The 62,500-nt window shown below is 40.5% G+C and overlaps 4 protein-coding genes across 9 annotated transcripts in view; 2 read left to right on the forward strand and 2 right to left on the reverse strand.

The window, feature by feature from the left end:
• The window catches only part of plekha1b (pleckstrin homology domain containing A1b), a 20,215-nt gene extending 6,125 nt beyond the window's left edge, over positions 1–14,090 (reverse strand). For 4 of the 6 annotated variants that reach the window (XR_015775081.1, XM_088070556.1, XM_088070560.1 and 1 more), the window contains exons 1-11: positions 13,987–14,090; positions 10,703–10,888; positions 8,211–8,267; positions 8,078–8,123; positions 6,596–6,693; positions 5,434–5,562; positions 4,345–4,482; positions 3,992–4,060; positions 2,434–2,498; positions 1,816–1,879; positions 1,288–1,377 (exon numbers count right to left, since the gene is read on the reverse strand). Coding sequence is in view for 5 of the 6 variants with exons in the window: in XM_088070556.1 (XP_087926682.1) it covers positions 1,288–1,377; positions 1,816–1,879; positions 2,434–2,498; positions 3,992–4,060; positions 4,345–4,482; positions 5,434–5,562; positions 6,596–6,693; positions 8,078–8,123; positions 8,211–8,267; positions 10,703–10,843 (897 nt within the window). In the remaining variant the exon portion in view is untranslated. Of the gene's footprint in view, positions 1–1,287; positions 1,378–1,815; positions 1,880–2,433; positions 2,499–3,991; positions 4,061–4,344; positions 4,483–5,433; positions 5,563–6,595; positions 6,694–8,077; positions 8,124–8,210; positions 8,268–10,702; positions 10,889–11,640; positions 11,872–13,986 lie in introns of those variants that run through there. The other 2 variants (XM_088070558.1, XM_088070557.1) reach the window with 2 other exon arrangements.
• Positions 14,091–17,458: 3,368 nt separating this feature from the next.
• Positions 17,459–20,056, forward strand: LOC121958580 (E3 ubiquitin-protein ligase TRIM35). Its single transcript, XM_042507594.2, has one exon. The coding sequence runs from the start codon at positions 18,224–18,226 to the stop codon at positions 19,613–19,615; it is 1,392 nt and encodes a 463-aa protein (XP_042363528.2). The 5' UTR covers positions 17,459–18,223; the 3' UTR covers positions 19,616–20,056.
• A 79-nt stretch (positions 20,057–20,135) lies between these two features.
• On the forward strand, positions 20,136–57,250 carry LOC121958579 (wings apart-like protein homolog). Its single transcript, XM_088069727.1, has 20 exons — positions 20,136–20,895; positions 23,295–23,770; positions 29,349–30,108; positions 31,282–31,655; positions 32,524–32,648; positions 39,533–39,628; positions 39,767–39,937; positions 40,342–40,478; positions 40,727–40,838; positions 41,697–41,948; positions 43,092–43,203; positions 43,301–43,398; positions 43,488–43,564; positions 48,174–48,307; positions 48,570–48,685; positions 49,002–49,175; positions 51,236–51,455; positions 51,566–51,654; positions 52,053–52,148; positions 52,666–57,250. The coding sequence occupies exons 2-20, from the start codon at positions 23,317–23,319 to the stop codon at positions 52,729–52,731; spliced, it is 3,663 nt and encodes a 1,220-aa protein (XP_087925853.1). The 5' UTR covers positions 20,136–20,895; positions 23,295–23,316; the 3' UTR covers positions 52,732–57,250.
• Positions 57,251–58,113: 863 nt separating this feature from the next.
• Positions 58,114–59,936, reverse strand: atoh1c (atonal bHLH transcription factor 1c). The gene has a single exon (XM_088069728.1). It carries the CDS (start codon positions 59,026–59,028, stop codon positions 58,393–58,395), a length of 636 nt encoding a protein of 211 aa, XP_087925854.1. The 5' UTR covers positions 59,029–59,936; the 3' UTR covers positions 58,114–58,392.
• Positions 59,937–62,500: the final 2,564 nt, after the last annotated feature.

The following is a 62,500-nucleotide window of genomic DNA, read 5'->3' on the forward strand; positions in this document are numbered from 1 at the left end:
TGTAATATTCTCGTGTTGCTGCTGCAGGATGCACACAGACTCATCGCAGCTGCCGCGGCTCGTAGTTCACAAAGCTTTCCATAAGCGGAGCGCACATTTTAAACGTCAGTCTCGACTGTCTTCATTTAATATGTGAAAGCCAACATCATGATCGGTAATATTTGATTAATCGTGCAGCCCTAACGCTAATACTTTTCTGGTGGTTTTGTTGTGTGATTTTGGAAGGAAAGTCTTCAAACACAGAAAAGACTGAGAGAGAAAAAAAGCGGAGAAAGACAGAGAAATATCACGAGATCTGTGTGTGTGTGTGTGTGTGTGTGTGTGCGTGTGCGTGCACGTGTGTGTGTGGAGACAGTTTGTGCAAAAGAAATCACACAAACATCATCATCATCACCATCATTATCAGGTTGTTAAACTCCTGAAAAAAGGAGGAAAATGATCAAACATGGACTAATAAACAATAAATAAAATCATAAAAAAATTAAAATAAAATAATAAGTAATATGACAAACATCATAAAATAAAATAAAATGAAATAAACGGCAGGATCAACACTTTCATGTTACTTATGTAACATTTCTTTTTCAGTCAGATAAAACGCCAAAATAATAAACATCCCAAACACAAAAAAACTCCCGTTAGATCTGCCTCTCAGCGCGTCATCACATCACAGACTGAATCTGAGCCAAATTATCTAACTCTCTGAAGATGTTAATGACGCTGAGAATGTAAACATTGTTTTTTTGTGAATAAATGAAAATCAAATGAAACGTTTTTAAACCTCAGTCTTCTGCAGAAACTGTTTGTACCAGCAGATGGAGCCACTTCACCCGAATATCACTTCAACAACACGGCGCTCCTTATTATTTCCATTTGATCATATTTGATCATATTTGTGTGTGTGTATGAGTGTGCTGCAGTTTACTCTTTTTAAATGTTCTTGTGCACACTGAATGTTCTGCTGTTATGAGGTGATAAGAATAGAAATTACTGTCATTGAATAAAATCAAAAATGCTATTGTAACAATGACGGAATAACAACCATTTGCACGGAAATGACATGCTGATGCTGTTAATCTGGGCTGCGTGTAAATAAAGTGCCTCATTGCAAAAATAAAATCAGCACTGACATCATTTCAGTCCGATTCTCACGGTTTGAATTCTCCACAGACTCTGTGCCTCCAAAACAAAAGCATCAGCTTCATTACTGAGTATAAACTTGTTTTTGGTTTTAGGATTTGACCAAAAAAAACAGAGTGAGTCGTCTGAATGTGACGGGACACTTACAATGTTAGCGGAGCGCCCGGGACCACGCTGGGCCACGATGGCTCCTGAGATGGCCTTAATCCAACTGTGCATGTCCTCTGGACTGTCAGCCTGAAACACACACACACACACACACACACACACACACAGAGGATGTTCATGTAGAAACTTTATTTCTGCACTTGGATGTTAAAGAAGTTATTAATAAATATATAAAGTAATGTAACACCGAAAGAATGAAAGAAGAGATGACCCAAAAATTAGCAAAAATTGGAAAAAGTACAAAGAATTAGCTGAAAATGTGTTTATAATAATAACAACAATAATAATAATAATAATAATACAGTTTAAAATGATGTTTATGATGTTAATTTTGTTTTAAACATGTAAATATGATAATTAAAATTATTGTTTTTTATTGTCTCTAACTTCTTTCTAAATCTTGTAACTTGTGAAGGATTTATTACAAAGTGTCCTTTTTGTTTGTCAAAGAAAGCATACTCATTGGCTCACAGTTCAGAGGTTTCAAAGGGTTAATAAGTGTTTTACCTGAATGTAGAAGGTTCTGGAGCTGGTGACCATTTCAAACAGGTTGTCCCTCATCATCAGCTCACTGCACACAGACAGACGCACAAAGAGTGTACAGAGAGAGTTTAGTCACCACCCACAGACGAGTGACTGACACCGAACATAATTAACATGATGACATAAAGTCATTTAATATTTTACTTTTCTTTTCTTTTAAATTATTTTATTTTGTTTTATTTAATTTAATCTTATTTTATTTTGTTTGCACATTTAAAAACGGCATTAAAAAAACTTCAGATATTATCAAAAAATGGGGAAAAAAATCTCCAGAAATATATATATTCAAAATTACAAGAATAATATTATTTAAAATCATGTTATGGAAATATATCTGTATATGTATTTTTAGCACTTTTTGAAGCTTGTTTTCTTGTTCCTTTTGTGTTTTACTTTTTTTTGCTTATTTGCAGGTAATTCTTAGGGAATAAATAATTAGTTTTACTAATGTCTTGTATTTTTTTTTTTACCATTTTTTAAAAAAATACTTTGTTCCTTTCTTCATGTTTTTGAAAAAAAAACAAAAAAAAAACCCCAACAACAACAACAACAAAAAACCAAACCAGAGGGCGGCTCACCGACCTCTGTTTGCACTCCTGAACTTTGTGGATCTCCTTTAGCGGGATGACTCTCAGCGCCTCCCTCTCCTGCACACACAACACAGGGGACAATAACACACACACACACACACACACACACACACACACACACACACACACACACACACACACACACACACATCATGTCATCACCAAAATCTGCTGTGCATCATGTTCACTGACTGAATGTTTGACTTTTATTTTGTCGGACTCAACAGGAAACCTCATGTTAAAGACTTTGAACCATCTTTCATTTCACCTGTGACATAAAAAAGACAAAAAAATGTAGCCAAAATCATTTTTAAAGAATTAAGAATGAAAAGTGCGTAAAATGTGCCAAACAGCCCCTGAGGGGTAAAAAACACGTCATCAGTCAGCGGTTAACTTGACAGAAACAGAAAAACTGTTTGAAACCACTGACTTCTGATTTTAAACACTCACGACTTCAGTCTGCGTGACTGCTGAGTACCTACAGCGGAAAATACACACACACACACACACACACACACACACACACACACTGGGTGTGTCCGTCTCTGTGCAGACAGGCTGCGGTTGGGACTCACTAATCTGTCCACACGTGGATCGTATGAGGAGGAATTCAAGACGCACGCCGCAGCGTGCAGAGACACACAACTGACTCAGGGCAAAACAAGCACTGTGTGTGTGTGTGTGTGTGTGTGTGTGTGTGTGTGTGTGTGTGTATGTGTGTGTGTGTGTGTGTGTTTCAGCAGTCAGTGTATCTTGGTGTTGCAGCCAGCTCTGCTGTAATGAGAGACTTTTTAAAGCACTGGTTCCCAGTTGGGTCACAGGCCAAAAGTTTGTGAAAACCATGCTTTATTTTGAAGTACAGTGAATTTGCAGCACAGAGCTTTTATTTTGAAGTGTGTTTTCCTGGTATCGTGTGGCCGTTTTTTGTTTTGGTTTTTTTTAGAAATACGAGAGAAAGAGAATTGCCAAAAGTTTTTAGAGACAAAAAGTTTTTGGCAAAATGTTTTAAAGAAAAAAAAAATCCCCCAATTTTTAAAAAAAAAAAAGCCTTAAAAAAAAACATACCTTCTAAAAATATCACCACAAACTTTAAAAGAAAAAAAATGCCAAAACGTTTTTGGAGAAAATTAAAATCCCCCCCCAAATTTTAAAATAACAGAAAACTGCCAAAATTTTTCCAAATATCACCTAAATTTTTCAAAAGACAAATAAAAAAGTTAAAAAAGAAAGATCACCAAAAATGTGAATGAGGACAAATGTGGAGCCGGTGGGTTCAGCAGCCTGGAGCCGCTGCTTCAAAGATCTTTCCTCTAAAACAGGCATGTCAAACTGGTCCACAGGGGGGCCGGTGTGGCTGCAGGTTTTGTTTCCAACCAAGTAGCAGCACACCAGACTTGACTCATTTAATCAACTGATCTCCGTCTTCAGACAGTTGATTGGTCAAACTGTGTGCTCTTGGTTGGTTGGCACAAAAACCTGCAGCCACACCGGCCCCCCGTGGACCAGTTTGACATGCCTGCTCTAAAATAAGCGCAGACAGATTTCCTCACCAGGTCAGATTTGTAGTAGCTGACAGCGTTTTCATCCAGCATGAAGTATCTCCTCTTCCAGTTCTTCATCTGAGGACGAGGACAGAGTTTGTCTTAGTTCGGCTCAGACAAAAACACAGTGAGGACGTCCTGCAGCCGTAAAGACTCACTTCAAAAATTCAGTTACACAAATTCACCTTAAAGCTCCATCGTGTAAAATTTAAGAGGATCCATTAATTACAATCACTGAATCGTTGCCTCGAGGTGAACATGTGTGCCAGAATTACAGAAATTGTGTGTGTGTGTGTGTGTGTGTGTGTGTGTGTGTGTGTGTGTGTGTGTGTGTGTGTGTGTGTGTGTGTGCACGCCCTCACCAGTGCTCCCTGTTTGACGCAGTATCCGGCCTTGATGACGGTCTGGTCCTGTGCTCCTCTGGACAGGAAGTAGGGCAGCTGATTCTGACCCCGCTTCAAAGCGCCGCGCTCCGCCTCGTTCTGCCCCTCCCCCTGCTCCTACAACACACACACACACACACACACACACACAGTAACAGATAATATTCAAGGTTCATACACATTTTTACCAATATTTTTCCAGGACTTTTTTGCAAATTTTAAAATATATATTTTATTAAAAAAAAAGAATTGAAATGCATGTTTTCTTTAAAACAAAATTGTGTTTTTTAAAAGAAATAATTCTGGTAATTTTTTACTTTGAAATTTTTTGGCCATTTTTAAAGAAAATAGTTACGTTTTTTTCTTTGAAAAAAAAGGTGACTTTTTATGAAAAAAAAAATCAGTGTTTTTCTTTCTTTTACAATGTACACTTTTTTAATGAAAAGGAAATTGGTGATTTTTTAAAATGTCAGTTTTCATTCTTTAAACTTTTAGCTATATTTGTTTTTTAATTTGATGTTTTCTTTTACTTTGAAAAATGGCCAAAAGGATTAAAATTAATACAGGCGAACCTTGATTTTTCCACATTTTAAGTATTGCAAGATATTTAATCAGCTCTGTGACACAAAAACTTCACAGCACTTTTTTATTTCCATGCTGCAGTTCTCCTCCTGAGAGGAATACGCTGATTCAGTTGATTGTCTTTAATAATTATTTTCTCCGCTGACTCTTCAGAGCGTTCCTGTGCTGCCATCAGCCGCTGAGTGTGTTTTCAGTTTTTACATTTTTAAAGTGTTAAAATTCAAACCAGCCGTCACACGTCTGCGTTGATGCGTGCTGGGTCACGTGTGTGTGGCTGCATACCAACACTGACACGACTGAACCTGCAGAGCTGCTGACAGCTGCTGACACAACACATGACAGCGTGTGTGTGTGTGTGTGTGTGTGTGTTTGGGTGTGTGTGTGTGTGTGTGTGTGTGTGTTTGGGTGTGTGAGTGTGTGTGTGTGTGTGTGTGTGTGTGTGTGTGTGTGTGTGTGTGCGTGTGTGTGTGTGTGTGTGTGTGTTACCTGCGTGGCGGTGATGATCGGGACTCCTCCTATGATTTCAGTCTTGTAGGAGATCTGTTTCATGGCCCCCAGGACGTCCTGTGGCGTCTCTGCGTGGGCGGCTGTTTGGCCCTCGCCGGGCTTTGGCACCTAAACGCACAACGAGAGATCAGCAGTGCGCACACACACACAGACACAGACACAGACACAGACACACACACACACACACACACACACACACACACACACACACACACACAGACACAGACACAGACACAGACACACACACACACACACACACACACAGACACACACACACTGGGTGATCTTCTTATCTCTAGATTGATCTGTAATCTCATGTTTGGTCTCCAAAATCAGCCTGTTTTTGTGTTTTTGGTTTGTGTTTAAAGACAGTGGAGCAATAAGAACAAGAATATGACCTTTGACATTTTGGATACAAACGTGATGTCCGAAAACATGTTTTGTGACGTCTCGGTGAAATTGACCTTCAGCCACATGAATCTCGTCTGTCTATCGTTGAGTCTAAGTGGGTGTTTGTGCCAAAAAAAATCCCCCCGAGGCCTCTGAAATATCGCATTTGTGAGAATGAGACGGACAACCACACAACCCTAATAATCATCACGATAAACATAATCTCTGCAAAACTGTTTCAAATAAAAAAACACAAAACATTTGAAGGAGGAAAAAATGCTGAAAGTTAAATCCAGCCTGAAAATGAAGAAAATCTCAAACTTTTGCATGAAAGTTGTGTAGCTGTCGGACTGTTGTTGGAGCTGGTCCGTGCTGCGCAATGATTGGCCAGTCTGCGGTCCAGGGGCGGGGCTTAAAAAAGGGCCAATTGCATACAGAATAATTACAGTAATGAGAAAAAAAGAATACAGTATTTTTTTTTAGAAGTTTGGCACCAACGTATCCATTCTCATAACATCCCCAGTGCCCAATGACCAATCAGAGCAGACTGGGTTCTTTTGTCTGTCCTCGTCCTCTCTGTCCCCTCACGGCTGACTGACATGCATCTCTGTGGCCTGATGGGTAATTTTCCATCTGCTGCAGCCTGAGGCAGAAAACAGAGCGCCCGACAACAACGAGAGAAACGGGGTCACCTATTGATCCATCAGTGAGTGTGTGTGTGTGTGTGTGTGTGTGTGTGTGTGAGACTCACAGTGATCTTGGTAGCGTTGTTGAGAACGCTGATCCACTCCACTAAATCCTGCTGGTCGTTGGCCTGCAGATAAAACTTCCTCATTCCTGCATTAATAACTACAGAACGAGAGAAACAGAAGTTGGTTTCAGGTTTTTATTTTTTTGCCATCTGATACTTATTTCCTGCAGTTTGGGGAAAGTGTTTTTCCAAGTTGCTCATTTTCTTTTTTTAATATTTTCAAAGTAAATTCAACAAATTTTCTCAGATTTATCTTTGTGAAAGGCATCTGAACTCAAGAGACCTTGAGTCTGTTTCGGTGTTAAAGGGTTAAGTGTCCACTAAGCCGCTCAGCTTTTTTAAAGAGCTTTAAATCTCCGTCTTTAAAGGCTGTCTGCCAGCGAGCCAAAGCGCTGAACATAATCGAAATATAGCGTACACTTAAACTGACTGTTGATTTATGTGTACGTGACTTTGGAGGTTTTCTACCCGAAGTTTTCGTAAATAAACAGCTGTGAACTGGAAACGTATCGAAACATGAGAGCAGAAACACGAGAGGAAGCAGAGAAACTCTGAGCGTCACGCAAATCATCGGCTAAAAATATCACTTTCTTTCTGTTTCTCACAGGCAGAGGATGTGTGTGTGTGTGAGTGTGTGTGTGTGTGTGTGTTAACATCCCATCCAGATGTAAATACACACACACACACACACAGATGCAGAGGTCAGGTCAGAGTCATCGTACAGTTTCCTCTCATTGAGTGACAAAAAGCCTCTGTCCACCACAACGAGCAGCGAGGGACAAAAGAGAGGAAATAAAGCTAACGGGGAGGAAAGGAAGGAGGGAGAGAGGGAAAAAAGGACAAGGAAGGGAAGGAGGAAGGAAGGAAACAAGGAGTGAAGCGGAAAGGGTCAAGAAGGGATGTTAGGACGAAGTGTGTCCGCCTGAAGCCGAGCAGAAACCTCCGAGGCTGAAACATGAATCAAAAACTGCATCTCCTCCGATGTCGGTTTAACCCTTTAACACCTGGATCAACACCAGTTTTCTTGCCTTTCACAAGCTGTTAAACCTCTGAAACCCGAGAAATTTGGTTTGATTTCTTTCAAAAACACAGAAAAAACATAACGAGCAACAGCAAAAAAATAAGTAAAGGTGAAAAAGTATATTAGCACTTTCTTAGGTCACCTGAAAGCTTTTTTTTTGTTTATTTTTACTCCCCTTTCTTTTTTAAAACTTATTTTCTTGTAACTTTTTTACTAGGTTTTTTCAGTTATACTATTACTATTTTTCTTGCTTATTTTTGGGCCATTTTATCTTAAGCTGCTTGTTGCCGTCTTCCCACGTTTTTGAAAGAAATCAAGCCGATGTGCTCTGGATTCGAAGGGTTAAGGCTGACTTCCCACACACTCCCATTTTAAAACGCCAACTTTACACTCTGCTGACAATTTAACGCCGGAGCACGTAAAGAGAGAGAAACGTGAGAATTAAAGGAAGCTGGACTCACCGAAGCAGAACTCTGCCTTTGGTCTGAGTTTGGTGGCATCGCTGACCTGAAATCGGAGAAAAACGTCTTCACATGCTAACAACGTGCTAACGTGCTAAATCTCCAGCACTAAAGTCAGAGACGGAGGACTGACCTTAGAGATGTAGGTGAGTTTGAGAGATCCCACCTTCTCTGCACCTTTAGGCAGATTCTGAACAAACACACAAACACTGACATCAGTATCAAATAACAGTAGCACTGTATAATATAGTATTTTATATATATATATATATATATATATATATATATATATATATATATATATATATATATATATATATATATATATATATATATATATATATATATATATATATATATATATATATATATATATATATATATATATGATGGAGTTACTACTGAACACTCGTGGAAATAAATATTTTTATTGTCTATATGCGGTATGTGTATCATTATATGATGTGCAAAATTTAAAAGTTCATTGTTCCGCTGTTCTGCACGACAGCAGACCGAACTCTTTATACGAAACAAGAACGAAGTCTTTATACGAAACAAGAACGAAGTCTTTATACGAAACAAGAACGAAGTCTTTATATGAAACAAGAATGAAGTCTTTATATGACACAAAAATGTGCTCATTCATTTGGACAACAGAAGAAACTTCCGTCCACACACCCACCTCGTCAAATACAGACGCTTTTCAGTTTCATTTCAGTGTCACTTTAACTGACTTTAACTCACTTTAAATGTCATTTTATGTATTTATTTTGGGGGGGGGGGTAACATGCAGCGGAGGGCAGAGGTCAGAGTTGAACCTGCGGCCGCTCTGTCTTGAAAAACACTGCGAGCGTTTAAGAAGTAGAAAGAGTGAAAACAGAAGTTTATTTTGAAAAGAGTCGATAAATGTGGTCTGCGTAAACTGACACGCCGTCGCTGGGCTTCGGACTGACCGGGGGGGGTTTGATAGAGCATCATATTTTGATGTGTACGTCGAAATTTGACAGTATGTCCATACTGCTGAAAGCTGAATGCAGCGTCATCGTTTCGGTGCACGATGAAAACTCCAAATCTGGAGCGTTAATGTTCACATTGAAGAAGTTTTTGTAGAAAATATTCCTCCAGCAGCAAACGTGAGTTAGGTGCGGCCTCCGTCTGCGTCAGCCTGACGCTGCCGAGTTTGAGGAATTCCCCGACTGTTAACCTTTGCAGTTTCTGTGGCGGTTCCTGTTTGTCAGCGTGGATCTGAAAATCCCTCTGCTGGGTTTGATGAGTGAGTCTGGCGCGTCCTCAGCGGCAGAGAGCGTTTCTTCTGTTCAGCTCGCTCACTACTTCCTCTTATCGTTCCATCCAAACGGTCACAGCTTTCTCACCTTTGTTTATGCAACTTCTTTTTTACGCCTCTCCTTCCTCTGATAACACTCCTCCTGACTCACTGTGTTTCTGTTTGTGCTTTTTAACCCTTTGAGATCCGGGCGACGTCACTGTTGTCGTGCTGCCTCTCTCAAGTGTTTGAACCTTGAGCAAATGTGTTTGAAGTCTTTTGAAAAATCAGGAAAAAAATGCAAGGAGCAATTTGGCAAGAAATGTTCTGCAAAATTTAAGATATTTGTGGTATTTGTAAAATTATTTAAAAATACTTGTCTCATATCTCCACAGTTTTTTTTTTATAATTATCACAATTATATAATTAAAATATTTTACAGAATTATTATTTTTTGAGAAAATTTTCATCCCCTTGTTTGTTTTATTTTTTATTTTGTTTCATGTTGTTTTATTTTTCTAATTTCAAGGTAAATTTCTTTAGATTTTTTGATTTTTTTAAAAAATGCAAATATTTGGGTGATTTCTTATTGTATCTTATGTGTTTATTTTATTTTCCATCTTATGTTCTGTTTATTCAGTTTTTATCCTTATGTAATCTGATGTTTACTAGTATTTTGAAGTGGGTTTTATCCATGTGAAGATGCATTCTGTGCTTTCTAATCTGATCATGTTTTATTTTTACATGCAGGTTTTATTATGTCTTTATGTCTTCTATGTCTTTTTATGTGAAGGACTCCTGCATGTGTTTTTAATTTTTTCTTATGTTGGGCTGCATTTCTTACATGAAAGCTGCAACAAATAAAGTTTATTATTATTATTATTATTATTATTATTAATGGAGCTGCCTGGTGTGAGTTGATGTTTGCAGCAGCTGCCTGGAAGGAAATCAGTTACTGCAGTAAACATGTCTTCAGAATTTCAAAATAAAGCACTAAATTAATTCCCTAATCCTAAAAACCCTCAAAGATAAATCAAAAACACTGTAAACACACACAGAGTCTGCAGATGCTGCAGCACTGAGCTGATGTTTTCAGTGGCGACTCACCAAAGAGGAATCTGTGCAGAGTCAAACATCACATGCACATATTTACCTGCACACACACACGCACGCACGCACGCACGCACACACACACACACACACACACACACACACACACACACACACACACACACACACACACACACACACAAACACACACACACAAACACACACACACGCACACACACACACACACATACAAACACACACACACACACACAAACACACATGCACGCACACACACACACACAGGGCCTGACCTGTGGGTTGTCCATGTACCACAGCAGGTTGCCCTGCTGGGTGTCCAGGATGAAGTACCGCCGCAGGAACCTGCCGCTGCTCTCATTCTCTTCGATGTCCAGGAAGCCGCAGATGCGATTCTGTCGGTCCACATACGGCATCGCAACCCTGGCCAGCTCCGCCCGCCCCGGGGCATCACAGGAACGCTGCGGGGAGGCGGGACACGACCACATTTAGCTGACGCACTCATCCACAACTCACAGCTGCTGTCACCTCAGACGCTCCGAGGAAGCAGGCTATAGTTGACTCTGTTTTCATTTAATCCTCTGAAATCTGAGCAAACTGGCCTGATTTCTTCCCAAAACAGGGAAAAAGGAAATGAGCAACTTAAGAAAAAAATTACCAAAAAATTGCAAAAAAATTACAAAAAAATACCAAACAAAACAAAACAATGGAAGGACCAGAAAAAATGCTTTAAAAAAATAATAATTCTGTAAAATACACTTTTCCAAACTGACTTGGTTACTTTCAAAAACATTGGGGGCAACAAGCAACTTAACAACAAATGACTCAAAAATGAGTAAGAAATTAGTAAAAAAAAAAAAAGTACAAGAAAAGTACCAGAATATAAGACATAAAAGACAGATTTATTTAAATGACTAAAATTAGAATTTGAATTAGAATTTGTTTAAAATTGTTTAAACTGGTTTGAGTTTAAATGAGAAAAGAAAAGAAAACTGACGTGGATCTTGTTGTTTAAGGGTTAATCTCACAGCTATTTTACTTTGAATCCACTCTGTTTGCTGCTCTGTATCTGCAGAGCGGAGCCTCACAGAGTTTCACTTCCTCTCACACTGAACGTGTCGCTACAAGCAGGTGAGCAGCTGAACGCCTGAAACACACCTGGATGAATCTGAACGCAGCCTCGCCGAGGAAATACAGAAAATAAAGGACTCACAATCTGTGGCTCCTGATGTGGGTCCAAGTCTTTAAGTGTCAGTTCACGCTCAACTTTCTGGCTGTTTTTTTTTTAACTGCAGAAGAAGAATTTCAAAATGCAGGAAAACACCTGAGAACGTTTCCAGTGAGCAGCAGGAAGTGCTCGCAGCCTTATCTGTGTCTGCTTCTGTCTCTGCAGGCTGCAGTGACGTCAGGTGCAACATCAACACTGCATACCTGCAGACACACACACACACACACACACACACACACACACACACACACACACACACAGCCTCTATTGTCTCCCTGCTTCAGTGGTTTACACACTCGCCTCACTCTGACTGACTGAAAAACTGTTAATTTATTTATTATTTATTTATTAAATAGAAAAAATAATTAATTAAAATGATTAAAGATTAAGAAAAAACAGACAAAAAAGAAGAAAAAATACTAAAAAAGTAAAATAGTCAAAATTATTAAAATAGTCTTGAATATTAAACTCAGGGTCCTTGAAAAGTTTCTAATTTTTTCCATGAACATGTGTGTGAAGCTGCAGAGCGGGGTAATTCGGGGACACGTGAAGACACATGCGGTTCCTCATGAGTGAGCGGTGAGGACGGAGGAAAGCGAGAGCTGATCTGTTTCTGTTTCGCCATTATTGTGACTTCTGCATCTGTTTCCCTCGTTGGCTCTGATTGGCTGTTTACTCCCACACACTACGGACACATGGCGATCCAATCAAACACGGACGCCTGCTGATTCTGATCAGCCAACGGTACTGCATCTTTTACTACAACACTGCATTTGAATTATTCGGCTAAACTGTCAGTGATATCTCGTGCAAACTACTGACAGATCATTCTGATTTTAAACAGTGAGCCTGCAGAGAACAATTATCCTCGTTAATCTGTTGATTATTTTCTTGATAAGGCAACTAATTCCTTCGTCTATGCAATGTAAAAAAAAAAGTTAAAACCACCCCCTCAGTAAAGTCCTCAGATGTCTCGAAATGTCCTTATTACAGGATTCTTCCACTTTCCTCAATTTACTGAAGAAAAGAAGAGAACACCTGGTGGCAAAAAACCTCAACTTTATTTTAAAAAATGAAAATAAATACATAAACTCAAAATGGTAAAAAATACATTTAAAAAATGGCAAAGCACTCAAAATTATTTCAAAAAGAGAAAAAAACAACCCCCGAACAAGAAGGTTTTTAAAAAGGAAAATAAACACCTAAAAACTCAAAATTATATAAAAAAAAAAGAAAGAAAAGCAACAAAACATCCAACCAAATCAAAATTATTAAAGGGAAAAGACAGGCAAAAAAATCAACTTCAATGAAAAAATGAAAAACAAAACACCTAAACTCAAAATAAATGAATAAAAGAAAAAAATCTCCAAACAGCCCAAATTGTTAAATAGCAGGATAACAACCCAAAAAAACAAAAATATTTTTTTAAAAAGAAGAAAAAACATCTAAAACTCAAAAATATTCAAAAAAGAAGAAAACACCCTCAACTTAATTTCAGAAAATGAATTAAAAAAATAGAATTCAAATTATAAAAAAATAAATTCAAAAGATTGTATCTGATACATTGGCAATGAGAGCGAGGTCAACCTGCACTTTTGAAAACTACAGAAAAGCTATTTTTGCAACAACTTATTGATGAACCTATCAGCAAAATATCTGCTGAATAATTCTGTTAATCTACAACTTGATGAAACATTTCAGCTTTATGTAAGTGACACACCTGAAACAACTCAGTGTCAATAAAAAGATGTGATGAGATTTAAAGCATGAAAGTCTCACAACAGAGATATTATTATTATCATTATTATTATTATTATCATTATTATTATTATCATTATTATTATAGGAGGACTATGATGAATGTGTGCTGCAGACCAGCTGCAGAGAACCTCCAACACTACATGTATTCCTCCATGTTGATAACATGTTAATGACAGCAGCGGCTGTGTGTCATTAACATGTTGTAGCTGCACACTGTCAGCTGTCACACACACATCATTAATCCAAATATTCACACACACTGTCTCTCTCTCTCTCTCACACACACACACACACACACACACACACACACACACACACACACACACACACACACACACACACACACACACACACACAGTCCTGACAGAGTCAAACAGCCCTGAGAGCTCAAACTGTTGTCACAGGCCTAAAAACATCGACGGATTTCCTCTCCGCCTCCATTCTGCGTCTCTGAGTCCTGCAGCCTCACTCCGCGATTTGGGAACGTGTGTGTGTTAGTGTGTGTGTGAGAGTGTGTGTTTGTGTAAGTGTGTGACCGCGCGGCGGATCACCGATTGTGGGTTTACTTACTCAGTTCGGATCAGTCCGAGTCCGGTGTGGCAGCTGTCCGGCACGAGCGACAAGTTACCTGCAGAAAACACCCAACTACTTCCGGTTTCAGCTTTAAAATTAAAAGCGTTTCGCAATAATAGCTACTTCCACCTGGACTTCAAAATAAAATAGGCTGTAAATGTCTAGATTTTAAAATAATAATAATAATCCAGTGATGGAAGAAGTACTAGTCCTGCAAGTAAAAGTGGTGCTCTACAGATGAAAGTTATTATTATTATTATTATTAACCCTAGATCTTTACATACAGTCTATGAATGCAATGATAAGAAATATGTACTTTTAAACATCAAAGGTTAAAGTTCCCAATGCAGAAAAATCCCATACTTCATAACAAATTCAAATTAATAGAATTGGTTTGTTGAAAAAAAAAACACCCCAAAGCTCAAAATAATTTGAAAAAGAAAAAGCAAAACCAAAACCTGAAAATTATTTAAATAATAATAAAAAACATCCAAAAAACTCGAAATAAAAAAATAGAAAAACACCTTTAAGACTCAAAATTATTTTAAAAATACAATTAAAATAGAAAAAATACCCCAAACTGTAACAATATTTAAAAGAAGAAGAAAACCATCTGCATTTAAAATAAGAGGAAAAAACATTTAAAAACTGTACACATGTTCTGTGGTGTCAACCTTTGGGGAATCACCAATAACACAATATAGAGGTCAAAGGTCACTTCAACAGGAATACAACAGGAATTAGGTGTAAGAGGCAAAGAGGTGAGAAGAGACAACAAAACAGAAAAGACATCACGAAATATAAAAGAATAATAAACAAACAGAGATTACAGGAGAAGACGAGAGAAAACAGGAGATCTGAAAATAAAGACGTTTTTTTCTTTATTTACAGTCGATGGATGCAGCAGAGAGATGATGAGCAAACTCTGACATCTGCTGGAGACTGACTAAAATCACAGCACAGGAAATCCTGAATCACTTCATGTCCTAAAACTGCTGAGAGTCTCTGTGCATGCTCACACACATCTCAATAAAGTTTGTTCATGGAGAATAATAAACAGCAGGTGTGCAGTATATGAAGGCCTTCACTCCAAATTCTTTTTCACTCATTAGTATTTTATTGATTTTTTTTTTCGCTTCAAATTTATCTTCATGGCAAAAGTGGTGCTCCACTGAAGGGACGCTGCAGCCCAGTATCCCACTACTTTATTTACAATTACAATCACTAATGTACAGTTTATGTTTGGAGGTCATAGGTGGAGGTTGAGGTGGGTGTCAGAATTTTGAGAATTATTATTATTATTATTATTATTATTATTATTATTATTATTATTATTATTATTATAAACTTTATTTGTGTTGCACTTTTCATACAAGAAATGCAGCTGAAAGAAAGAAATTACATGCAGTGCTTTACATCAAAACACATAAAAGTCAAAAAGACAAAATAAAACTTGCATTTAAAAATGAAATAAAATCAGAACAGAATACATACAATGCATCTTCAAACGGATGAAATCCACTTGGTAATACTAGTAAAAGTAAGGTAAAATAAGGATAAAAATCTAATACACAGAATGCATAACATAAAATGGAAAATAATATTCTGTTTCCCACAGAATGAGAGTGTGTGTGTGGCCGAGCGGTTTGTGAATCTCAGGGTGGATCACTGATGAATCGACGCGTTCAGAGCTGATCCGATCAGATGGATGAGAGGAGCAGCTGCTGCAGAGTGAATGCAAACCTTTATAGTCAAAGTGTGTTGTGATTAAGCCTCCAGTTCAGACAGGAGTGCCCTCCTTTCTCTGCTCTGTTTGTTGGAGCACTATTTACATCCCCTCTGTAAGAAAGGATCCAAACGTCTGAGACAGCCGGTGATATTCACAAAATACCTTCGTATGCAGACGATGTTATTTTGTTCTTCACTGAACCGCAGCAGTCGAGAGTCTCACTATGGAGCCTTTCGAAGTCTGGAAGTTTTTATTTTTTTGTGCACAAAATTGTGTGAAAAAGAATTTGTTTTATGCACGTAATATTTAAAAAATAAATTGGGTGCTGCATGTTATACAGAGCGAACTGCTCCAACCCAGAGGCCCCTCTGTTATCTGAACCATCATCAGTCCAAAGAAAGTGAGCATATATTGGGGTGGTAAGTCATTTGGCTTCTCTCCTCCCAGTTTCTGCCAGAGTTGATGCTCCAGATGCTATCTGGTGGATGTCAAAGGCCTAATTGTTTCTAAAAAAGACGCTGCCAGCACCGATGCCAGCCCCTGTGCCGGTCTATTCTCCAAAACTGCATGACGCCTAAACACCGCGGGGAGCCACCACGACGCTCTGCCAGGTTCTCAACACCCATGGCCTGCTCGGGGAAACACTCTGATCTGTTCTCTATTGTCAGACCTTCACGGTGCGGTAACGTCAGCCTGCTGCTGGCACAGGGGCCGCAGCATGCCACACAGGGATTTCAGCCAGGCTTAGCGCTCCGCAGTAACTGGTTTTTCAGTTTGAAGAAGTGAGGCGCGATGCCAGGATGACCCGACTGCCCTGAAGAAACAGATAGCCGAGGCAGGGTGCATGTCAACAAGCACCGGGATCATTTCAGGTCCTGCAGCAAATGGCAAGAGCTCCAGCCATCCCTCCTCAAAATCTCAAAAACAAGGAGACAAAACTGTGAAAAGGCTATTGTTTTTTTATTGATTTTTCAATGAAATCAATGAAATGAAATAGATAAAACATTAATCAAAAAGGTAAATATATATATTTTTTTTAATTCAAAAAAAGAAATAAAATGACAAAATAAAACATAAAAGCAAGTCTGTAAAAATGGTTTTAAGAAACAATCTAATTAAATTTTTCTATTTATCCTGAGGGAAGTTGTTGTGCAACAGTTGCAATACAATGTAGGAAAGAATGCATATATTTTTTGAGGTGGAGTTTTATGTTCAGTTTGAATCCATTTTCAAGTCGTACAAATACATCTTAGCACCACCTGAAGGAACTTGCACACTCACCTGATCTGTAGAGCAGCTAACAGGAACGCTGACCTGAGTGGACAAATTCTCCTAAAAACAGAGTCAAGAGAAGCAGAAGAAGTCTCTCAGACAACATGCTCAGAGGTTATGATGGGATTTTTGCACGATGACGACAACATGAAATTGCCTACTTTAGTTTTGATGCATAATTATGAGAAGTATTTGATGAAAGCATTCAGGGATTTTAAGTGATCTCTGAAAAGCTTTGTTACCAGATCTTTTGTAGTTTGTAGACTTTCCATACTGTTCCATCTTGGAAAATAATAAGTGGCACCTGCATGATGAAACGTTGTTGAGGTGAAATATTGGAAACATCAACAATGATTTTAAGCGTGAGGCTTAACCTGTGTGATCCCTCTGAGCTCCTCCCACTCTGTGACTCACCTGAGACACACCAGGAAATGCAGTTTGTTGAGTCTGTTTACCGGCAACAAACAAAGAGCAAAAGATTCAGACCCACAGGAGACTTCAGCTGACAGAGGACAACTTCAGCAGGACATACTGGGACCGCTGGGACATCTGGGGCTCTGCTGACTCCACAAATGGAAAGAGAGTTTTCTGAAGAAGAACTCAGAGTGAAAGTTAGTGTGTGGGAGCGACACCACCTCCTGTCAGCCTGCTGCGAGCTCAGCTTCTCTCAGAGGACGACGGCCTTGATGTCAGAGGAAGACTTTCGCTGCCCCGCCTGCCATGACGTCAGGATTTTAGGATATTTCTAGGACTACTTAGATTTTGGGGAATTTCTGGACTTTAAGGATGTTTCTAGGATTATAGGATGTTCCCAGGATTTTGGACTTTTTTTCCCAAAGGATGTTTCTGGGCTTTTTTTCTAAGATTTTAGGGAGTTTCTATGATTTTAGGACATTTTTGTGAATGTAGGAAATTTCTAGGATTTTAGGACATTTTTAGGATTTTGGGGCATTTAGGATTTTAGGACATTTAGGGGCTTTTAGGGTGCTTCTAGGATTTTGGACACTTTTTTGGGATGTTCCTGGGCTTTTAGGATGTTTATGATTTTAGGAACATTGTATTATTTTACGACATTTCTGTGAATGCAGGACATTTCTTCGATTTTGCTATGTTTGTAGGATTTTAGGATACTGCTGACCCCACTAATGGAATAAGAGTTTTCTGAAAAACAACTCAAAAAGAAAGTAACTTTCTGAGGAGCGGCACCATCTCCTGTCTGCCTCTCAGAGGAAAATGGCTTCTCAGCTGGAGGAGGATTTCATCTGCCCTGCCTGCCACGACATCTTCAAAGATCCCGTCCTGCTGTCATGCAGCCACAGCCTCTGTAAAGCCTGTCTGCAGAGCTGGTGGACGGAGAGGCGAATCCAAGAATGTCCAGTTTGTCGGACAGTGTCTCAGTGTGGTGATCCACCTCGTAACTTGGCGTTGAAGAACTTGTGCGAGGCCTTTTTACGACAGCGAGGTCAAGGAGCCTCGTCAGTGACACACTGCCGTCTGCACTCTGAGAAACTCAAACTCTTCTGTCTGGACCACCAGCAGCCGGTGTGTGTCGTCTGCAGAGATGCCAAAATACACTCTGACCACAGGTTCAGCCCGGTGGATGAAGCTGCTCAGGTTCACAGAGAGGAGCTCCACAGATTTCTGAAGCTCTTACAGGACAAGTTAAGCGTTTTTAATGAAGTGAAAGTGCAGTTTGATCAAACAGCAGCTCACATGAAGGTCCAGGCCCGACGCACAGAGAGGCAGATTAAGGAGCAGTTTAAGAAGCTTCACCAGTTTCTGGAGGAGGAAGAGGAGGCCAGGATGGCTGCACTGAGGGAGGAAGAGGAGCAGAAGAGTCAGAGGATGAAGGAGGAGCTGGAGGCTCTGAGCAGAGAGATAGCAGCTCTTTCAGACACAGTCAGAGACACAGAGGACGAGCTGAGAGCCGAGGACGTCTCCTTCCTGCTCAACTACAAGGCTGCGGTGGACAGAGTCCAGCGGCGTCCCCTGCTGGAGGATCCACAGCTGCTCTCAGGAGCTCTGATCGATGAGGTCAAACACCTGGGCAACCTCACCTTCAACATCTGGAACAAGATGAAGGACATGGTCTCCTACAGTCCTGTGGTTCTGGACCCAAACACTGCTGGTACAGAACTGGTCCTGTCTGAAGATCTGACCAGAGTGAGACACGGAAAGATCCGGCAGCTTCCCGAGAACCCAGAGAGGTTTGCGTACTGGGACGCTGTCCTCGGCTCTGAGAGCTTCGACTCGGGGACACACAGCTGGGACGTGGAGGTCGGAGACAACAGAGACTGGGAGCTCGGGGTGCTGGCAGAGTCTGTGTGCAGGAAGGGGTTCTCAGGGTCGATGGTGTGGAGCGTGGACTTTAACGATGCAGGCTACAGAGCGTACTCCCCCACACACAAATACAGTCCACTCCCGGTCAGAGGGAAGCTCCACAGGATCCGAGTCCATCTGGACTGGGACGCAGGCACGTTGTCCTTTTCAGATCCTGACACCAACACACACGTACACACCTTCACACACACTTTCACTGAGAGACTGTCCCCGTACCTGTGCACCAGGAAGACGACCCCTCTGAGAATACTGCCTGCAAAGGTCTCTGTCACAGTGGACGGTTAAAGATCTGTTTTAGGCCAAGGGCCCCTCAGCTCAAACAGCAGCAGGACCCCCGACCACATGTACTGTAAAAAATTAACCCTTTGAAACCTGAGCATGCTGGCTTCCCTCCTTTCTAAAACATGCGAAGCAGTTACAAATTACCAGTTACAAGCAGATGTTCTGTTCTGAATTTTGCCACATAAACGAATAACTAAGTTAAAAAAACAACTAAATTGAACAAAATAAAAAGAGGAACTAACTGACTAAATAAATAAAAGAAAAAAATACAACTATACAAATAAAATACTAGCAACAATAATAATAATAATAATTATTATTATTATTCATTTATCATGTTTAAATAATAATAGTAATGATAATACTACTACTACTAATAACAACACAAGTAAAAAACAAAAGTATCACTGATCAAATAATTTTTATTATTAATTTAAGTTTTATTTGTTTATACTGCTATTTGTTGGACATTTACAGCCCAGTTGGTCATTGAAAAAAAAAAAGTTTTTTTTTTTTTTTTTTTTTTACCTTCATGGGTTAACAGTATTCTCCCAGTAAATAGAAAAATCTTTGCAGATTTTCATTTTGGATTTGTTTTATTACGGGCTGTGATTTGAAATGTGCCTTTTTACGAGTCAAATGGGAGCTCCTGAATGCAACATTTTTACAGCTCTGATTAATGAAGGCACCACTGTGAAGGTTAAATACAATACATCAGCAGTTCCGGTTATCGTCTGCAAAACAAAACTAGACAAATAAACTAATAAATGTTTCAGTGTGACATTAAACAATGGGTAGATGAAGAGGTTTGTAGTGATTACACATTTAAAAAATGCAATTTCATTTATAGATACCGTTATGAGGACAAGGTTTTACAAAAATGTTCATTTAGTATGTTCGAATTGTGCTTTTATTTTTTTGGGTCGATCGCCAGATTTCCGTCAGTATTCGGCTATCTCCGGAGAGTTTGACGAAGCGGAGAGTCCAATGGAAGCCTTCGTCTCAACCCGGGGGAAACAATCAAGTCCGATTTAGCTCAAAAATATCAGCCGATATCTTCTCATGGGATTATAAACTACATATTTCTGGAACAGTCGGCGTCTTCGGTTTTCACCGTTGTGTTTTAAACCCGCCGATTTTCCGTTAACGGCTCCCGTTCGGCCTTGTTTATACTGAGCAGGCAGCTCGGGTCGGCAGCAGGCCCGGTGGCTCCGGTGCAGCGAGTTTAACGGCCGCTTCGGGTCCGGAGAGAGTTTGTGCGGATCGGCCCTTTAGCTCACCAAGTAAGTGGACACACAGATACAACTCAGTGTCGGTTTACCGGCAGAAAAACGGTCTGTGTTCGAAGTTTGCGCGTGTTTAACGGCACGATGTCAGTTTGTAGTTATTGTTAGCTAGCTGTTAGCTCGGAGCTAGCAGTTTGCAGTGACGCTCCACAGTTTTGAGCTAATGCTAACGGCTAGCGTCAAAACTCGAGCTAACGGTAACACTAACTTAACGGGATGTGGTAAAACGTATTCGCTTAACACACGTCTCTCAATGTAGTTACACGGATATACGGCCTGATGTGTGGTGTGTTTTCATGTATTACCCTGCTAGCATCCTGACAGTGTTCAGAGCAGTAAGTTAGCGCCATTAGCTCGCTGCTAAGCTAGCCAACGTTAGCCTTGTTTTGTAAAACCAGCTGGCTGAGAAGAAGCACCACTAATTCTCACACTTCAACCAACGTTTATTTTGTACTATATTAACTAAGTAATAACATAAACCAAATGTTTACAATGATAAAAACATGCAGAATTTATTTTTTTTTTATCGTAAACATTCAGAGGACCATCTGTTGTGGACTAATATTTGTTTAATCCATAATAATATTGCATAAAGCTAAAAATCTGACTAATCATTATGACACTGGCTACTAAAACTGAAGAAGTGTCAATATGAGAAATGACATCCATGATGTCAATAAAAATAGTCTTATGTCTAGTCTTATCTTTAAGGTCCCATACTTTGCTCACTCTCAGGTTCATTCTTGTATTTTGGGTTTAAATTAGCACATTACTACATGCTTAAAAAAATTAGTTTTTCTTAAACCGTCCGCCTAAATATAATTGTAATCACCTTCTGTCTGACACTCACTGTTAGTGTCGTTTAAGACCTTTTTTTAAAAAAAAAGCCCTGTCTGCTTTGATTGAGGTTACTACATTAACCTGATAATAATTTAAATGGGATGTATACAAATGTACAGAATTATTTTGTTAGATCACAAATATTAAGAGGCCCATCTCTTGTGGACTAATATTTGATAATTTTTAATTCTGCAAGTAGTTCATCATCTGATCAACAATCATGACAAGGTTAATGTGAGAAATCATATCCATGATGTCAATATTTATATTCATATGAACTCATAACTATTATGCTTTTGGGGTTTTCCCTTTTCTTTATTGTTTTGTAAACCATCTTTGTGCATGCATTAAAAGGTCAGTATGAGACACATGATTTATTTATTAGAACAGTCAAGCATGTAAATCTATTATAGCAGATCCCAAAATACAAATATAATCCTGGAAATTAGGATAATGGGGCCTCTATTTCGGGTTTCAATTAGCAGGTGTTTTCATGCTTTAAAGTAAAAAAAAAACAAACAAGCACCAGTAATTTCCACACTTAGCTTACATTACTTTTCTTATATACTAACAAAGTAAAAATTTAAATTGATACAATGTAAAGAATTGTGTTAGATCATAAACATTACTAATATTTATTTAATTCATAATAACTCGTGCAGTTAAACATCTGGTCAAACGGTTAAAAAAAAAAGGTCAATATGAGGAATCACTTCCATGATGTCAATAAAAATGTTCTTATGAACCCTTAAATGTCCCATATTCAGCTCATTTTCAGGTTTATACTTGTATTTTGGGTTTAAATTAGAACAGGTTTAAATGCTTTAAAGTGAAAAAGCAGGATATTTTTCCTCAAACTGTCTGCCTGAATATAACTGTATTCACCTTCTGTTTGAAACCTGTTTCAGCATCTTTTAAGCCCTTTCTGAAGTGAACAGTTGTATTCTCTAGAGAAGATAAGATACATTTTTCTATAAAACATGCAACCTTATTTGAGTCCCCCATCCCATATGGCCTGCACGATCTCACTTTTTTCACCACACTAGTTGTTTAATAGACCATGTTATTATGGTTAATTCTATACAGTCTCATCCATTCTCTTCATCATTTTTTATTGTATTATACTTAACTCTGTTCGTTACATTTTACATGCATATTTATTTTTATTGTCTGTCGTTATTTGTAATGTAAATGAACTGTCATTTTGTGACTGTTGATTGTATATTTTGAAATAAAAAAGAAAAAAATGAATAAAATCCATAGCTTTATGCACTGGTTCTAAAATCTGCTGACACACAATGACGACACTAGATTTTCTTAGAAGATAAAGCTGCTTGAAGCATCTCTTAAAAACATACTCAGTCATTCCAAAGCAGGTCAGAACTGCGCAAGAATATTCAAAGTTTCAATATTTGGCTTTCAGTTGAAAATGTCTCTTTTTTAGGTCTTTTTTGTGCAAATACTTCTTAAGTCTTGGCCACACTTATTGCTAATTGAAATGTTCTCTTGAACTCCTAAATAATGTCCCTCTCTGCTCTCTTGTCTCCTTGTCTCAGAGAATATGACCCAGATGCAACAATGACATCCAGATTTGGTAAAACCTACAGCCGTAAGGGAGGAGAGGGCACGTCCAAGTTCGACGAGGTTCTGTCCACCAAGAGAGGCACCCTCAGCACCAAATGGGGGGCCACCACCTACAAGGCTAAGGTGGGCTCCAAGCGTGCCGGTGTGCCCAAAAACGACTCTGTCCTGGAGGTTTACAAGAGACCCCGTCCGTGCGGAGACGGCCTGGAGGATCCGTTCGGATTCGACAGTGATGAGGAGTCAAAGCCGGTGACGTCTCGCAGCGGAAACAAGCCGTCGCCCGCCAAGCCGGCCTCTGCAGAGCCTCCACAGGCGGAAAGGCCCGGTGTTTCTCTGGACACGGGGAGCAGGTCCAGCATCCAGGGGGGGTCTTTGACGGCCACTCGCGGGTCATCATGGCTGCCCAGTGACACGGCCCGGTTCTTCAACAGCAGCAGTGCTATCACAGGTAACACACAGAATTTCAGACCTTTGACCTCAGAGATCTGGACCAGCACCACTTCTGTACTTATTTACTATTTGGTTACTGCCTGTCCCTGATTGACAGTTTTTTAAAAAAACAAAACAACACAACAACAGTCATTGTGACGGCTTGTGTAGATTTATTTCGGCAATTTATTGATGGCTCTTTAAAGCACATCATAACCTCAGATACTCTTTTGGAAACAATTGTGCAGACAAACTCCTGCACTCTGTCTAACTTGCAACATAAATTTTATAAATTATATAAATTATAATACTATTATAACTAACTAATAATTATAACTTTATTAATATAGCATCTTTAAAAACGAAGTTTACAAAGTACTTTGACAAACACGAAAAAGAGGAGTTTCTTGCAGAGGTAACATGACTATTAGAGCCCAACAATAATGCCGAACTGAGACCAAACAAAAATTAATGTAGAATTAAACAATTGAGAAACAATTACCAAACAAAAACAACAATAACAACCCGTACCAAAAAGAGTTAATACACGTCAAAGAATATTAGCAGTAAACATGGGAATTCTAGCACTTATAGCAATTAAATGTGATTAAGGCAGAATAAAAGAATAATTGAAAAGACAAACCATAATAGATTAATTGAAATAGACAATTAAGATGTTTTAGCCACGAGACCTTCAACAGGACAAAAGTTTTGCCTGATAAAGTTACCGAAGTTTGTCTGCAAAGTGTCCCTACTCGGTCCTCTCCTGCGCACCTGTTGTGAAATAGATGTGTAAAGCATTCTTTTGTTCTTTTGGAAATAATAACATTTATTCTTACAGTGCACTCGCACAGTTAATAAAATATTAATCGCCATCATGAATTTAGCTCTTTGCAATTTAGTGATTGTCTCCAATATTGATGTTTAAAATATGTGGTCCACTCAGAAAACTCTGCTGAATATCAAATTAAACACTTCCTTAACTATCAGCCTCCACTTTTGAAGAGCTGTCATGCTGCTGCGCATGCACGCTGCAGCTGCAGCTTGTGAATAACTCTTCTGACTATTGCCCATGCAGACGGGCAAAACAAAAATCATCCGTTATCAACATCATCACCCTTTGTGGAAGTATTTTGGATTTAGGAGAGAACAAATCATATGCAGTGAAGAGTGCATGAGATTGTTTAAACTTGTTGAAACACCTTAAAAAATACCAAAGTCTGCAGTAGATGAGTGCGTTATGTTTCTGTACCGTTAACCTTCTTCCTCTTCCAGTGTCCACTCAGACATCATAAAATTGACGCTGCAGCGTGTAATTGAACTGTGAAAAAAATAATACAGTGGTGGAAACATATTAATATAAGATACACTGAATTTAGGTGAAGAAGAACCTTATTTTCTGTCTCATTTTGATGCAAAGATTTCACACCTTCATCATTTGTTGTTTGGAAGTATTTTGGATTTAGGAGAGAGTAAATATGCAAATAGTGCTTGAGACTGTGTCTGCGTTGTAAAGCAACACAACTGAAATACCCGAAAAAAACCACCAAAATCTGCAGTAGATGAGTTCATTACGTTACTGTACCGTTAATCTCCGTCCTTATCCAGTTTCAACTCAGACATCATGACGGTGACGCTGCAGTTTGTCATGAAAACATGACCGCTGTAAAAAATAAAAATACAAAACCTATTAATATGAGATGCACTGAATTTAGGTGAAGAAGAACTGTATTTTCAGTCTCATTTTCATGCAAAGATTTGTACATTAGCAGAAATGTAGCACGAGGTGAACGTTTTTTTTGTTATTTTAACAATGCAATAAAAATATTTTGTCCCTAAAAAAAATAATAATCATTTTAAGTAATTGTGATCTCAACACTGATCAAAATTATTGATGGAGGCATCCTCAGGCTCATGTTAAATTACATTTGGCACAAAACCAAAATCCTTTGTGGGGAAAAGTCACATTCATCTTGTGATGGTTTGCAGATGTTAAATGAATTCTGGGTGTTCAGATTACAAACTCAGTGACTTCTGTCAAACTAAACGCTCCTTTGGACTTTGCATTTGTCTCCATGTGAGTTCTTCTGAAAGTAAAGGTCAAAAAACTTGTCCAGTTTTCATTATCGGGCTTCGTTACACGCTGCGCATATATGAGGACTAATGTCGAGTTCGTTTACAATCACTTTTAGAAAAATCAACAAGTGCTCGTGGTTTCCACAAGTGTCATTTCTTCAGCTTTCATTTTTGAGTGAACAGCATCAGAGAAATGAGTTGAATTGTTTCTCTGCTCGCTGTCAGTGTTGTTGCTTTCAGCTCGACTCGCCCTCAGCTTTCCGTGACTGCTGCTGGCCACCTGCCAGAGACGCGAGCCACTCGAAGTGACTCTGAACAACAAGCTGTGCCTCAGTGAGCACGTCTGCTCACAGTGACGTCTCCACAGAGCCGAGCCATATTGAAGGGACGCCAGCGCGACACCGGAGTTCAACTGAAACACTGCCATGGCCATGTTGACTCAGTAAATATGACAAAATCCTTGGCCAAATAACTCCTCTGAAAAAGTGTGCTGACACTGTGGAGCTGACTGATGTTTGTGTTCAGGAAGATAGTGAGACGCTTCAGTTTTGAACAGGAAATTAAATAACATATACAGGGAAAATGCATTTTAACTCATGTGCGATGTGGCCCCTTCCCCCTTAAAATCAATCCACAAATTGTGCAAAGACGATCAAGAGAAATACATCAATTGATTCACAGACTTCATTTCTCAGTAGAAGTCATTGTACAGTGAATGTGTGCGGCCTGTGGGTTTCCACCATGAAACCTTTGAGTGTGAATTAAAAGTTTTATTTTGGTTCACCCGAATTTGTGCTTCAGAAGCTACAATTTTGAAGATCATTTGATCAAATTGAATTTATTTACAATGTTGTGCATTAATGGACACCCTGAGCAAATCCTCACGATTGAGGCCAGTCTGGTATTTTTTTACAGATTGGTTTAAGCTCCATCCCTTTTGTTCAGCAGCTTTAAAACACTGCTACAGATTTCTCATGTTCGGAGCTGTGAGTGACGGACAACACGTAACACACAGAAGCCAGCAAGTGTCGTTAGTAATACGTTGACTTGCGTCAGGGAGCTGTGTGAGCAGAGTTACACTATGTGAAAATAATCCTTTCCTACATTTTAGTGATATTTCAGGCATGACCTCTACTTCTCTGTCTTTGATTGGCCAGCACTTGTTGCCTTCTTTAGGTTAGGTTTAGGCACCACGTTTTGACAAGAATGGTCCTACTAGAAATGGAAAAGTCTTTTCTTTGCGTTTAGAAAAAAAAATCTGTGTTCATAAGATAACGCTGTGAAAACGAGCCTGGTGTAAAAATTAATAGTGTCTAAGATGCATCATGATGTGAACATCAATGATTCTGCATCACTGCATCTCTGCAGCAACCAGCGGCATATGGTAGCAAAGTTGCATTGAATTATGGGAGAATGGAGCTAGCTGACTGCTTGCATTTATTGATGAAAAAGTAGCCATTTGCATTAAAATAGACAATTGAAGGTTCAATTCATCGTGAAATTAAATGGAATCATTGACATGATAATAATTAAATTGTGACCGTTGAAGATGCACAGCTCTAGTTGTCTGCATGCCAGGCCAGCTGGTGGTGTCACTTTGTAATGACACACCACAGAAGAAGACCACGAGCCTACATGAAGAGCGGCCGTGACATCACCGTTCTCACATCGCCAGTTTACTCTGTGGCGTTTTCAAAAGATAACACTCTGGAACCTAGTGTAAAAAAAGTTTGCGTTTCCATGCCCCCAAAACGCTATTGTCATGTGAACGAAAGGCCAAACCACAACAAAAGTTTAACGCTTTATGCAAGAACTGTTGCCGTGTAAACGGCCCCTCAGGTGCCACAAACCTCTGTTACAGCCGGTGTGTCTTTGAGCACGATTCGAAAAACCTTCTTGCTCTGTCGCGATCTCACCTGGGTACCTGAGATGATGAAAAGCATGAAACACAGTGTAACCAGTGATCAGGGTTCACCATTTTACACATTAAGGACGGAGACTGCTGCTGATGCTTTGGAGGAGCTGACACAAAGAGTGAAACGTCCTCTGTCATCCTTTGTGAGTCTTATTATTCGTTCGCCAAATAAGGGCTGAAGAGCAAAGAAGGAGTGAAATGGCCTACTTTCTGGTTTTGCTACGCTTCAACAACACAGCCCTTAAAAAAACCCACAAGCTCATTTCCAGAGCAGATACAGATATTCTTTGATGTTACACTGTGAAACAATTTCCTGTCTTTGCTCAGAGTAACGAGTCCGGTATTGTCACCCGTCTGTTATCCGTGAAGACAGAGATGGCCACAGGGTGCAAATTATAAGAGTGAGTGTGTTGTCCTGGCAGAGGGGTCCAGACCCTCTTGATTTCCTTGAAGACACAAATCAACTGGTGAATGAGTTAAACGTGAAACTCTGCAGCAGCTCCGTGTGTGTGTGTGTGTGTGTGTGTGTGTGTGAGAGAGAGAGAGAGAGAGAGAGAGAGAGAGAGAGAGAGAGAGAGAGAGAGAGAGAGAGAGAGAGAGAGAGAGAGAGAGAGAGAGAGAGAGAGAGAGAGAGAGAGAGAGAGAGAGAGAGAGAGAGAGAGAGAGAGAGAGAGAGAGAGAGAGAGAGAGAGAGAGAGAGAGAGAGAGAGAGAGAGAGAGAGAGAGAGAGAGAGAGAGACACCTGTTTTCACTGTGTAAAGGTGCTTTTTTAAAATGGTGCAATCTTTATGCACACAGTCGTATTGCAGCGTGTAAAGTTACCCAGAAGTGTTGTTGTAGCAGAAAGTATGCTGGAGGCTGTAACTCGTCACTGTGTAGTGTGAATAAATGTAGCTGCTTTAAAATGTGAACAGATTGAGAACTTTTGGGTTTGACACACATGTAAAAGAAGATTGCACTGAATTAAACGGCATACATGATCATTCTGCAAATTAATCTAAAGCCTATTTCCTTCTCAGTTTATTGTGTTGCTTATTGCTGCCTCGTGTTTTTGAAAGAAATCAAGTGAATTTGCTCAGGTTTCAAAGGGTTAAAACCTGTGATAGTTGTTTTTTTGTATTTTATTTTATTTTATTAGCCAAGCAATTAATCAATAAATAAAAAAAAATGCTAAACAGATGAATTGATAATGACAGTATTAATTAGTTGCCATTATAGTAGATATTAAGATAGAGTTTACAGGGATGTTTTCAGTTAACTGTTAGTCAGTGAATATTCTAGACCAGTCATGATATTGTTCCACAGGTTTGTTTTTCTACTCTTCAGTTTACTGCGCTGTTAAAACTCACTGAGTCAATTTTCCCCCAAAAATTAACCATTAAGTTACCAGTAATGTCGTCAGGCTGTGGAAAGCAAAATGAACCAAAACTGACATCGCTGAACTAAATTAAGTCCAATAGTAGACACTGTCCAAATAATTTGAATATAGCGCTAAAAAAGTGTAAAGTTTCCTTGTTTAGTGAACATAAAAACAAACATTTGATGCCGCCAGTCGATGATATATGACGGGACCGACTCTGAGTGTGTGTCTTCTTCTTTCTCGTAGGAAAGTCCCAGGCGAGCTCGGCGCCGTCAGATAACCAGCACAGCTACTCCTGGTACCAAAACGCTTCAGAGAGCGATAAGAAGCCGCTTGCGCAGACCACTGCCCTGAAGACAGGGTCCAAGGCAGAGTCCACCTATGACTCCTGGGACGCCATCATGGGTCTTCGTCCGCCCTCACCCAGCCAGGAACCTCGTAACCCCGCCCCCACGCTCTCCTGGGCTACAGCGGGCGTCACTGCGGGCAGGTTAGACCTCGGGAGGAGCCGGCACGAGAAGCCCCCCTCTCCCCCTCGGCTCCAGAGCCCCAGCGAGAGCGAGGACCTCGGAGGGGACACAGACTTCTTAGTGGAGACGTCAGACTACTCCCAGACCTCCTCCCAGACCTCCTCCTCCTCCTCCTCCTCCTCCTCACTTGTAAGAAACTCGAACTGTCGGACTTACAGGAGGCCCAACAAACAGGGCAAAGCCTCAGACTCTAGCAGCTTCACCTGCGCTTCTGCCACAGATCTCCCCAAATCCACATCTGACAGCAGTAATAAGACGACAGGTGGAGGAGGGGGACGGGGCAGGACGAGAGACTACACGGTGCTGCACCCGTCCTCTGTGTCCAAGTGTAACGTCACCATCCAGGACAGAGGTGTGGAGGAGTTCAGCACTGATGCAGCACCCTCAGGTGGGAGCGGCGGCGCCGGGTCCGGCAGCTCCGCAGAGCTGGGAGAGGTGGGATGGCAGCGCAAGAAGACGGAACAACAAAACACAAGGTAGAACAACACCTGAAAACAGTGTTTTAACCCTTTGAAACCTAAGCAGAGTGGCTTGATTTCTTTGAAAAAAAAAACATGAGAAGGCGGCAATGGGCAACTTGAGAAGTGACCCCAGAAATTATTAAGAAATTAGTAAAAGGTTAAAAAAAGCCTTAAATTTAACAAAAAAAGGAATTATTAATTAAGGAATTAAAAAAAGGAGTTAATTCTGCTGGGCCTAAAACTTAACACCTGCTCTCATCTACCCCACGAGTGACAAACTGCTGCAGAGGAGCTACTTTTTAATCTGTCAGATATGTCATACTTACCGATGCTGGTTCAGCTAGTTTACATATAATCAAAGCTCTAAGCTCGTACACCAGTCTGGACCGGCAGAACCAGAAATCGACCCAACTGTAAACATAAACATTGTAGAAATATTGTAAATAGCAGCAGCTTCCATCTCAGTCTGAGCAGAGGAGTCCGAGTGCAGACACCTGACTGTTGACTAAAGAAGGAAAAAGACGTTAAAAGTTTCTTCTCTGCAGCTACTTTCTGAACGGTTCACCGTGAAACTAGATGAAGAGGGAACAATCAGTGAAGCAAACGGCTTGAACAGGATTTGTAAAGAGGAACGTTTCTGCTCACAGACACACGGACCGCTTTTCATTTCACGCGTGTTACATCTTTCACATGTTTTCAGCTCTGCGTGTGAGGCTGCAGGTAAAAGCACTGATTCATTTTGTCCTTCACTGTCACATATCTGTCTGTTATGCTTGATCCCCTTTTTTGCCCATGAAAATAAATACTCAGTAATTTTATTTTTGTGACGCATCAAAGTGAGACTGTCACAGGACGTCTGCTGAATATTTTTAGGTGCTGCAAGAAACAAATTTTAATTAAGTTTTCCTTCATTACCTGTGTTGGAATTAACAGATTAGTTTCCTCAACAGTCTCGTGAAAGTGTTAATTAAGATTTGGCCGGTTGCTCTTTCATGTCACTGAAGCCTGAAGTTGGAAATAAGAAATGCACTCGACAAGACTCGCTGCAGAGCGCCACATGAGTGCATCACTTAAAAATTGATTGTAATTAATTTGTTAAAACGTATAAACAAAGCTTGGCTTTGTCTCACTCCTGAGTGCAGGATGTAAACCGTGTTTGTTGTCGATGTGTCCCCGTCCTCGCCTCAGGTTCAAACAAAGCCAGACAAAGTCGAAGAAGGACAGCAAGCTGGAGCTGTTCGGCTTCGAAGACGCCGACGCCCATCAGGATGAGAACAGCACCGACAGCGCAGACGGACGATCCAGCTACAAGATCCAGTACTTCGGCTTTGACGACATGAGCGACAGTGACGGCGCAGACGACGATGACGACAGCGCTAAAGAGAGGAGGAGGAGGGTCAAGAAGGCCACGGCCGCCAAGAAAAGCCCGGCAGTGGTCAATGACGAAGAAACTGTGACCGACGAACCGCCGGATCCCTTTGAGAGGCTGGAGAGGCTGGAGAGACCGACAGTCAAGGAGAACAAGAAGAACTCAGAGAGGCAGGAGAGCAGGATACGAACAGGTTAACACACACACACACACACACACACACACACACACACATGCATACACACACACACACACACACACACACACACACACACACACACACACACACATGAATGAAAAATCTTTGTGCGTTGCTACAACTTAATGATGTTGAAACATAGAGCGCTCGCATCATCACTGATATACAGCACTTTTTTTTTTTACCCACATACCTGCAGCATACACAGAGCTGGAAATATAGCATAAACACCGTTACAACAAACCCAAGAAGAAAATGCAGCTGTCACACACCAGAAAGGAGCCGGCTTGCTGCACACGGCCGCTTGTCTGTTTACAGTCAGCTCTGTGCACAAACCAACTGGCCAACAGTTTGCAGGGCTGGTGTAGAGATGCGTGCTTGAAAGAAAAGCTCACTTTTCAGGTCTGAAAGACAAACACACCTACTTTTAAACATCACGAAAGCCTTTGATATCAACAGATTTTTAAATATGCACAAAAATTGTAGCGCTAGAAAGGGGTTGAGGGAATCAAAGAGTAACAAGTCTGCTACCGGTGGGAAAAAAAACGTATTTTGATGCAGCAAACTAAATGTCAAAAGCAGATCCAGCTGTTCCACGTTTTTTTTTTAATTTCTTTTTTTTAAAGTGATCATTGATGTGAGGGCACGTTAATCAGAGTATGAACAGCTGAATGTAATCAGAAATATTAGTGAATTGTTCATTAGTAGTAGGAATATCGTCTTCTCTAGAATAAGGTCAAAACTCCAATATTTAGTGCATGTAAACGTATGGTCAGTGTGTCAATCCACAGAGTGATGTTTATGTGGTCTGAACAAGTCCACGTTTACACTCATTCTGACTGAGTGTGTGTTATGTGTGCAGACATCCTGGACTTCTCAGAGGACAGCCTCAGAGTGTTGGCTGGAGTAACCAGGAGGCCGCCGCCGGGCAAACCGGCCGAGAAGAACCCGGACACCTTCAGGAGGATCTTCAGCGCGCATAAGAAGGTCAGACACAACGTTAAATTCGGCTCTCTCGTTAAAGTCTCTCTCTCTGCACGGGCGAGTGCTCCGTGTTGGCTGATATTTCATGTTGCACCCTCTGCAGCTTCAAATGTCAACTGAATCTGTGGACCAGGAACTGAAACGGGACTGCAAAATACTGACGCACACTCAGATAGTCTTTACACTACTGACTGATGGTAGTCTGTATATTTTTTTGAAAAACAAAAATCATGAAAAGAGCCAAACCAAAGCCATTTTCTAACCTTAACGGTAGCACACACGTCAAACACATTCTCATCTACTGTAAATACTCTGTTTGGGTCAGGGCTGACGCTGGGTGGAGCGTGCAGGAGGCAGGACATCAAGTGAGAAATCAAAGTGTTATGTTTTTGTAGCTGGTTCATAATTTGGTTAGAAACAAGTCTGTAGCTGTTATGTGGATTTGTCTGTACAATATTTGACAGAAGTTCCCAGATCTTATCATTTTTCTTGAGCTGACCCTTTAAACTTTGAGCAAACTAGTTTGATTTCTTTAGAAAACATGAGGGAAAGGCAATGAACAACAGGGCAAGAAATGTCCCAAAAACTGCAGGAAATTAGTAAAAGGTGACAAAAAAGTGAGCTGAAAATTAGTTGTTTTATCAGAAAATTATCAAAAAACAAAAAGGGGGGAAAATGTTCAAAATATATTAGTATTATTATATATTTAAAAGTTATGTTACAGAAAAAATGTTGGATTTAAAAAAAAAATCAATTTTCAGAAATGTTTGGGCCATTTTCATGTTTTTTTTCTTCTCTTTTTTAAACTTTTCTTCTTTTGCTTATCTTCAGGTTTTGTTCCCCCAATAATGATAGTTTATAAACCAACATTTTGACGTTGATTAGTCACAAACTGATAAATATGTCAACCTTGAGTGAATGATTTGGATCCCCAACTGTGAAACCTTCCCTTGTTATGTATTTCAAAAAGAGATGTGCATGAACCTGTGAAGACGGGACTTTCCACCTACACCCAGTATGACTCAGTGTGTGTGTGTGTGTGTGTGTGTGTGTGTGTGTGTGTGTGTGTGTGTGTGTGTGTGCGCTCTGGTTTATTCATGGCTTGATGAGTGGAAGCTCTAGTCGTCTCTGAGCTGTGTTTCTTTCCTTCATCAGCGTTATAATGGCGTGTGGCTTTGCTCTCAGACTGACCGGATATCAGACTCATTGGTTTCAGAAGTGCCCCGTCGGTGCCTTTTTATAGTGGAGATCAATGTCACTGATCCAGACCAGCAGTCTGAAGTAACTCGTGTACTGTGTGTGTCAGCGTTTCCTCCTTGAAGTTATTTTTACTGCAGCTCGAATCTCACTGCAGTTAAAGCCGTTCATCAGGTGCAAAGCTTGGACTGAAGACATGATTTGATTTTAGTCTGGTTGTGCTGTAGGAGTGTAGATCTCAGTGCAGTTTCTTTAGTTTGTCATAACGAGCTCTGCGAGGCCTCTCTTCATCAGAAAATTTAAAGTTGTCTGGAAACATGATTCATGATTGTTATTAACAGCTAATTCTGAATTTAGATTTGTTTCATGAAAGGGGATCATGATTAATTGGAGTGTAATAACTTAGATTTATGCTTTTAGTGTTTATATAACAGTTTGCATATTATTTATGTTTTTATTCCTCTGCATCTACGATAGCCCTGGCTAGAGGCATTTTATTTTTGGGTTTCCATCTGTCTATTTGTTGGTCTGTTTGTCCCATTCGCATGAACATAATGGCTCAAGAACCCCTAGAGGATTTTTTTTAATTAAACGTCCATTTGGACTCAATGATAAACTGATTAGAATTTGGTGGTCAAAGGTCAAGGTGACCCTGCATCCTTCTCATTCTTGCGATCTCAATATCTGAAGAACATGTCAATGGAATTCACCGAATTTGTCAAAAACGTCTACTTTAACTCAACAATGGATTGATTATATTTTTGTGGTCAAAAGTCAGTGACCTAGTATCCGCTTTATTCTTGTGAAGGCGATATCTCTAGAAAGCTGTAAGGGAATTTCTTAAAATTTGGCACAAACGTCCACTTGGATTCAACAATGAACTGATTAGATTTTGGTGGTCAAAGGTCACTTTGACCCCACAAAATGTGTTTTTGGCCATAACTCAAGAATTCATACACTAATAATGACAAAATTTCACAAATGTCTCATAGGAAAAAATGATAAAGTGATGACATTTTACATGCAAAAGTTCATAGGTCAACTTCACTGTGACTCTAAATTGTGCATTATAATTTCATCAGAGAAACATCCCATCCGTTACATCAATCCATTCATGTTTTTCTGTCCGACATAGAAAAACACAGAAAGAGGTTTTAAAAATGTAATAACTTCCTCTCAAACAGAAAAACCACAGTTAATAAAACATCGAGTGTTGATTATCGGCCCTGTAAGCGAGCTGTGTTCAATGCTCTCTGCTTCGTCCTCAGAAGTTTTAGTCGAGGCAGAGATAACTTTGTTTGGAAGTTTTCTCTCAGCACCTGCAGGGAACTTTTGAAGCACCAAATGTAAAGTTAATTTCTTCTGCATCTGCCCGGCTGTACGAGCATCAGCAGACACTTTGCTTGTAGGAGCAGAATAATGTACTTAATGTACTCTCTCATGATAACTTTCCTCCCTCGTACGAATAATGTGCTCTCTTCTCCGTCTCCTTCACTTCGTCTTGACCACCCCGCCACAATCTCCTCCTCCTCCCTTCCTTTTCGTCTTTCTCTCTCCGACACGGCGGCTCTCTCACTCCGTCTCCAGTTAACATAATTGAGAGTGAGCGCCGAGTTGAGCTCATTATAAAAACAATAGCCCGTGGAAGTGACCGGCCTGCGGAGGAGTTGTCAAAACTCTGCCTCAGTTATAGCAAAGCGTGTGTCTGCGGCGTCGGCGGAGCCAAAGTGCTGTCGGGTTATTCCTCAGAGGACGCTGGGAGATATTGGATTTTACCATAATGACAGCGCATGGATGGACTCATCCATATTTAGGAGTAGGTTTATTTAGGGAAAGCTTTATGGGACAAGCAGTGATTACATCCATAACAGTGAGCCTCTTCTCACTGTGTTACCAGTAATGTTTGGTCTGCTTCCCACAACCGAGAGGGAGAGACGACTCTGTGCTCAGTCTTCATCTGTCCATCATGTCTCAGGTCCAACTCAGGCTGGGGATTGTTTTCTTTTTTTTAATCTGGTCTTGACATAATATCAGGAGAATCAATCAATCAATCAGTCACACTTTATTTGTATAGCACTTTTTCATAAAGTGCTTCATACAATTATACCCCCCCCACCACCACCACCATACACATGTGAATGTAAATAAATAGTCAATAAATAAATAAAGTTCAATTGAAAGCCAAACTAAAAAGGAAGGTACGTCTTGAGTTTGCTTTCAAGAATATCAGATATAACCATGTTTTTTTTTAATATAATGAGCTAAATGTCGTCTAAACACAAGCACACCTGTAAGACCTTTGCCAAAATAACGCTTTTAGAAGATGGGGGGGGGTGTTTAAATGCATGTTTTTATTTTTTACAGTAGTATCAAGTTGGGTATCAAGTTTCGTGAAGTTTGGCTGGTTTTGTTGTCAACTACAAATGTTCTGTTTGGTGACATTTCTACACAAAAAAATGAATCAGACAGCTGCAAAATCAAAGCGGATGAAAAGCGATTTAAGTTAATTCACGTTCTCAGCTTGTTTTTGTCAACTGTGACCAATGAGAAGTCAGTTTGCTGTTAACTTTAACCCTGCGATGCCAAAACAGCAGGACCACGGCCTCCATCGCCCACCTTCCTCTCTCTCTCTCATCTCTCCCATGCTGCTTAGCGGCAGGTGGGCGGGGCGGGTGTCATATGTGTCCGTCTGTGTCATTCAGATTACTGCAGGGCGCTTTTAATTCGGTGTGTTGATGTTCCAGCACAGCCAAGCTCATCCCCAAACTCCTCTTTTGTCTCTGCTTATTAACCCCGCGGTGCAGAATCCCCCCGCACCTCCTCCAGCACTCTGCTCCTCGGCCAACTCGCTCTTTTCTCCCCCTCCGTCCGGCCCGTCCTTCTTTTGTTTTTCTTTATGAATGCCCCGGCAACTACCAACCACAGGTTTGGCAAAAGTGTACCAACAGTAGATGAGCCAAGGGAGTATGTGTGTGTGTGTGTGTGTGTGTGTGTGTGTGTGTGTGTGAGTGTGTGAGTGTGTGAGTGTGTGTGTGTGTGTGTGTGTGTGTGTGTGTGTGTGTGTGTGTGTGTGTGTGTGTGTGTGTGTGTGTGTGTGTGTGTGTGTGTGTGTGTGTGTGTGTGTGTGTGTGTGAGTGTGTCCTGCTGTTTGATCAGTGCTGGCCGTCTCTCAGCAGTTTAATATGCGTCCACTTCTCCTGTTTTCGTTCACCTCTCTCTGCTTTTTCTTCTTCCTGTTCACAAGTATTTTTATCTACAACCCCGTTTCTGCTTTCTTCTTTTGAGCTCTTATCAGTCTTAAAAGTTCACGAGAAACGACTGAAAACACTTTGAGATTATGAACAGAGCTGTGTTGAAATGTGGACACACGCTATTCTTTGCTTTCGGAGTAGTTTTGAATATTTGTGTTTAAATATGCCATTCGGAGTAGAAATCTGAAATTTCACATGGCCAAACACTACTTGAAAGCAAAACTCTAAAAGGTGGTATACACAGAATATTAATAAGTCTTCAACCCTTTGAAACTGGAGCAAATTGGTTTGATTTCTTTGGGTGAAAAAACATGGGGGGGGGCAGACCAACTTGGCAAGAACTATCCCACAAAATGTAAGGAATTAGTAAAAGTTAACAAGAAAATGAGCTGAAAATTAGTTTGAAAAATAGAGAACACTTTCCAAAAGATATATATTTTTTAATTATCATAATTTTACATACATGGCAATTTTTCAATTTTTAGCCCTTTTTTCGGGTGGTTTTCTTTCTTTTTTTGTACTTTTTTCTTCTTATTATTTTCAGGTAATTTTTAAAAATATTTTTAATAATTCTTGCTTATTTTTGGGCCATGTGTAAAGTTGCTCATTGCTCATAATTGTTTTTGAAAGAAATTAAACCGATCTGCTCATGTTTCAGAGGGTTAAGACTGACTAAAAAGATAAGTTAAAACATGAATTAAAAGGTCATTCAGAGACATATTAAACTCTTAATTGACCCAGTAATTAGGGCTGGGCAATATGGAATAAAGTCTCATCACTCTATTTTTTTTTCATATCAGTCAATATCGATATATCTCGATATACATCAAATCACTATTACTGTCAAGCTTAAAGGTTCTCTTTTACTCGTTAATGAGATATGAAGATATCATAAGGTTAATTTTGGTTTAAATATTTATTTTCTGTCAGACATTGAACATGACAAATATACTGTAGAACAGCATCACCAGCTGGAGGACCTATTCTACTAAAACTCACAGAGGTCCAGGTACTAAAATGTCCTCCCAGCAAAGGTCCGAGCCTCATACCTAAAATCAATATCACCATTAATTGAACATTTTACGTTGAGTCTGAATAAAAGAACGATTATTTTTCTTTTTTTATGGTTTGTTTTTTGCCCTCATAGTTCACTGACACAGTTTCAATCATGGTGCTGATAATAGTCCAACCTCTCCTGACTGCAGGACTCTGACTTCAGCTTCTGTCAAACTTCTGTGCTGTTAATCATTTTCCTCAGGAATTAAAAACTTTTGAGTCGGCCTACTTCTCCTATAGCTGCCAACAGCCTGCCGACATTCACAGTTAGAGAAAGGCTGAAAATAAGCTCATGTGCTTGTGGCCCCGGGCCCCCAAAACATTACATCTGCCCCTGGTAATAATAATGAGAGCTCAGCGCGAGCGGCCGGATGAGACACGGTGCGATGCGTCCTGCTGTTTCTAAATAATTCATCCAAAGTCTGATTAAAGCTGAAACTAACACAAAGTCGTCTGTAGAGTCTAAAGAAGTCACTTTCACCTCTGCAGATGTGTCTGTTTCAGACACTTTGGTCAAGTCAAGTCAAGTCAGTTTTATTTATATAGCCCATTATCACAAAACAAGGTTTGCCTCAGAGGGCTTTACAGTGTACGACATCCCTCTGCCCTTAGACCCTCACATCACCCGAGGAAAAACTCCCCAAAAAGAACCCCTGTAACGGGGAAAAAAAAGAGGAAGAAACCTCAGGAAGAGCGGTAGAGGATAGTGAGGGATCCCTCTTCCAGGACGGACAGACGAGCAATAGATGTCGTAAATAGCAAGTGAAATACAATCATGGCAAAAAAGGAAAGAGAGAGAGGGGGAGAGAGGGGGGGGGGGCACAGAACAATAGAAACAGATGCATGTCATATTACAATAATGGTAGGTGTGAAATTAGTAATTGCTCTCTATGATGATGTTGATAGAGATGATAACAGTCTCATGCATATGTGAAAGGGAGTTGTCCAAAGGCAAGATCACGGCAACGGTGCAACCAGGACCAGACCACGATCAGGGCGAGCGGGGGGCACAGAATCAGTACAGCCAACAGCACGAGCACAACCAAAGGCCACGGTCAGGCACAGTCAAGGTTACGGCCAGGATCCAGGGTGCTGTGAGGAGAAGCTGCGCTCTGTTTGTCTGTATCACTGCGCTGCTGTCGGACCATCAGCTGTTTGATCCGCCATAATGAAATGCTGTGGCTGTCAAACACTCCGATGTTCTACAGTCAAAATCGTTCACTGCATTTGGTTCTCCGTGGTGCTATTCTTATTATCATTGGCTGCTCGTGTTGTCTGTCAAAACATGGCTTGAATGCGTTCTATCGACATTCTATGGACAGTGTCTCATATTTTAAGCGAGGAAAAGTAATTTCACTTTTGGTGTTTGTCTTCATGTTGCAGTCTCCCACCAAAGCTGTGTACAACGCCCGACACTGGACGGTGGACAGTGAAGAGGAGCCGCCTCCGTCTTTCTTCTCACGATCAGCGGCAGCTCCTGTAAGTTTTTTAATGTTACAGACAGTTTTGGTCCGTATCAAAAAAAGTATTTATGTTCCATGTGCAGCTCTGTGTATCAAATAGGATGAGTTGATATGATGTTTTTGTTTTCATATTGACCCTCCTCTGTGTTTGTAGGCGCCGGCCTCAGCAGGAGGATCCAGTAAGGAGCCCTCTGACGCTCAGAAGGACGACGGTGTCTTTAAGGCTCCTCCCCCTCCTCCCAAGGTCACCAAATGTGTCACCCTGCCCACGGACCTCTACCAGGACGCCGTCACTGCACTCAAATGTCGCAAAGAGCACAAGGAGGTACATGAGAATGTTTAATGTAACCTTAAACTGTTTGATTTATGCTGACCTACCCGTCAAAATAATCTGCTGCTGTCAACCACACAGTTGGAGAGGTATTTGACACTTTACTGCTGGATGATTCAAATTTAGCCTTGAGTGAAAATATAATCAAATATTTCCCTCAAGGCTAAATTTTAATCATCCAGCAGTGGTTAGATTTTTATTTATTCCACTTAATTCACGCTCATTAAACCTGCAAAGTTTGAGATAGTCTCGTAAAACAGAATTACACAGATTGGCTGTCACTCTCTTTTAACTGCCATCAGATTATGAAAGAAAATCTTGAAGTGTTTTTTTTTTGTTGTTGTTGTTTTTTTGGACAAACTTACACTCTTTCCCCCCCCTGTGGCTGTGTGCTCCAGCTGTATACGGTGGTCCAGCATGTGAAGCACTTCAATGACGTGGTGGAGTTTGGAGAGAACCAGGAGTTCACTGATGACTTTGAGTATCTGGCTACTGGTCTGAAGAGTGGACAGCCTCTCAACACACGCTGCCTTAGGTAAGATCCCACCTGCACGCCCCCACCAGAGAATGAAGCGTTTGTCACGGCTGTTTTACTTTTGCTTTTATTCATTCAGCATTCTCAAATGTCTGCTCTAAAGGAGTTAAATAACCTAACCTGTGTTTGTGTGTGTGTGTGTGTGTGTGTGTGTGTGTGTGTGTGTGTGTGTGTGTGTGTGTGTGTGTGTGCGAGCGCGTGTGTGTGTGTGTGTGTGTGTGTGTGTGTGTGTGTGTGTGTGCATGCAGTGTGATCAGCCTGGCTACGCGCTGTGCCATGCCCAGTTTCAGGATGCACCTCAGGGCCCGAGGGAAGGTGGCGCAGGTCTTTAAAACGCTCAACGATGCCCCACAACACCCGGTAAGAATCAGTCTGTTCACACGAACACAACACACCCACAGCTCACTCTCCTCCAGATGGAAACTGCAAAAAGGAGCAGAAATCATGGCCTTATTATATGGGTTTTTGCTAAAATGAAATGCAGTTTTATTCAGACAGGGACAGTGCACAATAAAATATTAACCTTATATAAAACCAGGAGAGATGCATTGTACCAGGTTTTAACAAAAACTGCCATTTTCTGCCTGTAATTCCTGTGCAGGCAGGTGGAATAAATAAATTAATGGCAGAGCTTGATTAAATAAAGTACAAAACACAAGTTCATACAGTTTTACAAACATGTATATTGGCAGAAAGTTGAATATCTTTAATTATCCAATATCTGAATGTTCTTATGAATGAACAGTTAATTTGAAAAGGTGCTCCTGCATTATAGTGCAGGGAGGTTCACTTCAGAATAGTGATGTCACAATGCTTGGATTTTGACCTTTGATACTGTACCTTGAAAAATAGTTTGATAATATTATTTTTGAAGTATTTAAATTATTATTGTAATTCTACAGCACAGCATACTTTTATGTTTTTCTGCTTAAAGTGGGAAAGAGAAAAAAATAAAATCAAAAACATATCAGAAGTACATGTTAAAATTATTCATACATGCAACAGTCAGACTAATGGCACATTTTTTTGTGAAGAGAAGAAAAAACAAAAAGAAAGCAGTAATTTATGACTTAAGAAATGATTAAAAACTATAACAATTATAATTTGAAAGAAGGTCTGAAATGATTTCAAAGTGAAGTCATTTTTAGAGTAAAGTAAATCTGAATTATGAACCATGAATTTCTTTAACCTCTTCATTGTTTTGTCTCGATTCTGCAGAATCTGGCTCTGTGCACGGCATCTCTGATGTACATCCTCAGCAGAGACCGGCTCAACATGGACCTCGACCGCTCGTGTCTGGACCTGATGATCAGGCTGCTGGAGCTGGACCAGGACCAGGGTGGCGGGGCCGGGACGGGGACAGACCCCACGACTCAGTTCAGCGCCAGAGAAATCGCCAAGATGAAGGAGAAGATCAGGAAGCTCTGCGACACCGTGCACAACAAGCACCTGGACCTGCAGAACATCACGGTACTGAACGCAGCCGGCTTTTATCAGCCACGAACAAGTTTAAGTTCTGTTTGAATATTCAGCACACTGGATCATTTCATGTTTCCTGCAGAGCATCACGATACTGAGCGCAGCCGGATTTTATCACTCACTAACACTAGATCATTCTGGATCATTTTAGTTTCATTTATCTCAGTGTTAAACTCAGCCACCCTGCAGAACTGAAACAGCGTTCAGATCGTTCCACCTCTCCTCTGAATCCTCTGACTGATGATGTTCTCCGGGCAGTGACTCACAGACCGCCCACACGAGTCGAGATATTTCCATCAGCTGAAGATGGTTTGTGATGTGAAAACATGCGCAGTAAATCTCAGGGTTTGTTGTGAGACTCCTTCAGTCACAGAGGGACGGCGAGGGGCAGCCAGTACACGGCTATGTCCTCACCACGGTGGCCGAGGGTTTGATTCCAACCAGTCCTGTCAAATGAAGGAAAAATAAATAAATATTTATCTTTAAAATCAAAAAAGAGGGAAAGTGTCTACAGAGCAGGGCTGGGCAGTATGACAAAAAAAATAATGTTGTGGTATTTTTAGGCTATACTATACACAATATATCTCTCACTACGTTGAAATCTCTTCTAAACTACTGTAGAACACTAGAAAAGTGAATGTAAATGAAAAGTTAAAGTATTGTTATAATGAAGCTGAATGAAATACAATTATAATAATGTTACATAAAGTGTTTTTACAATTAAATAATTCAGAGTGGAATGCATGGTGCTTTTATTTTGAAGCACCTGGCTCACTGGGGCAAGACGTTTAGAGGTTTTTGCTGTAAAACTTGAAGCTTCCAGTCAACAGTTGGATGCTGGCAGTTAGCAGAAGTTATTCTGTTACAACGGCGCCTTTAAACCTCACGATTTATTCTCTGCGAGCTGGAAACAAACTAACAGCCCTCCAGTTCAGGTATTGATAATATTTGCAATTCAGAGTGGTGCTCTGTGATCTCAAAATGTGGATAAATACTCTCCGTCTGGAGCCTGTAGATAAAAATAAAGCAGGCTTCGTCTGCTCAAACACTCGATGTTTGTGATAAATCATTTTATGTATCCCATGTGGAACATCACAAACTGAGATAATGTTTGTCCCTCCTCTCTCCCTGTAGACGGGTCACTTAGCCATGGAGACATTATTGTCTCTGACCTCAAAGCGAGCAGGGGACTGGTTCAAAGAGGAGCTGCGGCTCCTGGGAGGACTGGACCACATAGTGGATAAAGGTTAGAGATATTTTTACCGATTTGCATCAGAATAAATAATGACGACGATGACTCTGGTGTTTGACTCTGTCCTCCTGTTCGTCCCCTCCCTCCACAGTCAAGGAGTGTGTGGATAACTTGAACCAGGAGGACGAGAAGGAGAAGATGATGTCGTCTCTGTGGGGAGCGGAGCGGTGTTTACGGGTGCTGGAGAGCGTAAGTTCTGCGCAGATCACAGAGTGAAATAATCCTAAAATGATCAGTGGGAAAAAAAGGTCATTGTTGGTGTGTTTGTGTTGGTGCAGGTGACGGTCCACAACCCAGAGAACCAGAGCTACCTGATCGCCTACAAAGACTCATCACTCATCATCTCCTCTGCAAAGTGAGTAAACACACACACACACACACACACACACACACACACACACACACACACAGCGAAAACATGGAGCTGTTCAGTCATAAATCAATCACCAAACATTAACAAATGATTCAATGAATCCATGAATAAAGTCAGAAGTTACAACTCATAAACGGTTTGTAAAAAGGTTTGAAGGTGACGGCAGTTTTTTTTCTCTGTCTCATTCGCTGTGTTGAAGACGAGCTGAGAGCGAAACACAGTAGAAGGATACAAAAGAGACACTAAATATGAAAAATGTGTCTTCCTACTTAAAAAAAATGGAATAACAAAAAACTTTCAAAATAATCCTTTGCACGTAATTTCACGATTCGGTGTTAAATTTTGCAACAAGAAAATGGTGTTTGACAAAAACAAAAGTGATGATCAGCTTTTGACGCTGTTACAACAAAACAATGATTTATTTCTTATTTATTTTTTAAATTCTCAATGACACTTTTTGTCTGAGCAAAAGCACATTTTAATGCTTTTAGTTCAAATTAACGATTTGTGCGTTAATCTCATCAGAATGTTTTTTCCATTGGGACAGAAAAACAAATGTGTTCCCCCAAAAAGATTTAATAAAGGCCATAAGCCCTGCTGAATCAGACTAAATGAGAATTAAACAACTGCAGGCTTTCTCTATCCAATTTAAAAAGCGTTTTATCGTTTTTTTCTCGTTTAAATACAGAAAAGTTCTCTTGAATGTCATCAGTTATCACAGTTTTAGCGTGTCATCGTTCATCCCGCTAACTTGCATCAGTCCGTTCCTGTGATCATCACACACAATCACAGAGCCCCTTATATGTGTTTTTAATGTCATTTTGACTTAAGGATTATTTTTAAGGACAAACAGAGTACTTTATGAGTTCATTATGAAAATGTTCAAAGAAGCTGAGCTCAGATTAAAATGTAACTACAGATTTCAGCCTTCAGAAACTCAGATTGACTCAGCTGTACTGTACAGAGAGAGAGAGTGTGTCACTGTGTGTGTGTGTGTGTGTGTGTGTGTGTGTCAGAGTGACTCAGTCTGCCTGATGGTTATTATGCGTATCATTATCGGGGTTTTGTTGTTCAATTTCCTGGTGGTGACATCCTGTCAGTCACATCTCTGACCTCTGACCTCTGACCTCTGATCAGACCCCTCGGTTCTTGCTCTCTCTATCTTTTTTGTCGTTTTTGCCCCTCGAGTGTTTCCAGCACATATTGGTGTTTTTGTCTCGGCCTGCAGGTGACTTTATCCGTGGCTGATGTGTGTGTGAGCTCAAACACACTTTAGCTCCCTCTTTGACTTAATACTCACATCTGTAGTTAAACTTAAAATTTTAATCTGCAAAGTAGTTATTATTGTGGAGTAAAGGTAAAATATTTCCCTCTGAAGTGTAGTGAAGTAAAAGTGGAAAGTGACATGAGAATAAAATACTCAAGTAATGGTAAAAATGCTCAGATATCGAGTAAATGTACTCCAGCAGAGGGACTGACTGAAATTACAGTCATTGGGATCAGTGCACCAAAATACCATAATAGTGTTTCTTTGGCCCTGAAATGTAATAATCCAGTCATTAGAATTACACTAACACATCATCCAAGTTTGATTAAATGATATTTATGCATTTTTAAAATATTCCTCAAATATAAAACTTATTTTTCTTGGTGCTGGGCAACATTTTGTGATCTGTGAAAGCGAGATGTTTTTCTCTTCTCTTGGCTCGTAAAATTTTCTGTGAACTCTGAAGAGAAAAGCATAAATAAGAAAAACACTAATGAATCCCCCAAAAATCAATGGGTGCTAAAATGGATATGAGCAAAAATAACTAAATAACATTGTTAGTTTGTATGTCGTTTCGTGCATCAGGACCACTGTCCTCATAAAATGAAATCCACCAGAGTTCATTGTAATGTTTTACTCTGTTTATGTCTCACTTCCAATTTTAATAATTAAAACCGAAATACCTTAAATATGAATAATAAATAAATAATAATAAATACAGTACGGGTCTTTACCTTCTCACTCCTCCTCCGTCACCCTCTGAATGACCCCCCCCTGCAGAGGAGGGGTTGAGGATGAGGATGATGATGAAGGCTAAATGAGTCGACAAAGAGCTGCTTTTTGAGTCTGAGCCTTCAGCTGTCCTCGCTGTTAACTCGATTAACCCCAAAAACACAGGGTGAGCCAGACAGCAAGCACTGCCACCTTAACTCTGCACATGCACACACGCACACACACACACACACACACACACACACACACACACACACACACACACACACACACACACACACGAGCACATTGTGTATTCGTGTAACCTCTACTTGAGTAGGTTCCAGGTCCTTTTCCTGACATTTAACTCTTTCCCTCCTCTTTCTCTCTCTGTCACTTTTTCTTCTCTCTCCTCTCGTGTGTTTCCTCCTGTGTCGCTGCACTCGCTGCTCTTATTGTTTCGACCCAAACTCTCCCTCTGCTCTCTGAGTGTTTCAGCTGTCTGTAGGACTAATTCAATCATACCCCAACCCCTCACACACACACAAAAGTCCCATTGCTTACCAACTGTCCTCATCTGCGTCTGAGCACGAACAAAAACTTCTCTTGACAAACACCGTTCTGGTTTATTGCAACTGGGTCTTTATGTCGGGTTCACACTGGACACAGAGGTGCCACCCGCTTCCTTTCAGCTGTTAACCAGTTTAGTTGTTCACATGGGCCGCTCTGTGGCTCCGTGGCTCTGTGGCTCTGTGGCTCCGTGGCTCCGTGGCTCCGTGGCTCTGCGGCTCTGCGGCTCTGCGGCCCTGCGGCTCTGCGCTCCAGCTGCTCCGTGGCTTCATGGCTCTGCGGCTCTGCGGCTCCTCAGCTCAGTCTGGCTCAGTCTCTCGTCTGTTTTTCAATGAGATACGAGCAAATCGGGCAAAAGACGAACTTTTAATCTGTTGCGCAGTTTTGCCACCTCGCTGTTCTGAATAAAAGGTAAAATTGCAGAAAGCGTGAGTTTGTCTCACCTTTAACCCTTTGAAACTTAAGCTAATTGGTTGGATTTCTTGCAAAAACCTTTGGAAGAAGGAAGTGAGCAACTTAACAAGACATGGCCCAAAAAGACATGAGTAAAGAGGAAAATAAAATGTGAAAATGAAACAAAACAAACAAGGAATGGCCCATAACATGCTGGAAATTTAAAAGAATATATATATTTTTTTCTTTAACATAACTTAAAATATATTATTAAAATTAGTATGAATAGAGCGTTTTGGACATTTTCCCTAGTTTTCTTTTAATTCTCGTCTTTAAAACAAAAAGAAATCACATCATTTTCAAGTCATTTCTTACCAAATTCTTGCAGTTTGTTGGAATTTTTTGACAAGTTAATTGCCCCCTCCCTTTTTAAATGTATAACAAAAATGTATTTATTATTTTTTTTTGTGCTATTTCTACGTAATTTCCTCTATCTTCTTTTCTCTCTTCTTTTCTTATTTCCTCTCTTTCTTTTCTTGATCTCCTCTGTCTTCTTTTCTTTTTTCTCTTCTTTTCTCTCTTCTTTTCTTTATTTCCTTCCTCTCTCTCCGTCTTGTTGTTCAGACTCTGGTTCTGCTTTCTGTTCACTCACTGCTGTCATTAGATTTAATCTGGTTATTTACATCAGCCGGCTGTCCTGCTTCACCCTGCTGCTGCAGCCGGCCGACGTGTGTGTGTGTGTGTGTCTGTGTCTGTGTGTGTGTGTGTGTGTGTGTGTGTGTGTGTGTGTGTGTGTGTGTGTGTGTGTGTGTGTGTGTGTGTGTGTGTGTGTGTGTGTGTGTGTGTGTGTGCGTGTGTGCGTGCGTGCGTGTGCGTGCGTGCGTCTGAATGCTGCTCTGTTTTATGATGGAGTAGAAAAGGAAAGAGCGGACTTGATTTGAGATCCAGACATGACGTCTGGATGTGAATCCGACCGTGAACGGGTCTCTATATATTAATTTTTTCTTCTCTTGTCTGATCAACAAAGTAGATAAATCCACAGGAAAATGATTGTGAATAAAAATGTGTTCTCAGTGCTGGTAAAAACATAAATTAAAGAAAGCAATGAAAACATTAAGAAAATTATTTTTGGAAAAAAGCTAGGGATTTTTTTTAAGGAAAAACTATATTTAAAATCATTATCATTACGTATTTCAAAAAAACTAATTTTCAGGTTATTTATTTATTCAATGGTTTTTGTTTTTTTTTTTTTACTAATTATTTGCTGATTTTTGGGTCATTTTTTGTCCTGTTTTTCATTTCCTTCCTCCCATGCTTTTGAAAAAATCCAGCCATTTGCTCCAGTTTCACTGGGTTAAACCTGATGAAGGGGTGATGTGTTTGTAATGAAGGTGTGTGTATGATGAAGGTCTTATCATCATGTGTTTTTTTACATCAAAAAAATAAATGCTGCTTTCACTAGCTGCAGTTGCATGGACAGCAGAATAGGGAGTACCAAATTTTAAATTTGGGCCGATACAAATGTTTTTTTTCTTTTTCTAATGTTTAATCTGTTTCTGTTGTTATTTATTCCATATTTTGTGCCAAACTCCCTTTTTATAAGCATAATTTGAATGTGTCTGTCTGTCTGTCTGTCTGTCTGTCTGTCAGAGCGTTGAGGAGGTGTGAGGAGATGATCCAGCGTTACAGTCGGGAGCTAAACTCAGATGCAGCTGTGGGGAAAGCTGTGGAGGACTGCATGAGGGCCATCATAGGGGTCCTGCTCAACCTGACACACGACAACGGTTAGCACACACACACACACACACACACACACACACACACACACACACACACACACAGATTAACAAATCCACTCTTTCCTGTAGCTAAACGTAAACATGTTTACAGGAGTTTTAACTAGGAAACTAAAAGCTTGATAAGTTGATTTATTGGAAGTCATTGAATTATTACAGCTGACCTGAGCTTCACTGCAGTTTGTGTTCCTAATGTGTGTGTGTTGACGTGTGTGTGTGTGTTAATGTGTGTTTTCATGTGTGTGTGCAGAGTGGGGCAGTACAAAGACCGGAGAGCAGGAGGATTTAATAATGACGGCTCTGAACTGCGTTCTCAAAGTACCCCAGTATCTTCCACAAGAGCAGAGGTTCGACATCCGGGTACTGGTGAGTCACACACACACACACACACACACACACACACACACACACACACACACACACACACACGGGAATAACAATGAGATATGTGGCCATGATGTTCCTGCTTTGACATGAAGATGTGTTTCCACATGTGTCAGTTAATGGAGCTCAGAATCTGTGAAACACGACCTGTAATAAAACAACAGACTCTTTGTCACGCTGTAACTTTAAAACACCAGGTGGCAGCTGTGTTTTATCCATACCTCTGACTTTGTGTGTGTGTGTGTGTGTGTGTGTGTGTGTGTGTGTGTGTGTGTGTGTGTGTGTGTGTGTGGTTCAGGGTCTGGGCCTGCTGATCAACCTGGTAGAGTACAGTGCCAGGAACAAGTACTGTCTGATGGAGATGGAGATGGAGGGAGGTCAGGGTCCCTGCGACTCCACCGTCCTGCTCAACCCTCAGCACCAGGACATCACCAGCAGCGGCCCGCTCAGCGCCATCGCCGCTTTAGTACAGGTACGCTCCATCTCTGTGTGTGTGTGTGTGTGTGTGTGTGTGTGTGTGTGTGTGTGTGTGTGTGTGTATGTGTGTGTGTGTGTGTGTGTGAGAGACCTGTGTTTTTCTGTCAGCATCATGACACAATACCATGAAAAACATGGATATGCAACACTATTTTTGAAACCAACTGGAAAAAAATTGAGTTTGACTTTGTACCCATCAAAGAAACATGCAGCCCAATTTAAAAAAAACAACAACACAGACAAGAAATTATAAATGAAAACAAGAATAGAACACAATAAATTAAATTGTATTTATTGTAAAATTTATTTTGTTCATAAAAAAATGTTGGAAAAAAGTCATCAAAATAAAAGTCTATAGAATTAAATTAAATTAACTCAAAGGACAAAAAATAATGTAAAAAACAGTAATTAAAACTTAAAAGCTTTATGTAACAATAATAATTTCACAGTGTTGTTCTACGGGCTTGTGAAAGTCACAGAATCAATAAAATCCTTGAAAGATTTGGAAAAGTCATGGAATTTTGTTTTTTATCATGTAATTAATTGTCATCGTCTTCCATAAATCACCTCGCAGTGTCATCTAACAGACTATTTATTTTTGTAGCTTTGATGTACAGCAGCTCCAATATGAGTCTGTGTGGCAAATTTTTTGTTCTCGCCCAGTGAACCAGCTATCGTCCGCAGTTTTTGATTAATTTAATATCGAATTACAGCTAGTTTTGGTTCTGGGATATCATATTTTTTTTGCCTCCGCCCTGATATTATGGAGGGTCTTTTCCACAGCGTCTCTCTCCTCGCAGATCGATGACTGCAGCAGGTGCTGTCTGAGAAATATTTCAAGCTGAGCACATTTACATTTGCGACTGTAGATGAATCGTCGTGTTATTCTCGGTGCTCACAGTTCGTCTCATCAGTGTTTTGTTTCCCATGAGCACCGTTAAAGCTTCATTTAAATCGAATCATCTGCTGTAATCAGATCTGGCTGATGCTCTTCCAGTGAAGAAGAGTCGGCAGCCTGATGACACTCAGACAGTAACAAGACACAGAGCGCAGAGGTCATTTCTTTTCAAAGGAAAATCGTTGGGAAAGAGCGGACACAGAGACAGACTGAGACTTTTTCAGTTTGAGTTGTTTCTAAAAGTGATGAAAGTCGGAGCGAGTCCGGACTTGATCCTTTCGGGAGTTGCTGTAGAGGAAAATATAGACAAGTGAAATGTTAAAATTAAGGTGCAAGGTAGATTTATTTGTCATTTTTTACACGTAGTTTAGGGATTGAAATAAAAATTTGTCCCTAAATCCTGCTACATCTTTTGGCGTCGAAGGAGGAGTTTAGGAGTCTGAAGGAGCCTTAGAATTAAAGTCTTTTTTTTCTCTTGCCTGGACCACATTTTTTCCCATAATTTGTGTTTTTTGAAACTGGTCCAGTACTGAGAGAGAGCGCCGCAGCCAGCAGCTACACGGCAGGCTGCAATTTAATGACGGCGGACGTCTGTGCATCGTCCGTGGACGTCCTCTGTGGACGTCCTCTGAAAGTGTTTTTGTCACTGACGGGCTCAGATAGCATGCGTGGGGAAACACCAGAGGCAAGATAAAACCTATAATTAGAAAGATTGAAAAAATGAATAAATGAATAAAAAGTAGTGATGAAAAAATAAATAAAATACTTAAAACTGTAAATAAGAGGTAAATTACAAGATAACAGCACAAAGTAAAATAATACATAAGTGATTAAATTACATAGGAAGTAGTAAAACAGTGAAACAGAGTGAAATGTTTAAATAAATAGTCAAAAGATATATAAAGTTCAATTAAAAGCCAAACTAAAAAGTTGCTTAGACACAAAAAAACACGGAGAAATCAAGGTTAAAATTACTGAAGTCAGCTGCTGTAACGATTTCACTGAGTGGTAAATTGGACATATTTTTATATCACCTTTCAAAAAGTAGAATTCACTCAAAGTAGAATAAAATACAGAATATATATATAAAATCTAAATAAATAAGCAGATATCCAGATTCTATAAGTCTTCACTGTCTTCGTGTCGGTCCTCCTCAGCTGTTCCTCCAGCGGGAGCGTGCCGCCATCCTGGCTGAGGCACAGACAGATGACCTCATCAAGGAGGCGCCGAAGCCGGCGCTGGACCAGAGCGGGGAGTGGCAGGAGACGGGCGGAGAGATCCAATGGGTCGCCAACGACAACAACACGGACAAACAGGACGACGAACGGAAGAAGAAGGAGAAGGACGAGGAGGACGAGGAGCTGGACCTCAATAAAGGTACACACAGGTTGTTTTTTAGATGTTAGCAGTCAAAAGTGTGTAGATCTGAGAAATAAAACATCATAATATTTAATTATGTTTCTTCATCCTCCTCCTCCTCCTCTCAGCTCTGCAGCACGCAGGGAAGCACATGGAGGACAGCATCGTGGCCTCCTACACAGCACTGCTGCTGGGCTGCCTCTGTCAGGGGAGCCCGGTGAGTGACACACACACACACACACACACACACACACACACACACACACACACACACACACACACACACACACACACACAAATAACAAGAACAAAATTAATGCACTGAATATCTCTCTTATTACGGCTGTTTTATTGATTTAACCTTCATTTCGGCTGTTTTATTGATTTAACCTTCATTTAACCAGAAAAACAAAATAAATAGTAAATGAGCTGCACTTGTGTCGCACTTTTCTAGTCTTCCGACTACTCAAAGTGCTACGTGTCACATTCACACATTCACACATTCACACATTCACACATTCACACACTGGTGGTCGAGGCTGGTATTGTGATATTTTTCTGGTTCTTTATTAAGTGTGTGTTTTGTCTCTCTGTGTCTCTCTTTCTGTCCACCAGTTGAATGTGACTACTGTGAGAGATAACCTGCCGAAAGGAGATTTCTCCATCATGACAGAAATGCTGAAAAAGTTCCTCAACTTCATGAACCTCACTGTGAGTCGCAGCTCTCATGATACTGCACATCTGTCCATGAGTTATGACGTAACATCTCACCTAGTGTTTTATCTTTTATCTTTACGTGTGTTCAGTGTAACTTATAGCTTTATAGGAGGGTCAAAGTTCAAGATAAAGTGACTAAAATAGGATGTCCCACTTGTATATGCACCACGCAGCAGTGCATGCTTTGTAAAGGCGGTTTCAGTGGGCACCGAGAGTTAAAAAAAAGATAGTATGTGATTTGGGACATGGTTTATGTTTGTCAGTTATTACTGAGCTGCATTTTATACTTTTTCTAAATATTCTTGTTTAGCTGTGATTTATGTGTTTTATATGATGAAAGTTTTGTGTGCATGTGTCAGTAAGTGTAGACATTTTTCTGTGTGTGTGTGTGTGTGTGTGTGTGTGTGTGTGTGTGTGTGTGTGTGTGTGTGTGTGTGTGTGTGTGTGTGTGTGTGTGTGGGTGTGTGTGTGTGTGTGTGTGTGGGGTCACTCACCTGTCGTCTCTCTGCAGTGTGACGTCGGCACCACAGGACAGAAGTCCATCTCCCGGAACCTCGACTATCTGGAGCACTGCTAGAGAGAAGCCTCTCTCTCTCTCTCTCTCTCTCTCTCTCTCTCTCTCTCTCTCTCGCCCTCTCTCTCTCTCTCTCTCTCTCTCTCTCTCTCTCTCTCTCTCTCTCTCTCTCTCACACACACACACAACACAGCCATCTCCCTCATCTTCATCAGCATCACCTTGTTTCTTTCTCCCTACAAGTCTTCTCGTTAACCTCCAGTAAAAAAGTGTTTCAGCTGCGAAAACAAGCCGCCCCCCGCACACACACACACACACACACACACACACACACACACACACACACACACACATTTTATTTAACTTTTGTTAGGTACAAGACAGTATTTTCATTTTCCACCCGTCCTCTATTTATAAAAGTTTCTCAGGACGATGTTTTTTTTTCGCTTTTTGTTTTTTTAAACACCCTAAAAAAAAAAAGAACCTTCTCACAGCTCAGACCCCCCTCCCCTCCTCGTATCGATCGGCGACAGGTTGGAGTGGTGCTGTCATTTTCTGCAGCCTGTCATCAAAGCCCTGCAGGTCTGCGCTCGGCCTGTGCAGCCGATAATCGCCAAAACAACTCGAGTGGTTAAAAAAACAATTGCTGCTGACCGAAATAATCGCTCCATGAGCCATTTTCTTCTTCTTCTTCTTCTTCTTCTTCTTCTTCTTCTTCTTCTTCTTCTCTTCGTGCTGCTTTGACCTCTCGACTCTGTCGGAAGGAGGCGGTTTGAGGCAGAGAAATCAAAAGTATCGATCTTTTCTGGCCAAAGTGCAGAAATGGCGAGTTCAGGCCCGCAATTGCAGGTGTTTGTGGTGTTCAGGCGGTATTTTGAGGCGGGATGGCCTGCAGGCGTTTGCATCAGGTCTGTTCTTAGGTGGTTTTGTCTGAATTTAACCAGAAAAATTCTCTCTTAGAGCTTTTTCTTTCAGCCTCTGCAGCAGACGAGCTGATTTAAAATCTTCTCGTGCCGTTATTGTAACAGACGCGTCTCCCAGCATGCCGAGTGCTCACAACAACACACCTGAGACAAACACGATGACCCTCGAGGTTGTTAAAACTTTGAACAACTCCCCGCCCTCCTCTAAAGGCAGAAACTTTTTTCCCTTTCAAAGAATCGATGGCCCTCTCGCTCCACATCAAAGCTTTGTGTCTCGGTGGGACCCGAGCCCTCCGGACCAGAACCTGTCCTCCTTCAGCTCCTTTCAATTACCGCCCACGCGCGTCTGCTCGCCGCTCGCAGAAGAGCCTTCAATTACAGCACAAAGGCGGCCGCGATGCCCCGGTCTGAGAGGTGAAGACGAGCAGCTTCCCTGCGGTTTGAAGCGAGCCGCCGGCGGAGAGGCTTTCTCACATCAAGCTGAGGCTTTTTTCTGCCTCTTTGCTGGTTTTTCAGCTGAACTTTGTCGTCTTTATGGAAAAATCCTCCTCGGGTGCTTTTTGTTGGTCCGAATCAACTCATCTCAGGAAGGAATTTTCTGTGACGGATTGTTTAACGTTTCCACGGTCGGTCATTGATCTTTGGAAGTGTCCGAAAAGGCTGCAAACCGCAGAGTTTCGTCTCCTCTCTGCTGGATTTCTGCATGTGGAAAGTCGATTAGTCCAACACGACAACTCAAAGAGAAATTCAAACCTTTGTCTTTCTGTTTTTGGGTGTTTTTTTATTCATCACCTAATCATTTTAGGACATGAGACAAGACTAGAATTTAAAATGCAAAATTAAGCAGCTGTTCGTCAGAAGATTAGAGGCGATTGTTCCCTTTTATATTTCTTTATCATCTTTTTAAAGACGCACGCTTTAAAAACGGTTTATAAGTTGTAACAAATGTCTTTATAAATGGTTAAAGAGATAGTTCCATTAATTTGAAGTGGTGTCGTATGAAGTACTTATACACAGTCAGTGTCTGTTTGGAGAAGCAGGCAGCAGTACTGACAGGCAAACTCATCGATCTGCTGCTGCGGACGAGGTCAGCATTAAAATGTATTTTAGCCACCTAAAGAAAACAAATCAACATCTGCCTAAGTGAGCTTTATTTATAGGATTTTCACTGCTTTACCTTCATGTCAGAATGATTTTCAACTTAAAAAGAAACCAGAGCCAGACTCATTCAGAAAAACGGAGCTGCTCTCTGCTGCCGCCTCCATCAGTTAGTCGCTTTGTGTTAGTGCGTGACTTCTGTGTTTTAAAGGGTTAATTCAGAATCTCCAAAGTGAATCTACAGCACCAACGCTTAACTACCAGCAGCTCCTGTGTTCAGAGATGTTACATTGGTGTTTTTCTCAGTGGAGTTTGGTGGCTTTGACGAGCGCAGAGATGTGGAACTGAAACAGTTAACGGGAATCCCGTCAGGATGGGACAGAAAGGTAAAGCAGTAAAAATACTCCCAGTACACAGTACACTTTAACTGATTTTTGTATTGTTAGGTTGGACTTATTTTAGGCGGCTAAAATCCGCGCGAGGCGACTGACACCTGCTGTGTTTCAGACACTGAGCCCAACCCCAACTGCATTTTTAGGGCCGTTACTGATACCAGGAACTCATAATAATAAATCTCCATACTGATATATCGGACAATATTCTGTCCATCTGTGTATATATATATGTTTATATATGTACAGCTGTTTTTGATGCACTCTGCCTTTACTTCTCAGATTAATATGAGATGTGCTGTCAGTAATTAAAATTAAAAATTAATTAAACAGAAAACGTTACAGCTGTTGTCAGGAAAAATGTGTTGCAAAAATAGTTAAAATGTTTATTTTGATTAACAATAAGGATCAACAATACGTCATATAACCCCACTTCAAAAAAACCCAAACGGCCCCGTTAACCCTTTGAAACCCGAGCAAACTGGCCTGATTTCTTTCAAAAACACGAGGAACGCAGTGAGCGACTTGACCCAAACATTTGCAGCAAATTAGTTAAAAGAACAATATTTCCAACCTGAACATTAAAAAAAAACTAATACAAACAAGGAAATTACCTGAAAACAATTCAATTATTATATATTCTGTAACATATTTTAAATATATAATGATATGTAATTCTATAATATAGTTTCTGGAGACCTTTCTTTTTTTTTTTTTTTTTTTTTAATTTTCTAATATTTCTCTCTCAACATTATTTTTCACATTATTTTCCAGTCACCTTTTACCAATTTCTTGCAATTTGCTCGTTGCCTTTTCCCAAGGATTTTTAGAGAATACATTTCTTGTAAAAGGTGTTTGAATGCAGCACAAGAAAAACTGATGTTCATGGAGGTTTCAAAGGGTTAATAAAATGTTTATTTGTTCTTCATAGACGAGTTTTTAGTGCGGATAAGATTTTCCTGCAGAGCCGCAGAAGACATGTAGCTGTTTAATCATAAACAATCATAAAACATTAACACATGATTTATTAGTTACAACTCATAAACAGTTTGTGAAACGGTCTGAAGGTGACGGCGGTTTGTTTTTTCTCCGTGTCCGAGACGAGCTGAGAGCGAAACACAGCGGAAGGATTTAAAAGAGACATTAAATATGAAAACTGCAGCTTTTTACTTGAAGTATAACTTTTTTAACAACAAAATACTTTCAAAATAATTCTTTGCACTTAATTTTACATTTCGATTATTAATTTAGCGAAAAAGAAAGATGACGTTAAACAAAATCAACAGTGATGATCAGTTTTGGACGCTTTTGAAACAAAACAATGTTACATTTATTTTTTAAATTCTCACCGACACTTTTTTTTCTGAGCAAAGCGACGACGGTGCTTTTAGTTCAAATGAATAATTTGTTGCAATAAACCCATCGAAATGTTTTTTCCATCAGTTGCAGAAAAACAAATGTTTTCCCCCAAAAACTCAGTTTGAGCCATGAAAGTCTAAATTAAAATCCTGCTCACCTAAATGAAACTAAACTAGGACTAAAGCGCTGCAGGCTTTCTCTCATTTAGAAAATTAACTTTTTATTGTGGTTTTTTTCTTGTTCAAATAAGGAAAAGTTCTCCTGGATTTCATCATTTGTAAAAGTTTTTAGCATGTGTCATCGTTCATCCTGTTAACATCAGTCTGTGATCATCACACACACACACACACACACACACACACACACACACACACACACACACACACACACAGTTTAACCCTCACACTCCTTTTTTGTTATTTTAAAGTTTACAAGAGCTTTATTCACAGACGTCTGGAAGAATGAATGGACGAGCTTTTTGTACATAGTTGTTGTACATAGATTGATTTCCTCGTGTAGGAGGAGAGGTTGATGGGTAATGGGGGGGGCGGTCGTGGGTGGTTGGGGTTGATGGGGGGTTAAATTTAAATCTAGACCGGTAGACTCTACTTTTCTGAATCTGACTCTATTTTTCATTTTCTAAAGCCTTTTCCTCCCGTCAGTCGGTCGTGTTGTTGTTTGGGACGGACAGACAGAGAGCTTCGTAACGAGCCTCCTGCAGGAAAACTTGATCTTTGTACCAATTTGCAGACTGATGTCTTTGGTTACCTGTACATAATTTTAAAAGAATAAAAATTGCTACTTTCAGTACTTCCTGCTCCGTCTGTCTTTTTCTCTCGCTGTCCGCCCGTCGCGCTTTATCGATGATAATTTTTTTGTTCAAATTAAGAGAAATCATAAATCCCATAATAATCAGGGTCATGGAATTTCACAATGACATTTTTCAGGACTGGAATGGAAGTACTAAAAATCATCAAAAGTTTTGGAAAAAATCATGGGAAAGAAAAAATGGCATCCCTGTAACATAACGGTAAATGTATTTTCCTCAGCTGATGATGTAACGTAGCTTTAATATGCGTCCTTTTGGCTGTTTGTTTTTTAAATTTGTTTAACACCAAAGTTTCTGCATTTTCTCCCCACATTCATCCCTCTCTTCATTTCTGCCCAGGAGGCACAGCAAAGCATTTTCTTATTTTTCAAAAGGAGGGGAATACAACTTTAAATGTCTGTCTTTTGTTTTTATTTTACCAAGAAAAACAAGAAAAAAAATGCCTTCCAAACCCCCATTTTATTTGTTTCTTTTCTTTTTCTTTTAAGGGAATTTTTGTTTGTTTCTTTCAATTTTCTGCAATTTTTCCTTTATTTTTTGGGATTTTCCTTTTTTTTTAACCTAAACTTTTTCAGGCGATTTTACTTTTGGTGTTTGTTTTACTTTAATATTGTTGGTGATTTTTATTGAAAATGTAAAAACAATTGGCAATGTTATTTTCCCCCGAAAGATTTGTTTGTAAAGAAAACCATGGGTTCGGAGGGCATGTATTTCAGGTTTATTTACATAAATATTTGTCCATTTTTATGGCAGCCTGAAAAAAAGACTTTTTTTAAGGGGGTCATGAAAAAGAAATGGCACAAGGAAAAATAAATATTTTGAGTACTTGAAAAGTCATGGAAAAGTTTTGAAGTGTTGTCCATGAAAATGTGTGTGAACTCTGAATAGTATAACATAAACTCATCATTTTTGTCCTGTTGGCAAGAAAAAAAGTGTTTTCACTCAGATGCAGCTTTAGACTCCAGGAACTCTCAGACACCTCAAATTATTGTGGCAGTAAATTATGAAAAATAATGATAATAAAATAATGGAGAAAAAACCGTCACTGCAGAAAAACTAATATTTACAGTCTTATAAATGAAGGAAAAAGTCTCACTTTTTAAAGTTCAGTGTGTTTGAAAAGTCATTTTGTCCCGCTGCTCCTCTCCCACATGATGTCCTCACTGTGACTCCTCTGCCGCTCCTCTGCGCGCGCGGGACCTCCGCTGCTCCTCCCGGTGTCCAAGTCCCGGCCAGGCCCCGGTGGCTCCCCCGCCGCCGCTGTGGGCCCTTGTGAGGGCCGCGGGGCGCGGGTTGGGGCCCCGCAGGCGCCCTCCTGCAGCAGCTCGCTGAGGGTGGCGATGTAAATCTGCGCCATCTGCAGCGTCTCGGACTTGGACAGCTTCTTGTCGCTCTCCAGGTTCGGGATGACGCTCCGCAGCCGGTCGAAGGCGACGTTCAGCCCGAGCATCCTCCTCCTCTCGCGGGCGTTGGCCGCGAGCCGTCTCCGTCTCTGCGCGCGCTCCAGGGCGCACTTGTCCGGCTGCAGGTAGTGCAGCGCGCCGCCGCCTGGGCCCAGCCGGAGCTCCACGATGGCGCATGGAGCGTCCCGATGGTCGCAGCCGCGTCTGGAGCGCTCTGCCCCCGGTCGCTCCTGCGCGCGGCTCCGCTGCAGCAGAGCCTGGATGTCGGCGTGCAGAGCCGCCGGGGCCGCGGGGCCGTGCCCGCCCTCCGGGTCCACGGACAGGAACGGCGCGAAGAGGCTTTTACTGGGCGGCATCGCTTCTCCTCTTCCTCCGAACAAACTTTTCCCAAACTCTGTGACACCCGCTCAACTTTCTCCACTTTGATGCGCGAATTTATGGAGGCGCGAGGACGCGCAGTGCGTGGCGCGGGGGCGTGCAGAGGGTCGTGTGCTGCCTAATGAACAGAGCCAAAGTGCCCGCAGGAGGTCCATTAACAGGGTTCATCAAAAGAGGATTAGAAGCGTCTGAGTGCGCCGCTGTGGGCCGATACACCCAGGCGGCCAAGCAGGAGAGGAGAGAGGAGAGGAGAGGAGAGGAGAGAGGAGAGGAGAGGCGAGAGGAGAGGAGAGGCGAGGAGATGAGAGGAGAGGAGAGGAGATGAGAGAGGAGAGGAGAAGTAGACTCTCTCCCCAATAAAGAAAAAAATGTGCCTCATGGAGTCCTGAAGTTGTTGTAGAAGATTAAAAGTATAAAAATAATTAAACTGTTCAAAATACAGAGCAACAAGAACACTTAAAAAACTAATAACTAACTAACTAACTAATAACTCTGCATTTTAATAAATGTTTCAGAGATATGAAAAAAAAAACTTTTTGCTTTTAAAACTTTGAATTAAATCCTTCAGTTATCAGTAGACCAAAATAAATAAATATGTGCACTGAAAAATATGAATTTTATTCTGAAATATATTACTCATTTAGTCCTAAACATATATAAAAACATGTTGAAAAACTGCAAAACTGATGAAAAATTAAGTAATTGCCCAATAATTTATTTATTTACTTAATTTTTACCTTTCTCATTCATTTTGTGATTTTAGCAGCCTGAAGGTAGTTTATATTTTACAGTTAAAAACTTATTCATTAGTTTATTAATTTATACTTTATTTACTTGTTAATTAGACTTAATATGTTTAAATTTGACCAATTGTAAGCCAAATAAAAAAAGAAGAAAAATTAACCATTTCTTTGAGACTTTCATGTTGTATTTGTTTGGTAATATCTTCACTAAAATAACTTTAATTTGGGAATCAGGCCAGTGGACGATGTTCAAAATATGAATCGTCTCTTTCAACAATTATTATTATTGTTATTATTTATTTAATTGATGTCCCTGTTTTTTTTTTTGTTTTTTTTTTTTTTTTGTTTTTTTTTGCTCTTTATAAAAAAAGATTTTAGCAGCCTTTTTTTAAATCTTTGTATTTATTTATTTACTTATTTATTAAACTTAATGTTTATACGTGACCAATTTTAACCCAACAAAGTCATGAATAAATTAAGGCTTCATTTTTATTTTTCCCTCAGTTTGATTCTCAGCACAGTGAAGAGGGCTTTGAGACTTATGTATTTGGGGGAAAAAATTACAGATTTTTTCTTTAATTTTATTTTGGTGACAGTTTGTGGGGCGGAGGGTGTGTTTGGGGGGGATTCATGACTTCCTGGCTGCAGAGCTGCTTTTCTCCTGCTGAGTTTAATCTCAGTTTTTTCATCTAAAGAGCTTTTTAAATTTGTCAAAGTGCCACAGGAGTGAAGTGAGATTTCAGGCATGCGGTGATGATGTATTTCCTGTGTGTCGTCCACAGGTTGTAGTGTGGTCATGATATTTGTTAAAGTTCCTCCGCTCGTCGCTGCAATTCCTGTTTTTCGGCTGAATTTAAGGCGCTGCGGCTCCCTGAGGTTAAAGCGCGCTGATGACTGACAGTAACTGGCAGCCTCGTATCCTCTGGACGAACTCTAATGGGATTTAGCAGCGTGTCCTGAGCGCCGTGTGCCAGCTCTCTGCCGGGCCGGGTCTTTACAAACGCCTCAGCGTGGCGCCGGGCCGCCACAAAGATGGCTGCGTGACACAGGGGAGCATAATAGACTCCTTATGGCCAGCAGGACCCTCGCTGTCTGAGGCCGCCGCTTCCTTTCTTTTTAATCTGCAAGCTGGAGCACGTGGGGAGGTTTGGCTTCGCGGCTCAGATGACAGTTGTTGGCACGCTCCGGTTTATTAAACCTAATGAAACGGCTCATTGCAGCCAGTGGACGGACACGGGCCGCAGATCAAACCCTCACGCCGCTGTGACTGACCGTGCAGACCACACCTCACACCACTTCAGTTCTCCGACCGAAACACAACTTTGTCTCTTCTGAGTTTACTTTTTGGTTTTTTTTAACAAACTTTTTTACATGTAAGAGGCCCTTTAATTTTCTTTCTTTTATTTTTAGAACAATCAAGTTTAAATCAGAATCAGAATCAGAATCAGAAAAGATTTATTGCCAGGTATAGTTAACACAATACGAGGAATTTGTTCTGGTGGTTTGGTGCAACATAAATATAGAAAAAAAGAAAACAGATAAAATAGAAGATACAAATATAAAATATAACTATAGGTTATATAAGTTTAAAAAAAGCAGTGATACTAGACTTACGGCCCTGGTGGCCCTCAAGAGGGTGCCGGGTGGCCCCCCAACCATTTTCTAATTCAGCTAGAATAGTTTTTGTCCTTTTAGTCTCCATCAGGTGTCAGAGACATAAAACAGCATCAAAATAGAGCTTATTGATCAAAAAAAGAGCCAGAGGAGGATCCCCCACACCCCCGACAGAGGACACAGCTGAGACGCTAATGTCCTAAAATCATAGAAACATTAAAATGTGGCATCCTGAATTCTGAGAAATGTCCTAAAATCCAAGAAACGTCTTTAAATCCTAAACATCCTTAAGTCCGTGAAATGTCCTCAAATCTGACAAACGTCCTACATTTCGAGTAATGTCATAAAATCCAAAAAACATCTTAAAACATCTTAAAATCCTAGAAATGTCCTAAGATTTAATACATTTCCTAAAATCTTTGCTAAAATCTGAGGAACGTATTTGGGGCTGCTGTGACTGGCCCCTGATCTCCTGTCATTTTCCAAAAATTGGCCCCCCAGCAAAGCCGGTTCTGCTTTATTGTCTTTGAGTGTCTCTGAGCTCTTTGGTTCCTCCTGAAGACGTAAATCTTTTAAATCAGCTCACCAATAAAAATGGGATTTGTAAAAACAGCTGCTCAGGACCAGTCCGTGTATTGTGTTTGGGACTATTTTCAGTGGTGGATTAATCCACAATCGGTTAGATTCAGTCCATCAGAAACAGAAATATTGATCTCTGATTGGCTGAAGAACAAACTTCATGCTGATTTCTGCTCGGAGGAATGAAAATCAAAAGGACTGGTCAGAAATCAGGAGAGGTTCGACTTCAGTCGTTAACACGCTCTGCTTCATTAAACCCAATGAAACGGCTCGTTGGAGCCTGAGGACGACTCGCGCCGCAGATCTAACCCTTCAGCTTTTCACCACTTTTATCTGCTGAGTCAGTGAAGCAAACAGCTGAGTCAGCAGAAGACAATATTCAGAGAATATGTTGCATTTCTCGGTTTCATACGTGTCAAAACGTTCGTAACCCTAACCCATGTGATGATCAGAAAACGTGCCGTCGGAGGATCCCCCACCCCCCCGACAGAGATCCTCGCTAAGACCCCGATGT

This window comes from Plectropomus leopardus, chromosome 19, assembly GCF_026936395.1.
Source record: "Plectropomus leopardus strain MGB_pleo_1.0 chromosome 19, ASM2693639v1, whole genome shotgun sequence".
Classification (NCBI taxonomy): Eukaryota; Metazoa; Chordata; class Actinopteri; order Perciformes; family Serranidae; genus Plectropomus; species Plectropomus leopardus.

Coding starts and splice junctions, on each gene's coding strand:
- atoh1c (XM_088069728.1), bottom strand. CDS start 59,028: ATGCCGCCCAGTAAAAGCCTCTTCGCGCCGTTCCTGTCCGTGGACCCG.
- LOC121958580 (XM_042507594.2), top strand. CDS start 18,224: ATGGCTTCTCAGCTGGAGGAGGATTTCATCTGCCCTGCCTGCCACGAC.
- LOC121958579 (XM_088069727.1), top strand. CDS start 23,317: ATGACATCCAGATTTGGTAAAACCTACAGCCGTAAGGGAGGAGAGGGC. Junction 31,656..32,523: donor GGAGAGCAGGATACGAACAG/GTTAACACACAC, acceptor TTATGTGTGCAG/ACATCCTGGACTTCTCAGAG. Junction 40,839..41,696: donor ACGATGCCCCACAACACCCG/GTAAGAATCAGT, acceptor TCGATTCTGCAG/AATCTGGCTCTGTGCACGGC.